Source organism: Hemitrygon akajei, chromosome 16 (assembly GCF_048418815.1).
Source record: "Hemitrygon akajei chromosome 16, sHemAka1.3, whole genome shotgun sequence".
In the NCBI taxonomy this organism is placed as follows: domain Eukaryota; kingdom Metazoa; phylum Chordata; class Chondrichthyes; order Myliobatiformes; family Dasyatidae; genus Hemitrygon; species Hemitrygon akajei.
The window spans coordinates 46,269,955-46,342,043 of NC_133139.1; the positions used below are offsets into that span (position 1 = coordinate 46,269,955).

The window sequence follows — 72,089 nt, forward strand, 5'->3', positions numbered from 1 at the left end:
AAGCAATGGAGATAGGTCCAGGCTCTGGCAAATCGGTTCTGGTCTCGTTGGAGACAGGAATATCTACCTTTGTTGCAACACAGACAAAAGTGGACAGAACCCCGAAGGAATCTTCAAGTCGGAGATTTAGTCCTGCTCAGGGACAAGCAAATCGCCCGCAACTGTTGGCCAATGGCCAGAATCACTGCCACATTCCCTAGTAGGGATGGACATGTCAGGAAGGTTGAGTTGAAAACTACCGACCAAGGTGATGTGAAAATTTACCAAAGGCCAGTTGCAGAAGTCATTTGACTTCTACCTAATGACTGATTTAGAGACTGAAGTTTTGTATTATGTTCATTGTGACCTTCCGAAGGTCAAGCGGGGAGTGTGTTGCCTTTATGGCATTCATTTAATTTATAATACTTTCGCTTAGTAATTCATTTGTTAGCAGTTTCTAGTTAAGTTAGAATTATTTAAAGTAAATTCGTTGTCTGTGATATATCGCAGCATGCGATGACGTCACATCTGGTTTCGCCGCGTCTTGTGGGGGAAATACCGGTTTGGAGAAACGGGAAGGAGGGGGCTCACATGTGCGAGATCAGCACAAGAAAAGTTGTCTTCTACGCATTAGAAACACAGTGAAGCAACGCCGTAAGTTCATGAGATAATCGATATGTTGAATTAAAATGTTAATGCTGATTCTGTTAAAAGTAACGACGGTTGATAAGGTTTATGTTTTCGTTAGTTAAAGAGTTGCAGATAGTTTGTGTTGAAGTGTATTTAAAGCAGTCAATGGCGTAAGTAGATTCTGACTATATGCTGCACTTTAATGTAATGTAGTTGTATTTTTACTTTTGCATTCACGATGTAAATGCGATATCAAGAAGGAAACAAATACTGTACAAATCTTGTATTGTTTTATCAACAGTTTTCACCATACGTTAATGTGGAAGAGTGAACAGTAAACGGTTAATCTTACTGTGACCCTGTTTTCATTGACGACGGTTTACCTCGGTGTTTAGTTCAGCATTCCCTTACACCTGAGCGAGAACACTACAGTGAAAAGGCGACATTATCAGGTGTTTCAAGTGCTGCAATGACAACTCGATCCAGCATCAAGTCGTTGCCATCCAGCGACAGGGGCAGTAGGGCATCATCAAGTAAGGCCGCCCAAGCAAGAGCTAAAGCAGAATCCGCCAAGGTGCGAGTACGCTACGCCAAACAAGAAGCAAAATTGAAAATGAAAGCGGCTGCCAGAGAAGCCGAAAACCAGAAGGAAGCGGCTGCCAGAGAAGCCAAAACCCAGTTGGAAAGGGCAAGGATAGCGTCAGAGTTACAAGTGCTGATGCTAGAACGAGAAGCAGAAGCTGCCAGGGTGGAAGCAGAGTTCATAGAAGATGCTGAAGAAATGCATGATCTGGTTGACGTAAAATCTACTTCAGAAAAGATCAGATTGGAATGCACAAGCGACTATGTCCAATCTCAAATAGACTGGAAGACTTGTTCTCCCTCTCCATACTTATTTGATAACGTCCCATGTCATGAGGAGTCTCAGAGAGGCCCGATTGCATCACATCCATCCGAGGAAGACAATTTACCCTTGCAACTCCGCGATGAATTCAAGAATGAAAGGGCTCATGATAAGTACTTCTCAACACCAAACTTACCAGATTTGGGGAGAAGAGAGGCAAAGACCGAATTCGGAACAGCAAATTCCATAACAAACGTACGCCCTCAGTCGTATACCCGCCGACTTATTTCCCCAGCCCGCAAGCCACTTGCAGTCGAACCCATGGCACGGTATTTAGCACAACGGGATCTCGTCACTTCAGGACTATACCAATTTGACGATAAACCTGAAAATTACCGTGCATGGTACTCCACATTCACCAACGTTATCGACGGAGTCCAGCTCAGAGCAACCCAGAAGTTGGATCTTATGGCGAAATGGCTGGGAAAAGAATCATGCGAACAGGTGAGACGCATACGTTCAGTGTACATCAACAAACCCAAGCTAGCCTTAAGCAAAGCATGGGAGAGACTTCAGGAGGGCTATGCGGCCCCCAAAATTATTGAAGCGGCGCTATACCAACATCTGGAAAATTTTCCTAAGGTGTCAGCCAAGGACCACATTAAGTTAAGGGAGCTCGGAGATTTACTCATGGAGATTCAAGGTGCCAAAGAAGATGGCTACTCAACCGGTCTAGTATACCTAGACACTCCATCCGGGATTAGACAAATCGTGGACAAACTTCCATTTGGGCTGCAGGACAGGTGGGTGTCTGTTGCCTCAGAGTACAAGGAAGACCACAATGGTTGATTTCCTTCCTTTGAGTATTTCACTAGGTTTGTGTGCAAGGAGGCGAAGAAGCAAAACGACCCTAGCCTCATGGGTCCAGGAAGCAGTACAATTTACACCAAGCCAGATAAATCCTCTTCGAATAATTTCAACATTAATAAACCCATCTCAGTGCTTAAGACTGAAGCCTTTACAACTAACAACGACCCTAGCAAGAATTGTCCGTTACATAACAAACCCCACCCCCCTCAAAAAATGCAGAACGTTTAGGGAAAAACCCCTTGAAGAGAGGATGGCCCTTCTCAAGGAGAAAAGAATATGTTTTAGATGCTGTTCCTCTACCTTTCACCTTGCTAGAGAGTGTACGATCTCCGTGAAGTGCCCAGAATGTAATAGCACTAATCACGATGGGGCCATGCATCCCGGCCCGTTACCGCGAACCGACAACGCTCCTTCACCCCCACAACAGGACGGCGGGGAGGGAGAAGCTCACTCCAGAACAACTATTGTCAGCTCAAGCTGTACAGAAGTTTGTGGTCAAGCGCAGTCAAGCCGTTCTTGTTCAAAGATCTGCCTCACTAAGGTGTACCCTAAGGGAGCCAAAGACAAGGCCATCAAAGCCTATGTAATTCTGGACGATCAGAGCAATCGCTCACTAGTCAGTCCAGAGTTCTTTAACTTGTTCCACACTGAGAGTAATCAGTTCCCATACTACCTTACAACTTGCTCAGGCAGCGTGGAAACTTATGGAAGGAAGGCAGAAGGCTTCCAGCTCGAGTCCCTGGATGGTACAGTTGTCATCTGTCTCCCTCCACTCTTAGAGTGCAATGAAATTTTGAATAACCGCACTGAGATCCCGACGCCAAGTGCGGTGCTTCACCAGCCACATCTCCACCACATTGCCAAGCACATCCCAGAACTGGATCCAAAAGTAGAAATACTCCTGCTATTAGGAAGAGATGTTCTCCAGGTACACAAGGTTAGACAGCAGGTCAATGGACCACACGACACCCCCTTTGCGCAATGCCTGGATCTGGGCTGGGTGGTGATAGGAGAGGTGTGCCCTGGCAATGTACACAAACCGATGGTTAACACATTCAAGACCAATGTGCTAGAGAGTGGCCGCCATTCAATTTTTCAACCCCCCCACCAGTGTCATGTGTATTAAGGAAGCACGACAAGGCTTTAACAAATGTAAAGTAACTGACGAGACGCTGGGTCAGTCAGTCTTCGCTCAAACTGAGCATGATAATAAACTTGCTCCGTCAGCTCAAGACGCCATTTTCTTAGAAATAATGGACACCAAGGTCTTCAGAGATGAAGCAAATAATTGGGTCGCCCCACTACCTTTCAGAGAACCACGCCAGTGCTTGCCAAACAACAAAGAGTAGGCAGTCAAGCGGTTCACATCCTTGTAAAAAACCCTGAAAAGGAAACCTGAGATGCAGCAACAATATGTAGCATTTATGGAGAAGATCTTCGCTAATGGACATGCTGAAGTAGCACCGCCGCTGAGGGAAGGCGGGGAGTGCTGGTACCTCCCAACATTTGGGGTTTACCACCCACAAAAGCCCAATCAGATCAGGGTAGTCTTTGACTCCAGTGCTCAGTGCGCTGGTGTCTCCCTTAATGACGTGCACCTTACAGGCCCCAACCTAAACAATACCCTTCTCGGGGTCCTGCTGCGCTTCCAGAAGGAGAAGGTCGCAATCTTAGCGGACATCCAGCAGATGTTCCATTGCTTCTTAGTACAGGAGGACTATCGCGATTTCCTCCGTTTCTTATGGTACAAGGACAATAACATTAACAAGGAAGTCATCGAGTACCGGATGAAAGTCCACGTTTTTGGTAATAGTCCATCAACTGCCGTGGCCATCTATGGGCTGCGAAGAGCCATCAGAGAGGGCGCACAGGAGCATGGCGATGACACCGTTAAGTTTGTAGAAAAGCACTTCTATGTCGATGATGACTTGATATCACTACAGAAAGAAGACGAAGCAATCGATCTGCTCCGATGTACACAAGCCTCACTCGCAGAGTCAAACCTCCACTTGCATAAGTTCGCATCAAACTGTCAGGCAGTAATGGAGGCCTTTCCACACGATGACTGTGCTCCGGCAATCAAAGACCTAGATTTAGATGGAGAAACCATACCCACACAAAGGAGCTTGGGTCTCCTCTGGGAGATTACGACTGACTCATTCACCTTCTCCGTGCTGACTGTGGTCAAGCCATTCACCCGCCGTGGAGTTCTCTCCACTGTCAACAGTGTTTTCGATCCCTTGGGTCTACTGGCACCAGTTACGATCCAAGGATGAGACCTTCTCAGAGAACTTACCTCTGAGCTCTCTGACTGGGATACTCCCCTACCAGAAGACAAGCTAAGCAAGTGGAAGGCTTGGAGAGATTCACTTCAAAATCTAAAACAGCTTCATATCCGACGTAGGTACACTGTGACCTCACCCACCGAGGCAGCGCACACAGAATTGTGTGTTTTTTCGGACGCGTCTACCAAGGCCATCGGTGCTGTGGCTTACTTGAAAGTAGTTGGGAAGGATGGTCAAGTTGAAGTAGGATTTGTAACTGTTAAGGCGAAGCTCACTCCCCAGTCCGAGCCGACAATTCCAAGGCTTGAACTGTGCGCAGCTGTCCTAGCTGTGGAAATGGCAGATCTTATCCAGGACAAGCTAGACCTAGAGCTGGATGACACCACGTTCTAAATGGATAGCAAAGTAGTGCTTGGTTATATTTATAATGAATCAAAATGCTTCTACGTGTAATGGAGTTCAACGTATCCGCCTGTCATCAAAGCCCAAACAATGGCATTATGTACGTACCGAGGATAACCCTGCAGACCATGCATCGAGATCCTTACCTGCATCCCGCCTGGTTCAGACATCCTGGTTCACCGGACCCCCCCCTTCCTGTATCAGCCACCAACGGAAAAGACTCAAATGAGCGAGACATTTGAGCTGATCGAACCCGAAAGATACTCGGAAATTCAGCCGCAAATGCAAACAAGAGCCACCTACCTCGAAGAATCGATACGTATTAACGAACGCCTTCAACAGATCTCCACTTTGAATTCTTTAGTGAGAGGACTTGCGTTCCTCATTCACATGGCCAGATCACGCAAACACTCATCCCGAAATAGTAAATGTAAGGGATGGCACAAATGTAACTTACCTCGCACTGCGGACGAATTGGCCCAGGCAAAGGACGTCATCCTTAAAGCAACTCAAAGAGCGGCTTTCGCAAGGGAGTTTTCAGCTCTCCAAGTTAATAAACCAATACCAAAGGACAGCCCTTTGAAAAAATTCAGCCTGATCCTGAAGAACGATATCATTTGCATTGGAGGCCGGTTAATCCACTCCCAACTTCCAGCTGCAGAAAAGAGTCCAGTAATCCTGCCCAAAGACAGCCATGTGTCCTTACTGCTCACTCGCCATCACCATGAACTGGTAAGGCATCAGGGCCGTCACCTGACGGAAGGAGCAACCAGGGCAGCGGGACTGTGGATCTTGGGAGGTAAAACACTGATCAATTCAATACTTCACAAATGTGTAACCTGCAGGAAACTGCGAGGCAAGTTGGAAGCTCAACGTATGGCGGACCTCCCACCAGAACGCCTCGAAGCCTGCCCTCCTTTTACATATGTGGGGCTCGACGTATTTGGTCCCTGGACTATCACTACGAGACGTACCAGAGGAGGACAAGCAGAGAGCAAGCAGTGGGCCATCATGTTTAGCTGCATGAGTTCAAGAGCGGTACACATTGAGGTCATCGAATCTTTGGATACATCCAGCTGCATTAACGCTCTCAGGCGCTTCTTTGCACTAAGAGGCCCTGCAAAACAGTTAAGGTCTGATTGCGGCACAAACTTTGCTGGAGCATCAAAGGAGCTGGGGATGGACAAAACGGTGCAAAAGTACCTCAGTCAGCAGGGATGCAACTGGGAGTTCAACACACCACATGCCTCTCACATGGGAGGTGCAAGGGAGCAGATGATTGGTATCGCCAGAAGAATTCTTGATTCAATGTTTCTGCAGCAACACACCCGATTGACCCACGAGGTACTGTGCACACTAATGGCAGAGGTCATGGCCATTATAAATGCACGACCACTCCTACCCGTGTCTTCTGACCCGGAAAACCCCTTCATACTCGCGCCATCAATGCTCCTTACGCAGAAGGCAGGAGCCCCCACTCCACCAGGGGACTTCTCTGATGAGGATTTGTACACAAAGCAATGGAGATAGGTCCAGGCTCTGGCAAATCGGTTCTGGTCTCGTTGGAGACAGGAATATCTACCTTTGTTGCAACACAGACAAAAGTGGACAGAACCCCGAAGGAATCTTCAAGTCGGAGATTTAGTCCTGCTCAGGGACAAGCAAATCGCCCGCAACTGTTGGCCAATGGCCAGAATCACTGCCACATTCCCTAGTAGGGATGGACATGTCAGGAAGGTTGAGTTGAAAACTACCGACCAAGGTGATGTGAAAATTTACCAAAGGCCAGTTGCAGAAGTCATTTGACTTCTACCTAATGACTGATTTAGAGACTGAAGTTTTGTATTATGTTCATTGTGACCTTACGAAGGTCAAGCGGGGAGTGTGTTGCCTTTATGGCATTCATTTAATTTATAATACTTTCGCTTAGTAATTCATTTGTTAGCAGTTTCTAGTTAAGTTAGAATTATTTAAAGTAAATTCGTTGTCTGTGATATATCGCGGCATGCGATGACGTCACATCCGGTTTTGCCGCGTCTTGTGGGAGAAATACCGGTTTGGAGAAACGGGAAGGAGGGGGCTCACATGTGCGAGATCAGCGCAAGAAAAGTTGTCTTCTATGCATTAGAAACACAGTGAAGCAACGCCGTAAGTTCATGAGATAATCGATATGTTGAATTAAAATGTTAACGCTGATTCTGTTAAAAGTAACGACGGTTGATAAGGTTTATGTTTTCGTTAGTTAAAGAGTTGCAGATAGTTTGTGTTGAAGTGTATTTAAAGCAGTCAATGGCGTAGGTAGATTCTGACTATATGCTGCACTTTAATGTAATGTAGTTGTTGTAGTTTTACTTTTGCATTCACGATGTAAATGCGATATCAAGAAGGAAACAAATACTGTACAAATCTTGTATTGTTTTATCAACAGTTTTCACCATACGTTAATGTGGAAGAGTGAACAGTAAACGGTTAATCTTACTGTGACCCTGTTTTCATTGACAACGGTTTACCTTGGTGTTTAGTTCAGCGTTCCCTTACACCTGAGCGAGAACACTACATGTATAGACATTAAGAAAGAGGATGTGCTGGAGCTTTTGAAAAGTAATAAATTAGATAAAGTCATGGGGATTGGACAAGATATACCCCAGGCTACTGTGGGAAGTGAGGGAGGAGTTTGCTGAGCCTCTTGCGATCATCAATAGGGATGCAAGAAGGTTGTTCCCTTGTTCAAGAGAGGGAGTAGAGATAACCCAGGAAATTGTAGACCAGAGAGTCTTAATTCAGTAGAGGGCAAGTTGTTGGAGAAGATCCTGAGAGGCAGGATTTAGGAGCATCTGGAGAGACATAATCTGATTAGAGATAGGCAGCATGGCTTTGTCAAGAGCAGGCTGTGCCTTACAAGCTGAATGAATCCTTTGAGGATGTAACTAAACACATTGATGAAGGTAGAGCAGTGGATGTGGTGTATATGGATTTCAGTAAGGCATTTGATAAGGTTCCCCATGCAAGGGCCATTCAGAAAGTAAGGAGGCATGGAATCCAAGGAGACCTTGCTTTGTTGATAAAGAATTGACTTGCTCACAAAGGCAAAGGGTGGTTATAGATGGTTCACATTCTGCATGGAGGACGGTGACCAGTGGTGTTCTGTGGGGATCTGTTCTGGGACCCCTCCTCTTTGATTTTTATAAATGAGCTGGATGAGGAAGTAGAAGGGTGGGTTAGTAAGTTTGCTGATTACACAAAGGTTGGGAGTGTTATGGACAATGTGGGGGGTTGTCAGAGGTCGCAGATGGACTTCAACCCAGATAAGTGTGAAGTGGTTGATTTTGATAGGTCATATTTGAAAACAGAATATAGTATTACTAGTAAGACTCTTGGCAGTATGAAGGATCAGAGATATCTTGGGGTCTGTGTTGATGGACACTCAAAGCTGTTGTGCAGGATGACAGCATTGTTAAAAAAGCAAATGGTGTGTTGGATTTCATCACCGTGAGATTGAGTTCAAGAGCTGTGAAGTAATGTTATATCTATACAAGATCTTAGTCAGACCCCACCTGGAGTACTGTGTTCAGTTCTGGTCCCCTCACTACAGGAAGAATGTGGGTACTACAGAGAGTGCAGAGGAGATTTACAAAGGATGTTGCCTGGATTGGGGAGCATGCCTTACAAGAATAGGTTGAGTGAACTTGGCCTTTTCTCCTTGGAGCTATGGAGGATGGGAGGTGACCTGATAGAGGTGTACAAGATAATGAGAAGCATTGATCGTGTGAATAGCAAAAGGCTTTTCCCCAAGGCTGAAATGGCTAATGCGAGGGGGCATTGTATTAAGGTGCTTGGAAGTAGGTACAGAGGGGATGTCAGAGGCAAGTTTTCCCACACAGAGAGTAGTGGGTGCATGCAATGCACTGCCGGCAACGGTGGTGGAGGCAGATACAATGGGGTCTTTTAAGAGACTCTTAGGTAGGTACATGGAGTTTAGAAAAATAGAGGGCTATCCAGTTTCTAGAGTAAGTTACATGGTCAGTACAGCATTGTGGGCCAAAAGGCCTGTAATGTACTGTAGATTTATATGTGCTATGTTCAATTCGCCTTGGTCTCTGCCTTTCAGGTAGAGGCCAGTAAAATCAGTTCACTTCTGACTGCAGCACTGGATGAGATCTTCTCGTGAAGGGACCCCACCCTCAGTCTCCTGTTCCGGAAAGAGGTGCAGGATAAGCAAACAGGCACTCCAACAGTGACATTCTGTGCAGCAAATGCTGTAAGGTGTTATGGGCGATGTCTGCCGACACCAAGTGGTTACACCACTCATCAGCTCTTTGAGGCCAGGCACCTTTGGGTATGTTCCAAATCTGACCTCTCACACCTTACTAAACTTAAAGAAGAAAGCACACTGGCTATTCCCGGCTCTGTGTCTTGATTTTGATGAATTTAATGTTTTGGAGTTACAAAACATAACAATAGCAACAAGTTAATTTTTAAAAAAAACAAATTGGTGATGACTACCTACCTGTTGAACTTTGCATTTGTCTGAGTACCGGTGTAAATGGCACTGGCAAAGCTCACTGACTACTTGCTGGTGGGCCAATGAAACTAAATACTTTGTTAATCACACGTGCTGGTAAACAATCACCACAAAAAATAACCTGTAGCTTCCCTTTAGAAGGCGATATGATGTGACAGAACCAAGGAGAGGCAAGGCAGCAGGCTCATCACCCAGAGCTAGAAAGACCCTATGTTCGATCAATTCAAACAATAGGCCAATTTGGAGAGGTCGGGTACAGACCAATCAGGGTGGTGGGGTCCAGGCACCAGAGCATATCGAAGCAGCAGAACCCAATGTTTGGATGATGATTTCAGCGTCAGGCCAGATCGAAAAGGTCAGCACGTCAGGGCCCCCAAGGTGAGGGATGGGCCAGTTCATCTCACTGTTCTCTGATGTTTGCTCGGCGTGTTTTATGCTCTTTTTCAAAAAAAAGTTATTTTGGGTCCTGTAAGGAGATGAATCTCAAGGTTGTAAAATGTATACATACTTCAAACTTTAGAGCACAGCATGTCCTTTCTTCAAAAGGGAAAGTGACGTTCTAGTTTTTTTTAAAGAAGCAGTGAGATGTTAGAGTTTTTAGGGATGTGCAGCACATTTTTTCTTCTTGGGAAGTGCAGCAAGACAGTAGAGTTTAAAAAAAAGACAAAACAGAGAAAATTCACAGGTTCATAAACAGTGAGTACATGGTGATAATAATAAATAAAAAGCAGAAATGGCTGGCAACATTGGAAAGAAAGATACAATTGGTTGCACAAAAGATAACTGGGGAGATATACTGAACCGATTGGACAATATTGCAAAGTAAATGGAATAACTGATGAGAAACGAGTGCCATTTTTGCTGAGTATATTGGGGGGGGAAGAGCATGCAGTTCAAAGCATTCAAAAATGTTGAATGCTCTTCCCCCCAATATACTCAAATATATTCAAAATGGCTCTTACCGGAAGCACAACTCACATTTAAAAGAGTAGTTGCAATCACTATCAATGGAAACAGCAGACAGAGTCACAATTGAGCTTCAGTCAGGAATGAAAGCGAATGGAATTGCAGAAACCAGCCTGCCCACACAGATTGTGTCATCATCATGGCAGGGCTCACATCCACCAGCCCAAGGCAGGTTTAAAGGCATTACCTGCCGAAAATGCAACAAGGTAGGACACATACAAAGAGCGTGTCAGGGAAACAAATAAATGGACTGCACAGGGATGAGAAAAAGAGAAAAAGTCATGTTGCATTGAGAACAATAACACTATGTTTGCTGTTAATAAAAAAAAATGGTGAGAGTGACACAGGAATAGGTAGCCTTGGGATTTACAAAGTGAAAACTACCAGGAGGCAAGCAATATGTTTACACCAGAAGTGAACAGCAGTTCCAGAAAATGGAATTGGACACTGGCTTAGCTGTTCAGTCATTCCACAAATTAAGTCTGAACGGCATTTCAAGATACTGAACTGAAGCCTGCAGATATCCAACTAAGAACCTATACTGGAGAAAAGGTAACTCCTGTGGGAACGATATTTGTAACAGTGAAATAAAACAAGGAGGTTCAATGTTTCACTCCTGGAAAAGCAGTCCTGTTGATGGACTATAGGGATGATCAAAAGTGGGTACTCAAAGTTTAAGGACAGAACTGGACCACTCTCCTACACAGTGGAGATTGTGTCTTATATCATCCAGGGGGACACATCACCTTGAGGAGAGTGGAGTCAATTGTCAGAAAAGAAAGGCATCCACGGTTGTCAGAACCACTTCCTGCAATCCCAGAATCAATTCCTACAACCACCTGGGAGGACCCAGAAACCGGAGATTATTTCACAGCCACAAGTCTCATTTGCCAAGCAGAGTGACTCCCTGCTCCATTGTTAGAAAGGCACTACCCCACAAGAGTAAGAAATCCATCAGGACAATTTAAAATTGTCTATGCTCTGGTTATCTAGATTGTGTACTGTAAAATGTATGTGTGGCACACATCTTTACACCACCACTCCATGTGCTCACCTTGCTAAAAGTAAAGAATGAAGTAATGAAGCACACACATTACTCCTGGCTCCGTGTTTTTCGTTTAATTAGCTCTGTCTCAAACTTCCAGAAAACAGGGAGGACACAAATCAGTCCTCATGGAGGGATCTGTGGTGGAAAGAGTGAGCAGCTTCAACATCTGATGACCTATCGTGAGCCAAACCCTGATGCAGTCAGGCAGAAAGGCTGGTGGCTATACAGTCAGCCCTCCTTATCCGCGAGGGATTGGTTCCAGGACCCCTCGCAGATACCAAAAAACGCGGATGCTCAAGTCTCTTATTCAACCTGTCTCAGTGCGATGGACATTAGGACCTGGTAGCGGAGCTCTGATCCGTAGTGTTTCTGTTCACGAAAATAATCACAATCATGATTGAAAATAAAGTGGAAACAATAAAGCGATCGAAACGCCATCGGTCATTAGAAAAGCGTTAGGCTACAGTCAGTCAACGATCGGAATAATTTTAAAGGATAAAGTTAGAGGGGCCCTGCCCTGATGAAAGTTACAATTGTTACTGAGCAACACAGTTAATTATTGGGCTTTGAGGTTTTGGGTTTTTGATCTTCCACATCAACCCGGCATAGATGGACAGCACGCTCGGTAGTGATCTGTCACTGGATCACCTGGTGCTGAAACATGTTTCTTAAGTGTTTTATATGCATAGAAGGGTATAGCATATACTATATACTAAGACAAACATTTGACTTACTGACACTAAATAATACTGGATGTACCTGTTCCAACTTACTTCGTAAGAGAACTTCCAGTTTTCTTTCAATCCCAATCCACGATAACCTACACACATCCTCCCGTATACTTTAAATCATCTCTAGATTACTTATAATACCTAATAAAATGTAGATGATATGTAAAATAGTTGTTATACTGCATTGCTTAGGGAATAATGACAAGAAAAAAGTCTATACATGCTCGAACAACAAGTGCTGGAAGAGCACTTCCAGGTTTTCTCAATTCGCAGTTGGTTGAATTCACACATGCGGAACTCGCGGATAAGGAGGGCCAACAGTACTTCATTCGAGGCTTGAGAATATATAGTATGTCACCAAAGACCAGCAAATTTCTACACATGCACTGTATGATGGAGAGCATTCTGACTGGTTGTATCACCACCTCGTACGGAGATTCTAATGCACAGAATCAAAAGAGACTTCACAGGGTATAGACTCAGCCAGCTCCATCACGGGCACAAGACTCGATATCACAAGGCACTGCCTCAAGAAGGCAGCATCCATCATGAAGGACACTCGCCACCCTCACACATGCCATCTTCTCATTGTCATCATCACTGAGATAGAGAAGCCTGGAGTCTCACACTCAGTGCTTAATGTTTTAAAAGCAGCTCACTTCCCTCTGCCATCATATTTCTGAATGGACCATGAACACTTAGTTTTTGGACAATTATAGTATTTTTTTATTATCTTGCACTGTACTGCTGCCACAGAATTAAGACATAATGTAATAAACCCGATTCTGATTTTGACCCCTGTACAACTGTCACTTATCTTCTGATTTACTGTCTTTGTACACAGATTCCAACATGCTTTAACTTTAATGCAGTGTTTAATATTGTTGTTTGTAATTGTTTGCTAAAGAATCACTTATTTGCTGGGAAAATATTATGGAAACACATTAGTTGTTGAGTGCACTACAATCTTGTACAAGTACCATAGAATCGTTAGCACTATACCACAATTGTAGTGCAGCAGGAAGAACTGTGGGAATGACTTGTTAGAATTCACACAGTTTCTTAATGTTCTTAACAGCAGTTTGGTTTGTTCATTATAACGTCTTAACCACAATTTCTAAGCATTTTTTTGGCAGTTAACTAATATCATGTGGACAAGTGATTTTACTTGTCCACACAAAGTTAATGACCTTTATTAACAAAATGAAAGATGTCAGCGTTGAAACGGATGTCAGGAATGAAGTCCTCATTCAGATACTATATGCATGTGGTCTAGTTGTCTGTCCCCACCCTTTCAGTCTTATGTTTCACCATTCTCAAAAAGATTTTTAAATTACACTGTCAAGTTCCTTGCAGCCTAATTTTTGGGCTATTGGAGTCATCAAATGTCAAGATGCTGACAGTGTTTAGTGATGGCCCGAGTGCTGAGGAAGAGACGCAGCAGCATAACGAACAGTTCACTGAGTTTTAATAACTGGACAGGAGATAATAAATGCTAGGCCAGAGGGCTGCTAACTGAAACATTCAATCTAAAATTTAATGCTATCACTGCAGCTTGGATGCAGCAACTTAATACCAAATTAATACTGTTCTTTTGCAGTGTCAACCTAAATTTGTAATCTTCTTTCCTGGAAAATGAATTAAGGCAAGGAGGGAACATTGCTGTCACTATGCTTTGGTCAGGACTTATCTATACTGAAACAAAGGAAGGCAGTTAAATACAACCACAAATAAACTCTAATCCACTGGAATGTGTGAGATTGCCAACCTCTTTCAACTGCCCACCTGTGAAGGCTTCCAAACGCTACGGCAGAGTCCGTGGTTGTGACAGATACAATATGCGTTCCTGCATAGAATATAATACTGTAGTAAGTGTCTTGGTGCAATGTATACTTGCAATGATCCAAAATGTTTCTCACAACAAATGCTGCCTGACCTGCTGGGTACTTCAGCATTTTGACCCACTGAATTCTTCTGGCAATTTTTGTTTGCTCCAGATTCCAACATCTGAAGTCTCTTATATAAACCATATAACAATTACAGCACGGAAACAGGCCACCATGGCCCTTCTAGTCCATGATGAACGCTTACTCTCACCTAGTCCCACCGACCTGCACTCAACCCATAACCCTCCATTTCTTTTCTGTCCATATACCCATCCAATTTTTTTTAAATGACAATATCGTACCTGCCTCTATCATTTCCACTGGATGCTCATTCCACACAGCTACCACTTTCTGAGTAAAGAAGTTCCCCCTCATGTTACCCCTAAGCGTTTGCCCCCTAACTCTCAACTCATGTACCCTTGTTTGAATCTCCCCTACTCTCAATGGAAAAAGCCTATTCATGTCAACTCTATCTATCCCCTCATAATTTTAAATACCTCTATCAAGTCCCCCCTCAACTTTCTACACTCCAAAGAGTAAAGACCTAACTTGTTCAACCTTTCTCTGTAACTTAGGTGCTGAAACCCAGGTAACATTTTAGTAAATCTTCTCTGTACTCTCTCTATTTTGTTGACATTGTTCCTATGATTCGGTGACCAGAACTGTACACAATAGTCCAAACTAGGCCTCTCCAATGCCTTGTACAATTTTAACATTACATCCCAACTCCTATACTCAATGCTCTGATTTATAAAGGCCAGCATACCAAAAACATTCTTCACCACCCTATCCACATGAGATTCCACCTTCAGAGAACTATGGACCATTATTCCTAGATCACTCTGTTTTGCTGCATTCCTCAATGCTCTACCATTTACCATGTATGTCCTATTTTGATTAGTCCTACCAAAATGTAGCACCTCACACTTATCAGCATTAAACTCCATCTGCCATCTTTCAGCCCACTCTTCTAAATGGCCTAAACTCTCTGCAAGCTTTGAAAACCCATTTCATTATCCACAACGCCACCTATCTTAGTATCATCTGCATACTTACTAATCCAATTTACCACCCCATCATCCAGACCATTAATGTATATGACAAACAACATTGGACCCAGTACAGATCCCTGAGGCACACCACTAGTCACCGGCCTCCAACCTGACAAACAGTTATCCACCCATACTCTCTGGCATCTCCCATCCAGCCACTGTTGAATCCATTTTACTACTTCAATATTAATACCTAACAATTGAACCTTCCTAACTAACCTTCCATGTGGAACCTTGTCAAAGGCCATACTGAAGTCCAAATAAACAACATCCACTGCTTTACCCTCGTCAACTTTCCTAGTAACCTCTTCAAAAAATTCAATAAGATTTGTCAAACATGACATTCCACGCACAAATCCATGTTGACTCTTCCTAATCAGACCCTGTCTATCCAGATAATTATATATACCATCTCTAAGAATACTTTCCATTAATTTACCCAGCACTGACGTCAAACTTACAGACCGATAATTGCTAGATTTACTCTTAGAACCCTTTTTAAACAATGGAACCACATGAGCAAAACGCCAATCCTCCAGCACCATGCCCATTTCTAATAACATTTGAATTATTTCTGTCAGAGCCCCTGCTATTTCTACACTAACTTCCCTCAAGGTCCTAGGGAATATCTTGTCAGGACCTGGAGACTTATCCACTTTTATATTCTTTAAAAGCACCAGTACTTCCTCTTCTTTAATCATCATTGTTTCCATAACTTCCCTACTTGTTTCCCTTACCTTACACAATTCAATATCCTTCTCCTTAGTGAATACTGAAGAAATGCAATTGTTCAAAATGTCCCCCATCTCTTTTGGCTCCACACATAGCTGTCCACTCTGATTCTCTAAGGGACCAATTTTATCCCTTACTATCCTTTTGCTATTAATATAACTGTAGAAACCCTTTGGATTTATTTTCACCTTACTTGTCAAAGCAACCGCGTATCTTCTTTTAGCTTTTCTAATTTCTTCCTTAAGAATCTTCTTACATTCTTTATATTCCTTGAACACCTCATTTACTCCACGCTGCCTATACTTACTGTAGATATCTCTCTTTTTCCTAACTAAGTTTCCAATATCCCTTGAAAACCATGGATCTCTCAAACTTTTAACCTTTTCTTTCAACCTAACAGGAACATAAAGATTCTGTACCCTCAAAATTTCACCTTTAAATGACCTCCATTTCTCTATTACATCCTTCCCATAAAACAAATTGTCCCAATCCACTCCTTCTAAATCCTTTCACATCTCCTCAAAGTTAACCTTTCTCCAATCAAAAAACTCAACCCTGGGTCCAGTCCTATCCTTCTCCATAAATATATTGAAACTAATGACATTGTGATCACTGGACCCGAAGTGCTCCCCAACACATACCTCCGTCACCTAACCTATCTCATTCCCTAACAGGAGATCCAACACCGCCCCTTCTCCAAACCATCCAGCTCTTTTACATAATGGGCTTCCCAGTCTATGTGTGGAAAATTAAAATCTCACACAATTACAACCTTGTGCTTACTACAAATATCTGCTACCTCCTTACAAATTTGCTCCTCCACTTCTCGCTCCCCATTAGGTGGTCTATAATACACTCCTATAAGTGTTACTACACCTTTCACGTTCCTGAATTCCACCCAAATAACCTCCCTAAACGAGCCTTCTAATCTATCCTACCAAAACACCGCTGTAATATTTTCTCTGACAAGCAATGCAATAACTCCCCTTCTTGCCCCTCATATTCTATCACACCTGAAGCAATGAAATCCAGGAATAATTAGTTGCCAATCATACCCCTCCTGCAACCATGTTTCACTAATAGCTACAACATCATATTTCCAGGTATCAATCTATGCTCTAAGCTCATCCACCTTTCTTACAATACTCCTAGCATTAAAATAGATGCATTTAAGAAATTCTCCACTTCTTACTCTCTGTTTACCCTAACAGTGCAAACAACTTTACTATCTTCTTTTTCTTCCTTCTCTCCTACATCTTCGGTCTGAGCACTCCCCTTCTCCATCACCTGCCTATCCTCCCTCACACACTGTCTACAAGCTTTCTCTATTTGTGAACTAGCCTCTCTCTCCTAGTCTCTTCAATTTGATTCCCACCCCCCCAACCATTCTAGTTTAAAGTCTCCCCAGCAGCCTTAGCAAATCTCCCTGCCAGGATATTGGTCCCCCTAGGATTCAAGTGCAACCCGTCCTTTTTGTACAGGTCACACCTGCCCCAAAAGAGGCCCCAGTGATCCAAAAACTTGAATCCCCGCCCCTTGCTCCAATCCCTCAGCCACGCATTTATCATCCACCCCATTCCATTCCTACTCTCACTGTCACGTGACACAGGCAGTAATCCCGAGATTACTACCTTTGTGGTCCTTCTGCTCAACTCCCTTCCTAACTCCCTATATTCTCCTTTCAGGACCTCTTCCCTTTTCCTACCTATGTCATTGGTACCTATATGTACCACGACCTCTAGCTCCTCACCCTCCCACTTCAGGATACATTGGACACGATCAGAAACATCCCGGACCCTGGCACCAGGGAGGCAAACTACCATCCAGGTCTCCTGACTGCATCCAGAGAATCGCCTATCTGACCCCCTAACTATTGAGTCCCCTATTGTTATTGCCCTCCTCTTCCTTTCCTTACTCTTCTGAGCCACAGGGCCGGACTCTGTGCCAGAGGCACGGCCACTGTTGCTTCCCCCAGGTAGGCTGTCCACCCCCCCAACACTACTCAAACAGCAGTACTTATTGTCAAGGGGTAAAGCCACTGGGGTACTCACTAGTACCTGACACTTCCCCTTCCCTCTCCTAACCGTGACCCACTTGTCTGCCTCCTGTGGCCCTGGTGTGACCACCTGCCTGTAACTCCTCTCTACCAACTCCTCACTCTCCCTGACCAGACGAAGGTCATCGAGCTGCAGCTCCAGTTATCTAACACTGTCCCTTAGGAGCTGCAGCTCAGCGCATCTTGTTTCCAACATAAGGTTTAAACCTTTACAATCTCATCCTGTCCCAGAATGTCTGTGCCAAATACACTTGTCCATTGGCAGAAGTGACAGCTTAACAATCCTTGTGAAGACAGAATACATCTTCACACTGAGGGCATCCTCCATTGTGTCAGCTGCAATTACAATTGTGCTAAATCGGAGACTCAGAACAGATCTGGCAGCACAAAACTGGACATTTAAGAGGTTTGGTGTATCATCAACAATGTACACCACCTGATCTGTAACCACTCTGACTTGATCCTTTTACCATCAAACCAGAAGGTAAATCCTTGTTCAATGAAGAGTGCAGAAGAACAGGTTGGAAGCAGCTCTGGGAATATCTACAAATAAGCTGGCTGACTTGAGAAGCTGCAGTGCGGGACTACATACCACTAACCAACAAAAGCAGCTTGAAATAGATAGTTGCACTGAAAACAGATAAGATCCAAGATCAGCAGACCTGCAACATCTCATTGTAAATGAGGAATAAGTTTACTGGAGGAGGCAGCTCAAAGACCATTCCTGTTCTCAGCACATGAATGCTGCAGGTAAAGCTGAAGAGTTTCTAACCATTCTTTGTGAAGCACCTTCATGCCATCTACAACAGGCAAGATTTCCTGGGGGACAACAACTTTTATTCCTGGTCCCCATTCCCATATGGCAATCCATGGCCTCCTCCACTGCCAGTGAGACTGGAGAGAAAACTTTATTCTGTCTGGGTAACCTCCAACCAGACAGCATTGACATGAACTTTCCTAACTTCTGGTAATTTGAAGCCCCATTCCCCCACTCCTTTTCCATTCCCAATTCTGGCTCACTTCTTACTCTTCTCTTTTCACCTGCCCATCACCTCCCTCTGGTACACTTCCTCTTTCCCTTTCTCCCATCTTCATTCTCCTATCAGATTCCTTCTTCAGCCCTTTACCTTTCCTGCCCGTCGTCTTTCAGTTTCTCATTTCAACCCCTTCCCCACTCACCTAACCTGGCTTCACCCATCCCCTCCCAGCTTGTTCTCCTTCCTCTTCCCCCCCCCCCCCCCACCCCCAGCTTCTTATTCTGGCTTCTTCCCCCTTCTTTTCTAGTCCTGATGATGGTTCTCAACAACAAACCGACCATTTATTCCCCTCAGCTGATCTACTAAGTTCCTCCAGAGTTTTGTGTGCGTTATTCTGAATTTCAAACATCTGTGGAATCTCTAGCATTTCCAACCATATTTAGCCAGAAATTTGATTGAATGGGTGATCAACTCAATTTCCTGAGACGCCCACAACACAGAACCACATCTTCAGTCCGAAAGACCCACTACACATGATGTCAAGAAATTGCCGAGCATATTAGATACAGCAAAGCTGTGGAAGCAGACAGCATTCCAGGTGCTTGCACCACAGAACTAACTACACTTATAACAAAGGTGGTCCACTACGGATACATCTACCCAGACTCTCTGTAATGTGCAGGATAAGTCTAAAAGCAGGGAAAATCTAATCAGGGAATTACAGCCCAATCAGCTTGCTGAAATCAACAAATAGGCGGAATATGTTGTCATCTGTGACAACATGAGGCACTCAATTACCTACTCTGGTGCTCAGTTTGAATATCATCAAGATGATTCAGCTCCAGATCTCAGACAGCATAGACTGAATTCCAGAGTTGAGGCAAATGTGATTTCCTTCAACCTCAAAGCAGCATTTGACGGTGTTGGGACGTTAAGGAGACCTGATAAAACTGTTGAGATTTGGCAGAGCTAAAATATTTCTGTGGCATGAGTCTTATTTGCTCAAAGGCAGATGGTTCTACACATTGAAGTTCATACATGCCAGTCCCAGGACATGACTGCTGGAGCTTTTCAGGAAAGTGGCCTTGGCCCAACCACCTTCAGCTGATTCATTGTTAACCATTCTTTCATCACAAGGCCAGAAGATGGTTGTTCTCTGATAATTGCCCAATGTTGAATTCCTTTCACATCACTTCAGCAAACGCAGTGCCTCGTGTGCAAGCTGCAGGTTCCAGACAATATTCTGGCATGGCTGACAAGTGGCAATAAAGCTGGAGCAGCAGAGACGTGTAGTTAATTGGGTTGCTGCCTCAATCAAGTTCAGTCCTGACCCTTAGAGCCATTGATGCGGAGTTTGCACATTCTCCCTGTGACCATGTGGTTTTCCTCCAGGTGCTCTGTTCCTTCCCACCTAAAGACATGCAGATTAGGTCAATTAGTAAGTTGCCCCCCACTACCTTTTATCATTGTTAGGTTTACCAATAACATGCTGGAGGTCAACATTGACCAGAAACTAAAATACAAGAGCCAGTCAAAGGCAGAGTATCCTGTAGTGATCACTTCTGACACAGTCATAAAGTGACTCTTCAGCCCACAGCATCCAATTAGATTAATCCCATTTTCCTTCCATATATATTCATCAGATTCCCTCAGATTCTGTCCTCACCTACACACTCGGGGCAATTCTCTGCAACCCATTAGTCTACCTAACTGCTCGCCAGACTGGAGCTTCTTGTCAAGCCAGTGCGGTCACAGGGAGAACAAAAACTCCACACTGATAGCACCGGGGTAGCACTGAACCCAGATCTATGGAGCTGTGCAGTGAATCAACTAACTGTCCCTCAGTGCTGCCCACTTCAAAGGACAAGTCAGCAATGTGACGGAATATTCTCCACATGCCCGGAAGCACACAATTCCAGCAATATTCAAGAAGTTTAGCATCATGCAGAACTAGAGATGCAGCTAAAATGTCTTCCCACAAGAAGTCAACCTACTTGACTGGCAGTCCATCTACCCGCCTAACCATTCCTTCCCTCCACCTACACCGTGGAACTGGAGTTACTCACCCAGGATACTCTGAGTTCACCTCCAAAACAGGAAACTATCACAAAACCAAAGGCAGTGAGCTCACAGCAATACCACCGTCTGCAGGTTCACTCCAGGTGACACTGTCCTGACTAAGGGGAGATAGTGAATTTGTTCATGAGAAACAAGCTCAGTGCAGACAGTTAAGTGAAAATTACCTCAGAACTCGTTCCTTTGCATTGACAATCTCTTAACACTTATTCTTGCTCATTTCCTTGTTTTTTGCAGGATACATCAGGAACAGAACATGTTAATGGAAAGACTCTGAGCAATCATTAGTGATACCAAAGCACATCTGCAAGTGTGCAGCACTGAGACAAAATAAACATAAAATTAATCAAAAATAAAACTAATAGGAAGAATTACATCATGCACCTTGCGTGTCCTCAAAAAGAGGAATTTGATTTTTAAGCATCACTCTGAAAATCATGATGTTACTTCCATAGGTTTCCCAATCAATGGTGTTGCAATGGGAAATGAGGGCGGATCCTGGGATACTCCCCAAGTATTTAACTGGGATGCACCAAATGTTCAGTGAAGCTCCAAGGGCAGCATCATTTCAAGGTGAGTCTGCTAATGCAAGCCATCTTTTTATTCCTTGTACAGACTGAGCAGCAGAGGACTGGAGGGGATGTGATAGAACGGCAGGGGAAGAGACAGGTTTTAGACATATTTCGTACTAAGGTCCAGATGGAACAGGGAACAAATTCCTTGGTTCCATTGCTTTGGGAAGTGTACAACTAGTTACTTATCAATAAGTCAATGAACTTTTGATCGTCCACATGTTTATGTTGTGGAACATACAGCACGGAAAGGCTTTTTGACCCAGCACATCTGTACCAACCATCAATTCCCACTTACTCTTGCCCCATTTTATTCTTCCTACATTCCCGTCGACTCACACCAAATTCTACCACTGGTGTACACAGGGGGCAATTTACAACTCCCATCTTGCACATCTTTGGGCTGAGGAAAACGCACATAATTGTAGGGTGAACGTGCGAACTTCTCATACACTGCACCTAAACTCAAGGGTCACTCTGGCTCAGTAGAGCTGTGGTGTAGTAATTACGCTAGCTGCATCACTGTGTAGTCTATTCTAATCAAAGGTACACTCCCTGCATCCCACCACGTCTACTGACAGTGTAAACTAATTCCATCTGCTTGCACCTGTTCCAAATGCCCCATAGAAGTTGCTATCATCTGTTTCTACCATCTCCTGGACAAAGCATTCCTGGCACCTACCAATCTATGTATTTAAAAAAATTGCTTTGCACATCTTTAAACTTTCCATCTAATGTTAAACCTATGCCCTTTAGTGTTTGATCTTTGCATCCTGGGCAAAGGGCTCAGCAGCACTGAATATCTACATACCTCTCAATGTTATACATTTTTATCAGGTTTCCCTCAGTCTTCAACACTTCAGAAAAACAATCCATGTTTTTTCCCCTTCTGATGCATTTAGAAATGGGACAATTTACTGCCTTTTCCTGGCCACCTGGAGAATGTTGCAGAGGGTTATTTCTGATGTACTTAGGATGAAGGTTTTCTAGGTTGGTCACTACACTAATACACTAATTAGTGCTACACTAATCAAGTCATGTGGAATGGGATAGAATATGGGCTGGAAGTGTTGCTGCTCCAGTCCTTCTTGGTGGTAGAGATTACAACAACCTTGGTTATTTACTGCAATTTGCTGTAATAGATTATCCTGCAGTTGAAGTCCATCAGTGAGAGTGGAGTGAAACCAATTGAAGTGGCAAGCAAATCTTCTCATCTTGGTGCTGTTGTCTGAAAGCAGTTGCACTATCCAGGGCTCCAGTCGTTATTCCATTACATTTCACTTGAAGCTTGTGAACTTTGGAAAGGATAAGATGGGTCAACATGTGTAGCCGTAACTATGGTTGGTTGCAGACTCTGGTCAATGGCAGGCATTGAAAATGTGAGCTTGCACAGGAAATTTGTTTACAACAGAAATTAAAGTAAGATACTATTGAAGTGTTAACTAGCCTCTGATCCCCTCAAGACTCCACCTTTTGGGGAGGAAGAATCCAGCTGGTTAATTGTTTCCTGTCAGAATAATCTTTCAGTTCCAGCATCATCAGTAAAAGGTTTTTGCACTTTATCTGGGAATTCTGTATCTATTTTTACCTGGGGTCCAGAACTCCATGTGTAACTGTACCAGATTTCACAGAAGTCTGACAAATGCTTTGGACTTCAGTGCGTGCCTTTAGAACTAAATCCTATTGCTTTGTTTTACTTTTGTCATGGCCTCACTAATAGATAATGTTTCCGTATCTAGTCATCAGTTAATTACACATTTTCAAGGAATATGTGGCTTCCTTGTTTTTCTTACTGTGTGTATAATCTCAGTTATCAAAATGAAAATCCTTACCCCAGTAGCACACCCCATCAGAAAGTTCTCGTTTTTTTCTGTACTTTTCCACTTTCCTTTTCAAAAGTAAACACAATTTGGTAATACTGTTAAATTTTGAAATAGTTTCCAAAATAATAAAGATGAGATATGAAAACAAGCTAACAAACAATATCAAAGTGGATAGTAAAAGCTTCTTCAAATATGTAAAAATCAAGAGAAGAGAGTGGATATAGGACTGCTAGAAAATGAGGCTGAAGAATAAATAATGGGGGACAAGTAGATGACAGATGACCCAAATGAGTATTTTGCACCAGTCTTCACTGTGGAAGCTACTAGCAATGTGCCCAGTGTTGAAGGGTGCGAGGGAAGTGAGGTGAGTGCAGTTACTATTACGAGGAAGAAGGTGCTCGAAAAGCTGAAAGACCCAAGGGTACGCAAGTTACCTGGTCCAGATGAACTGCATACTAGGGTTCTGAAAGAGGTAGCGGTAGAGATTTTGGAAGCATTAGCAATGATCTTTCTAAAATCATTGGACTCTGTCATGGTGCCAGAGGACTGGAAAATTGCAGATATCCCTCCTTTCTTAAAGAGTGGAGTAAGGCAGCAGAAAGGATATCATGGACTAGTTAGCCAGAACTCAGTGTTTGGAAAGATGTAGGTTTTTAATTGTTAAGGATGAGCTTATGGGGTACTTGGTGACACAGGACAAGATATGACAAAGTCAGCATGGTTTCCTTAAGGGAAAACCTTGTCTGACAAATCTTTTGGAATTCTTTGTAGAGATTACTCATTGGATAGTTAAAGGGGATGCAGGCTATGTTGTATATTTGGACTTTCAGAAGGCCTTTGACAAGAAGCCCATGGTATTACAGGAAAGTTACTAACAAGGTTAGAGCATCGTCTGATTGGTAGGAGGGAATAAAAGGATCCTTTTCTGATTGGTTGGCTGCCAGTATGTAGCAGTGTTCCACAGGGCTCGGTATTGAGAACACTTCTTTTTATGCTGCATATCAATGATGTTGATAATAGAATAGATTGCTTTGTTACCAAGTTTGCAGATGATATGAAGATTGGTGGAGGGGCAGGTAGGGTTGTGGGAACAGGTAAGCTGCAAAGGACTTGGATTAGGAGAATGGACAAGAGTGGCAAATGAAATACAATGTTGGAAAATGCATGATAATGCACTTTGGTAGTAGAAACAAATGTGCAGACTAGACAGGGAGAAAATCCAAAAATCTGAGATGCAAATGGACTTGGGAGTCCTTGTGCAGAACACCCTAACAGTTAACTTGCAGGTAGAGTCATTGGTGAGGAAGGCAAATGCAATGTTAGCATTAATTTCAAGGGGTCTTGAATACAAGAGCAGGGATGTGATGCTGAGAGTCTATAAGGAACTGGTGAGACCACACCAGTATTTGAGCAGTTTTGGGCTCCTCATCTAAGAAAAGATGTGTTGGCATTGGTAAGGGTTCAGAGCAGATTCACAAGGATAGTTCTAGGAATGAAAGGGTTATCATATGAGGAACATTTGACGGCCTGGGTCTGTACACACTGGAATTTAGGATGGAGGGGGTGATCTCATTGAAACCTTTTGAATGTTGAAAGGCCTAGACAGAATAGATGTGGAAAGAATATTTCCCATGGTGGGGGTATCTAGGACAAGAGAGCACAGCCTCAGGATGGAGGGGTGCCCATTTAAAACAGATACAGGGAAATTTCTTTAGTCAAGGGGTGGTGAATTTGTGGAACTTATTACCATGGGCAGCTGTGGAGGCCAGGTCATTGGGTGTATTCACGGCAGAGTTTGTTAGGACACAGCATCAAAAGTTACAGGAAGAAGGCTAGGAAGTGAAGCTGAGAAGGGGAAAAAAAAAGGACCAGCCAAGATTGAATGGTGAGACAGACAGACTTAATGATAAAACAACAAAGGAAAGTTCGTGGCGTTAGAGTGCATTCCATTGTATCATTTTAGGCTTCTCTCAATTGTTTTTCCAGTATTGGCATAGTTTACAGGGACCAGCATTTATTGTTCATTCTATCTATCCTCGAGTTCACGGTGAGATGCATCCTAGAAATGCTGCAGTCCTTCTGATAAAGCTATACTTATAGTGCTTTCGGAGATGGAGACCAGTGACAATATATTTCCAAATCAGGATGGTGTGCAACTTGACAGAAAACTAAAGGTGCTGTCCCTTTCTCTGTATTTGCCACTCTTGAACCCTATTGGTTGATTACAGGTTTAGCATAAAGGCATCATGGTGGGAGAAGGATCTGTATGCAGGGTGTTGCAGTTAAAGCAGGGACAATGCGATGTGACAAGGCCAGGAGAGATAGATTGCCCACAATGCTACAAGTCCAACTACTAGCCCCAACATGCAAATAATGCTTATAATTATTTCTACAGCTTAGCACATGAATGTCAGTGCATAAATAGCACATAGAATATTATGATTATTAAAACATTAGTTTATGCAAAGTTTGGTGCTCTGACCTCATGGGGAATGCTTGGAATGGGAAGCGCTCTGTTCCCAGTCACTGCCAAGTATTACTGTGGATACCCCAATGCAGGGATTTCTAGTTAGCTGAAATTAGTCTTCTTTTCTTTACAGCTTATTAATTTAAAGCAATTGATCTTGCTTTGAACATTATTTAAGCTGAGCTGAAGGACAGCTAGATATTAATCCAGAAACCATGCTTCCGAGGCATTTTTCAGTTTGCTAAGGCAAAAATGGAAAACATTGAGAGTGACTGGGGCGGAATGCTCAGGACCAATGCTTTCTATTAACAGTAACTCTACAAAACATCTACCTTTATCACAAATAGTGAACACAGACAACTCAGTGTAATGCCATTTCATTCGTTTCTTTAGGTTCTGCATAATGAAGTTCACCTTGTTTCTGGGCTTTGTAGTGGGGCCTATTCTGATTGTAGCCTCTGACTACACATTCAGATCAACTCTAGATGAAGAATGGAAGAACTGGAAACTACAGTACAATAAGCACTATGCAAAGGTAAAACAGAATTTCTCAGACTACACTCTGACAGTCTATGTCGGGAGGGGGATGGGGGAGGAGGGCAACCCACGTAGTCTCTTTCTAAACAGTTCATCAACGACCACCTTATTGAATTGTACGGCCCTCATTTCCCCATTCGCCACTGGTCTAACGTCCTGCTTTCCCATTGCTGCTGATTACTGCAGTGTCAGCCTGCCACACTGTCAAAACAAGCACTCCCAGCTACACTAATGAATCATAAAAATCCAAGCTGCATTATGAACGAACCTTGTTCTGTTCATGATGATCATCTCCTAAATGCCTTTACACACCATGCAACCCCAGTGGCATGATTAAAGGCAAGTTCTACCTGATAGTTGAAGGAGGGCTCACAGAAGGTGTTGCAGCTTAATCTGAAGCAGGCCTGCACTGGATCAGTTCAAAATATAAATAAACTGAGCTGCTGGCTGCCAGCAAGGGAATTAGATGGGTTTGGAATGAAGGAAAAAAGAATGAGAGGGAGTGACAAAATGTTCGAGGATTTGTGTTGGGAAAGGAGCGTGTTGGAGGAGAAGTGTATGGTGGTGAGAGGGAATGGAAGGGGTCATGCTAGTGGGCAGGTGGTGATGTGGAAGTAAGTGATTCTTGGTGGAAGAGAAGCTGACAACATTGAATTAATCATAAATGCTGTCGTTATGACTTCTGTGCAGAGCCGCAGATGAAGGATAGATTGCTGGAACTATCAAAGTACTTTCAAACGCATAACCAAAATCACAACTACAGCAGTCTGAACTTGTACTACAATGTTCAGATTTTAGGTGACTCTTGCCTATGCTGCAATTGGTCATCAACAATTCACATGACTGTGTTAAAAAGCAGGCTAATAAATGGCAGGACCTTGGCAGTGTTAATATACAGAGACACCTTTGTGTGCAAGCCCATTGTTACCAGTAAGTGGCAATATAGGTGGAAAAGGGAGGGAAAAGGGCATTTAGTGTGGTTGCCAAGGCACTGAGGACAAGATCTGGGATGTAACATTAAAACTGTACAAAACATTGATTTGTTTTTCGTATACAGTTCAGATTGACACACCACAAAGGATATGGTAAGTTTTCTCTGCACCACCCCTCCAACACAGAGTGACAAACACCCAGTGGCCACGCCATTAGGCACATCCTGTATCTAATAAAATGGCCATTGAGTGTATGTTTGAGATCTTCTGCAACTGTAATGCCTTCACTTCAAAGCTTTAACAAGTTGTGCATTCAGAGATGTTCTTCTGCACAATTCTGTTGTTACATGTGGTTATTTGAGCTACTGCCACCTTCAGTCAGCTTCAACCAATCTGGCCATTCTATGCTAATCTTTCTCATTAATAAGATGTTGTTGCCCACAGAATGCAACCCACTAGATTTTTTTTGGTGTTTGCACTTTTCTCAGTAAACTCAAGATTGTTGTGCACGAAAATCCCAGGAAACCAGTTTCCGAGATACTAAAGCACCCTGTATGGCACCAACAATCATTCCATGGTCAATGTCACTTTCCTCCCCATTCTAATGTCCGATCTGAACTACAACTGAACCTCATGACCATGTCTTCAGGCTTTTATGCATTGACTTGCTGCCACATGATGGGCGGATTACATTATTTGCATTAAAGAGCAGGTGTACCTAATAACATAGCCACTGAGTGCTAGAGCAGGTTGTGAAGGCAGATACCATTACAACTTTTAAAGGGTATTTGGACAGGTATTGGGAAAGGGTTAGAGGGATATAATCCAATACAATCAAATTGGATTAATGCAGATAGACAACTCAACAAGTCTGCTGAAATGGCCCAGGGCAGTACTGTATATCTCTGATGCTGCCATTGGTGAGTTTCAGTGTAAACATCCTAGCAGTGACCATTAGCCAGAAACTCAACAGTACCAGTCACATAAATACCATAATCACACGGGGATGGGTGCTCTGCAGTGAGTAACGCATGGGCTTTTCTCCGTCTACTACACAAAAATCACAATGTGTCTGGATGAGTACAGCTTCAACATTCACGCTGACATTGTCTTGGATAAAGCAGCCTATTTGATGGGGATCACACTGACTACACTCCACATTTGTTTTCTCTAACACAGTACACAGTGGCTTCAGTGTGTGGCATCTGAAAACAGGGACAGCATTTACTACTTCAACTACTCTGACAAGCACTTAGCAAGCCCCTGACACCCAGCACCATCATAAAGATTAAAGAAAGGAAATGCATGGGAACACTAGCACAACAGGTTTCCCTCCAGATCACACACCATGCTTACTTGCAAATGGTGTTTCTACTCCATCACAACACAACAGGGCCAAAATCATGAAACACACTGTAAACAGTGCAGTAGAAGCACCTTCACATGGACTGCAATGATTCAGAGAGGCAGCTTAGCCCAGGTTTTTTACCCCCCAATCAATTAGGATATTTAATGTCAGAGAAATGTATACAATATACATCTTGAAATTCTTTTTCTTCGCAAACATCCATGAAAACAGAGGAGTGCCCCAAAGATGGAATGACAGTTAAATCTTAGAACCCCAAACTCCCTCCAACTTGCCCCTCCCAAACACAAGCAGCAGCAAAGCAAGGACCCCCCACCCCACCAGCAAAAGAGCATCGGCAACCCCCACCGAGTACTCCAGCGTGCAGCAAAGCATCAATAAAGACACAGACTTGCAGTACCCCAAAGACTACTCGTTCACCCGGTATTTGACATACCACAGGCTCTCTCTCTAATAAGGGAAAATGAGGTATCCCCATTTGGGGCAATAAATGTTGCCCTCACCATTTGTGCCCACATCCTGAGAAATAAATAAATGAAGCACAGGACATCTATCATTTCTGGTAGCAATACCATTTTGTAGTTATCTCCCAGGTTACATGCATCATCAGTACCTGAGCCTGTGGCTTCAAATGTTATATCGTGACAGCGTGAATCCATCGAAAGAGTATGTAGGATGAAGGTAAGGCAGGTTGTGATTTATTCTTGAGTTTTCACCCCACGGCTGCTACAGCATCCACAATGGCCATTCCATTAATGACATCCTCTGTCTCCTCCTTTGAAATAATGTGAAGCTGTCTCGCTTGTCGCTCTCCTGGAAGCTTCTGGCGACTGGTTGCCCTCTTGTCTCTCAAGAGCAATGGAAAGGTATAAGCATGTGCAGTGAAAGCCTGTTGGATAATGTAGTTGTTTGGCTGGCATTCTGTACAGTTCTGCTGTTGAAGGTTGCATTAGCACCAAGACAGTGTACAAACAGTGGGGCAAATAATATTAGACAGGCAAGACATGATGGTAGTTCTTTGAGAAGAGACATGAGAATTTGGTCTATCGAGTTACTCAGTCCCCACTACATGTCATTCAAACATGCATTCAATGACATTGGTTGCACATTAAAATCTATTGAATAGTTTACAGCACTGAAAGCAACAGCCAATATCACATTACATTTTGAGTGTGTGTCTGCCCTCATGATCTGCAGAATCAGGCATCTCCTGCACCAAGCCTCCATATCAGATCATAATTCAACCTACCTTTTTCCCAGGTTCTGCCATTGTTGAAGATCTCCTGGATCAGCTTCAATTGTCGGTGGCCTCCTGGTATCTGTCACAGCCACCATGCTCCTCCCCTTTGAGGCCAGTTTCAAATGGCACTAGTGTTCACAAAATTAGTCTCCGAGGTGAGGTGGTAAGCCAATGAACAGCATTGTTTGCAATGGACAAAGTAGGAATATGTACTACATCCCTGTCGGGGACTTTTACAGGTAGCATCCAATTTTAGCCCTACCTCAAGTCAATGGCAGCTGAAACTATCAGATTTACCCCTTACCTTTGAATACAATTCTTCAAAACCCACTTAGCCAGCTTCCATTGTTCTACCTTCTTTGGACCATCTATGATTATGCTACCTGTATCCCAAGTCCACCTTTATGTTCAGGTATCATCCCAATGTTTGCTAGTGAAGCAAAGATCAGTTATGAATTTCTCAGCAATGATTTCTAACGTGTTCAAAGCAGAACTTCCACACATCTAATCATCTCCAGCCCTACACCCTTCTGAATTACAATGTTGCGATGTTTTAAACTAAAATGACAGTGACGTGGGATCCTGAGCAGTAAAGCAGTGGATGAGAAATCAGGTAATAATGCTGTAAGCAATTAGAGTTAGTTTAGTGGACAGGAGCACAGTAAAGGGAGAGGAGAAATCATTGGTTTGAAGGGCATTTATTTCATTACAACGGGCAAGGTGAATGAGTCTGAAGCATAGATTTGCTCTGGGGAATGGGATATCAGCCAAGACAGAAACATGGCTGAGGGAATGTTGGATTGGCAACTCACTGTTTCAGGAAACAGATGGTACAGTTATGACAGAGCTGCAGGTAACAAAGGAAGGAAAGTTGCTTTCTTGATTAAAGGAATTTAACAATGCTCCTTGGAGTGGATGTTCTGGGAGGATCCTCCAGTAATGTCATATTGGTAAAACTAAGAAACAAGGGATTATCACTCTGATTGACTACATTATAGTCAATTATATAACATTATAGGCTCCCCAGTAGTCATCAGGAATTGGAGGAGCACTTATGTAGAGATTGCAGCAAGTTCTACACATAATAGGTCAGTATGTGATAGATTCTAACTTTCCTAATATTTAATTGGCCAACCATAGAGTAACCGGCCTAGATGGAGTGGAATTGGTGAAATGTTTTCAAGAAAGCGTCCTTCCACAATATAAAGATATAGAGAGGATGTTAACACTGGACCGCCTCCTGCAAAATGAGAAGTACCAGAGGAATCTGTCAACAAGCCCTTTGGGTCCAGTGATGTTTTAAAATAGTTATGGAGAAGGAGAGATCTAGTTCATGTGTTAGGATCTGAACGGGGGCAGAGCAAATTTTAGAGCCATTAGCAAGATCTTTGCAGAGGCTGACTGAGTGTAGGGGAAAAAAGTGTCTGCTAAGAGGAAGGCTTTTAAAAAGTGTGATGACAAGAGCTCAGAGCCTTCATGTTCCTGTTAGCATGAAGGGCAAGTTGGCATATTTTGGGAACCCCAGTTGACAAGAGATATTGTGGCTTCTGTTAAGAACAACAAGAGGGTATTATATTACATGTAAACACAATTAGAAACTAGTGAATCTCTTAGCAACTACAAGTTGAGGAGTACACTTGAGAGAAATCAGGAAGACAAAAAGAGGATACGAGAGGCATTTGGCATACAAACTGAAGCAAACACATGAAATTCTACAGGAATATTATGTGTAAGGGAGAGAATAGGTCCCCATAACAATCAGCATGGCTGTCTTTGTATGGAAAAGGAAATGAGATTTTCAGTTAATTTTTTTTTCCAGTTTTACTGTGGATTAAACAATAAAAGCAAAGGAAATGGGGGAATGATCGGTGATGTCTTAGACCACATACGAGTTAACAGGAAGTATTGGAGGACTTAAAGTGCATTAAGATGGATAAATCCCAGGACCTCACCTGGTGCATCCTTGGACCTTGTGGGAAGCTAGAGAAGAAACTGCAGGTGCACAGAATTAAGGAGGTAACCAACAGGAGAGGTAGGGCAGCAGATGCTGCCTATATGGACTTCAGCAAGACATGACAGGTTGGTCTGGAAGATTTAGTTGTGTGTGATCTGGGGGGAGATGGCCAATTGGATTCATAATTGGCTTGGTGATGGTGATGGTCAAGGGTTATTTCTTGGACTAGATGCCTGTGTCTAGTGGTGTGCAACAGGAGTTGGTGCTGGGAGGTTTGTTTGAAATTTATATAAACAACTTGGATAGGAATGTAGAAAGCATAATCAATAAGTTTGGACTGATACTAAACTACCTGGCATTGTAGACAGTGTAGAAGTCTTTGAAAATGTGCAGATTCTGATCAGCTAGACATATGGCTGCGAAATGACAAATGGCTTTCCATTCAAATAAATGTGAGGGATTGCACTTTGGGAGACCAAGCCAGGGTGGGAATTACACAGTGAAGAGTAGTGTCAAGGAGTGCAAATGCACAGTTTACTGAAAACAGTTTCATGGGTAGATAGGGTGATGAGGAAAACATTTGGCATGCTGGCCTTCATTGGACGTTGCATTTCAGAGTTAGGAAGTCACTTTGCAGTTCATGCAAGACATTGGTGAGGTCACATTTGGAGTATTGTGTACAGTTTTGGTCACCCTTATAGGAAAGGCATTATTAAATCATCACTGCACTCTTTCTTGTTTATCAGGATGTTGCCTGAACTTGGGAGTCCAAGTTCAAACTAAAGATCACATAGACTAGGACCTTATTCTCTGGTAGGTAGGAGACTGAGTGGGAATCTGGTACAGTTATTAAATTCATGAAGGGCATAGAGTGAATGCGCATAATCATTTTCACAGGGAGGGGATGCAGAAAAATAAAGCGTATATGATTGAGATCAGAGGCGAGAAATTTGAAAGGGACATCATGGGCATCTTCATGGCAAAGGATGGTGCATATTTGGAAACAGCTGTCACGATAGAGGTTGAGGCAGGCACATTAACAAAATTTAAAGGCCAATTACATAATTATATAGATAGGAGACACTTAGAGGGCCATGGGCCAAGTACAAGCAGATGGGAGCAGCTCACTGGGCAAAACAGCTAGCATGGAGAAGTTGGGCTGAAGGCTGTGATTCTTAATCTATGACTATGACTCTTAATCTCAAAATCTACTCATTTATCAGTTGAAAGATGTATTTTCTGTACTATGCACTAAACTCTGGAAAGTTTTCAGAAGGTAATCCACCACCATCTCTTTTTTTAAAAAAAACTCTTGATCATCTGCTCTGATGTTTTTGTGCTGCTCAGCATTTTGTTTGAAGCTCATGTGCAGTAACTTGGGTGGTTCTGCTAGATCAAATGTGCTACACAAATGCTAGTAGTGTTGACCCTGAATGTGAAATGAGCCCCACCTCTCAGACTAACTGAGGCAATTTAAAAATCACTGTAAATTAATATTTCAGATTTTGTGTGCAATCTTTGAAAGATTTGTAAAATGATAATGTAGAAAGGTGCTACAGATTGATGTCATGATGTCTTTTTCAGGACGAAGAGATCAACAGGAGAATGATTTGGGAAAGTGCCATGAGCTACATTGAACAGCACAATCGAGAGTATAAAATGGGGAAGCACACATTTACTGTGGCAATGAACCAATTTGGAGATCTGGTGTGTACAATATCTAAAATATTTATCTATCAGATGCTAGTTATGAGGTGCTTTTACTGAATGAGCTCTTTACATTCACTGATATCATGTAACAAAGTCCAATCTCTCTTGCCAATCTCTGATTCTTTCATCTGACCCTTTAACATTATATTTCATTATTTCTGCTCACCAATGCAGCCACCATCATGATGAGCTGCTGCCGAGAGGCTAGTGTCACCTTTGTATTTGCTGCTGTGAAGTAAAGGAACACTTAACTTCTGGAAAAAAAGTATCTGAAAAAAAAACATGTGGTACCCTCTGATATTGTTGTCCAGTTAACATTCATATTTCATCTTTCCCATGGTTTTTAGTTGCCTTTTGTTGGTTTTTAAATGTTTCCCCAACTAACTCCCTACAAACCTTTGCTCTATTAGGTTAGCTTTGACTTCTCTTGTCAGCCACAGATGCGTAATCCGGCCTTTAGAATACTTCGGGATATATTTATCCCGTGCCTTCTGAATTGCTTCCAGGAACTCCAGCCATCACTGCTCTGCTGTCATCCCTGCTAATGTCCTCTTCCAATCAACTTTGGCCAGCTTCATTCTCGTGCTTTTGGAATTCCCTTGGCTCCACTGCAATACTGATACATTTGACTTTAAGTTCTCCCGCTCAAATTTCAGAGTGAATTCTATCATATTATGACCACTACTCCCCAAGGGTTCTTTCACCTTAAGTTCTCTAATCAAATCTAGTTCATTACAAAATACCCAATCCAGAATAGCTGATCTTCCTAGAGGGCTAAACCACCAGCTACTCTAAAAAGCTATCTTGCAGGTATTCTAAAAATTCTCTCTTGGGGTCCCGCATTAACCTGATTTTCCCAACCTACCTGCATATTCAAATCCCCCATTACTATTGATACATTACCCTTTAGACATGCCTTTTCTATCTCCCATTGCAATTTGTAGCCCACATCCTGGCTACTGTTTGGAGACCTGTATAAAACTTCCATCAGGGTCATTTTACCTTTGCAGTTCATTATATCTTCCAATCTTATGTCACCTCTTTTGAAGGATTTGATTTCATTTTTTAAAATCAGACCCACACCACGCTCTCTGCCTACCTGGCTCTCCTTTCAATACAATGTCTATCTTTGGATATCAGGGTTGCAACTATAATCTTCTTTCAGCCACAACTCAGCGATGCCCACAACGTTACACCTGCCAGTCTAACTGCGCTAAGAGATCGCCTTCCTTATTCTGTATTCTGCGTGCATTGAAATATAACACCTTCAGTTCTTTAATTTCCTCTTGTGTTTTCGGTTTGCCTTTTGCACATTGATTCTTTGTCCTATTGGTATTCCATCGCTTCTGTTCTGTTTCTTGGATTTACTGAATATGCCCACAAGAAAAAGAATCTTTTGGATATGGTGACATATATATACTTCAATAATTAATTTACTTAGAATTTTGAACTGCACCCTGGAGTTTCATTCTGTTTCTCTTTCCATAGATGCCATCTGTCCTTTCCCATATTTTCTCTGTTTCTGATCTTTGTGCAACTCCTTTGCTTTATTGCACTGATTTACAATCAGAACTAGGACTGCTGCTGGAAATTCTGCTTTCATTCCAGGGACAGTGAAGAGAAATATACACCTCAACTGCAGTCCAGCTGGCAATTGATTTACACTGGCTGGTAATGAAAGCTGAAACTCACTTGATCAAAGATGCTCAGTTCTGCCCTAGAAAACTTAGCATCTCGGAGTAACAGCTTTTACTCGTTTCCCCCACTGGTTAGTGTTCTGTGAGGTTATATTCACAATGCAAGATGGCTTCTGCATTCACAAAAGAAGGTGGCTTCCCATTAACATAGTTGCATGAAAAATAATGGTTCCAATTGTACAATGAGTATTGCGCAATGGCCTTGGTCATTTTTAACTGAAACCAACCTCCCTTTATATCAGATTCTGAAAAAAGATGACTTACAAAAAACAAAGAATTAATGTAAAAAAATTACATTAAGACATTTGTCAATTGAAAAAAAAAGCCATTGTTAATAAGGATGGACTTCTGATGGGAATTATATGCACTTTTTCCATGGATTGCCTCATTCAGGTCAATAATTGTCATGCCCAAGAATCATTTCCAGCTGGATCCACATCTATTTTGGTTGAAACTGCAATGGTCTCTGTTCCCTCGCAGAACAAAAAAAAAAATGCTGTAGGCTAAAAGTGAGCATTCTTTAAAAGGCTAGATACATCCTTTCAATCACAGACAGAGTGTTGGACAGCTCTCCACATAACAAATCTCACACAGGCTCACCAACCCAGCATCCCAAGCAGCACTACTTTCTAACCCAATTTCAAGGGTGATCCTTGAAATCAGTGGAGAGAAATGAAGAAATTATACTGAAGCAGAAATTGTACCAGGTCCACCATATCAGAAACAACTAAAAGGTTGGAGAAAGAAACACAAAGCAGGAGGAGGCACTCTGCAGAAATGTGCCAGGGAGGAGGCAGTAAGGGCAGGAGTGTCCCCTATGAATGTGCCAGGGAGGAGGCAGTAAGGGCAGGAGTGTCCCCTATGAATGGCTGCACTTGGGAAGCTTCCAGCTCTGGCTCAATGCCCTTTGTAGATGCAAATGCTGAGGTCACACCAACAATGAAAAATTCCATTCTTTTGTTACTGGGGCTATTCTTGAAAACCGCGTGGCAGCAATGAGCAACAGTGTTTCATCAGAGGTAGCCCCTGAGGGATCTGAGGCGGGATTTCTGAGTCTAAACCCAGACTTTACTGCAAGAACAGGTACAGCTTAGTTACCTGTTAAATCTCAAGTAGCTACTTTGCTGTCAATGTCTAGATAAGGGTCACCCTCTCAGAAACTTTGCCTCAGGATCCCTGCAGGCTGATCCTTTTGAGGTAAGCTACATCATGCCTTAAAGGTGCTGACAGCTACTTATAAGGGTTAAGATTAGTCTACTGAGAAATATTTCTGATAAATGTTCACAGATGGGGATGGCATTTGACTGTGGTGTAAATCTTTTAAAAGTGCAGGCATATGCAAAGGGCTCACATCCTATAGTCTCCTCCATGGCGACTTCTTGCCACAAGTGCTCTTTGTACAAAGAACCCATACAAACAGTTCTTCATTAGAATGGGTTGGTTCCTCACCCCACCTCCCCCAGACAACTCTGCCCATGTTTATGGTTTGCCAGTACTCCCCAGCAGTGGTTTAAGTACAACTGTACTGTAGAATAGCAGCTTCATAATTCCAGAAAGATAGTAATCATGTAACTACTAAGGCAGTAGTACAGGCAGGTTCTGGATTTCTTTAATGCAGACAGTCCAACAAGGTAGTTTACAATTATAACAAATTTTATTGAGAAACAGAAGTTTTGTTAAAAACATGGAGAGGCAAGTCAGATTTCACATAAAATAGAGCTCCTGATTTATCATCAGACTGAATAAAGTTCAATAAAGTGTGTTAGGTAAAGTTACTACACCGGTATAATAAAGAGCATCAGTGCCTCAGGTTCACATGGAGATTTAAGACTAGCCATACAAATACCATAAACTCAAGCTAAGCAAAAGCTATTAAATGGAAGGCTAAAGCAGTGACTCACACAAAGACCTACCCCATCCTGCAATGTAGAAAAGGAGCTGCACAGGTAACACACTTCACACAGGCGCACACGGTCACTAAAATAAATTAACCAAAAGGATCAGCAAAGCTGCCACTTACCTACCCTTAAGGCCTAGGCAATGACCCAAGTATATACGGGGGTACACACCTGGGGAGGAAGGTCCCACGCTATTTTCCCTCCTGCCAGAAACAATGGGCACAATTCTCTGTTCCACATGGAACAAGCACTAGCAATTGTGCTTGTCTGAAAAACCAGATTTCAGATACAGAGTAAGCAAGAACATCCTCTCTGCTAAAGGTGCTCAATATTATCATCTCTCCTGATACTGTAAAATCAATGCTAGTGTATTGTAACCACAGGAGGTTTCATACCTTCTTCCTGCATGTCGATGATACCTTCAAAGGGCACTCCTCAAAAAGGACCCTCATCATTCAGGGCACGCCCTCTTCTCATTGCTGACATTCTGGGAGGACATGCAAGAGACTAAGGATCTACACTCAACATTTAGGGAATGGCTTCTTACCCTTCGCCATCAGATTTCTGAACTGCCCATGACACTGTACCATTATTCATCCTTTGCATTATCTACCTATTTTTGCATTATTGACTTATTTTTATAATTTATAGTCATTCTTATTTTTTGCACTATACTGCTGCCACAAAACAAAAAAATCACAGCATATTAGAGTGATAATATACTTGATTCTGATTTGCCTTGGACTGTCACTGCATTAATGTATGTCCCTGTAAATGTAGGCCTCATATGGAGCCAGTGATCATTAATGGAGAATGTGTGGAGCAGGTTAAGACCTACAAGTATCTGGGAGTACAGTTAGACGAGAAGCTAGACTGGACTGCCAACACAGATGCCTTGTGCAGGAAGGCACAGAGTCGACTGTACTTCCTTAGAAGGTTGGCGTCATTCAATGTCTGCAGTGAGATGCTGAAGATGTTCTATAGGTCAGTTGTGGAGAGCGCCCTCTTCTTTGTGGTGGCGTGTTGGGGAGGCAGCATTAAGAAGAGGGACGCCTCACGTCTTAATAAGCTGGTAAGGAAGGCGGGCTCTGTCGTAGGCAAAGTACTGGAGAGTATAACATCGGTAGCAGAGCGAAGGGCGCTGAGTAGGCTACGGTCAATTATGGAAAACCCTGAACATCCTCTACATAGCACCATCCAGAGACAGAGAAGCAGTTTCAGCGACAGGTTGCTATCGATGCAATGCTCCTCAGACAGGATGAAGAGATCAATACTCCCCAATGCCATTCGGCTTTACAATTCAACCGCCAGGAGTAAGATATGTTAAAGTGCCGGGGTTAGGACTCAATGTATTTAAGTAAACTACTTAAGAACTTTTTAAAAGCTATTAGTAATGCTTTTTGAGAGAGTGATTTAGATGCATATCATATTTTTACTGAGTTAAGTATTGTATGTAATTAGTTTTGCTACAATAAGTGTATGGGACATTGGAAAAAAAATGTTGAATTTCCCCATGGGGATGAATAAAGTATCTATCTATCTATCTATCTATCTATCTATCATGTCTTTCTAGACCAATAAAGAGTTCAATAAACTCATGAATGGTTTCCTCAGAAGTAAAGCTGAAAACTCAACAGAGGAAGAAGTTGAAGAATCCCATGAGCTTGATGATGATGATAGTGAAGCTGTTTCCGAACATCCAAGCAGTGTTGACTGGAGGAAAAAGGGTCTGGTTACAGATGTCAAGAACCAGGTAAGAAATCCAGTGGTAATAGTGATGTGCGATTGAGATCGTTTAAAAACCATTGAAGATAAGTCTTAAATTTGACTGAAAGTGCTGCCCATTTGCACAATTATGCTGCTGCTGTCTGTGGAGTTCAGCCATACACACAATTCATGCCAAATCCTGCACATTCAATATGTAATATAGTGTTATATGCAGTACATACTATCCCTCAATCTCCAAAATACAGTTCATACTATCCCTTACTCTCTAAAATACAGTTCACACTATCCCTTACTCTCCAAAATACAGTTCATACTAACCCTTGCTCTCCAAAATACAAATCATACTATCCCTTACTCTCTAAAATACAGTTCACACTATCCCTTACTCTCCAAAATACAGTTCATACTAACCCTTACTCTCCAAAATACAGTTCACAGTATCCCTTACTCTCCAAAATACAGTTCATACTATCCCTTACTCTCCAAAATACAGTTCATACTAACCCTTACTCTCCAAAATACAGTTCATAATAACCCTTACTCTCCAAAATACAATTCATACTAACCCCTACTCTCTAAAATACATTTCACACTATCCCTTACTCTCCAAAATCCTGTACACAATATCCTTACTCTGAAAAATACAGTTCTACTGAAATCAAAGAAGCAGAGTGTTAGAAGTGGACTACGACATACATAAGTTGTTTATGTTGATCGTAATTTTGAATGTGTGATTATGTCAATTTATGTTAATATATGTTTGACGACTTCTCCTGTGCTGCTGCTTCAAAAAGCAATTTTTCATGGAGTTCATGCCGTGTTTGTGTATGACAACAATAGATTTAAACTTGAACGTTACATTATAAACTTGGTGCATGTGACTTGCGATGAATTTCATTGCTGTTGACTGCTTTAGAGACATCCTTGGCAATTCAATTCTAAATATGCTCTTTTCTTTTACTGGGCACTTCAGATTTCAATATGCAATATATATTGCATGTAGAATTAAAACAAAGTAAATTGATCTTGAGATGAAGCCTGCCTAAACACTCATTAACAATGCTATGAGGTAGAATTTTGACATGTCCAATATCTGGATCTGTTCATGTATCTCCTGTATCTTCTCCATTGTTACCTGAAACGCCCAACATAAATAATGTTCAGTATTACTTACCCATGCTCCCTCTGCATAAGGGTACATTTCAGTTGGTGGCAACAGTAGTAAACGAGGGAATGTTTTTGGATTTCATCGAGCCACAGGTTCCTGCAACACAGAAGCAGGCTCTTCAGTCCACAATATTCATTGTATCTATCTACGCTATTTCCATTTACCTACATCAGTCTATAGCCTTATGTACCTTGGTGAATCAAGTAGTTGTCCTACTGTTTCTTAAATGTTCTGACAGTACTTGACTCCTCTCTCTCTTCAGCCAGTGTGTTGCAGACCCCAACCACCTTCTGGGTGAAAACAAATTCTCCCTCAAATTCCTTCTTAAACCTAAATCTGTTGGTCAAGCACACACCCACCATGGGAAAAGATTTCTAGTATTTACCCTATCTATCCCCGTCACAATATGTTTATACCTCTGTCAGGTTGCCCTTCAGCCTCCTTGTTTGCTTAACGGTAAAAGAGACTTGTTTTGTTGCTGTATCCTTGTCCTGTAATGTGCCTTCCAGAGCAACATAAAGCTGTCCTCTTACTCTTTGCCACAGCCCCAATAAAATCAACCATCTCATGTCATCTTCACCACCTGATCCCCTGTGCTGCCACTTCCAGTGACTTCCGAGCTCCATCTGTTTATCAGCACTCTCTTGTGCTCTACCATTATTGTACATATCCTACTCTTAATTATCTTTCCAAAGTGTACTGCCTCTCATCATTGCAGGACAAATTCCATTCACCTTTGCTCCACCCAACTTCCTAACTATCTATATCACCATCCTTGCTGTCTACATCATCTGCAAATGTACTGATCAAAACTCGTACATTCACATCCATGTTGTTAATGTAGGATCTCAGCACCAATCCATATGGTACACCTCTGGTCACAGACTTCCAATCAGAAAAGCAACCTTCCACCATCACCTTGAGTAGCATTTAACGCAATGCTTTACAATACCAGCTCTGTAACAGAGGCCCAGGTTCAATCCTGACCTTGGGTGCTGTCTGTGTGGAGTTTGCACTTTCACTCTGTGACCACAGGTTTGTAGATTAATTTGCCCTGGTGCAGAGGTGAATGGTAGAATCAGGGAGAATTAAAATTGAGATTTATGTAGGATTAAGAGAGGGCAGCCTCGGGAGAGACGAAGGGTATGGGAGTAAACCCAGAGCAAGTCCCCAGTGGAGCCCCTAAGGCAGCTAGACGTATTTGAACATCCTTCTGGCAGCTCCTGCAGCCAAGCTGGTGCCAAACGTATTGCTGCATAAGCTTCCCTTTGGACTACACTGGTGAGGCCGAGAGGGGGATCTTGACGACTGGGCATCTCAGGGTCTTCATACCTTTAGCCCAGGCTTCTGATGATGATGATTATCGCCCACTGTCTTTCAAGACGGATGGATGCCAACCAACAATGTAAATGAGTGGTTGATGGTTTGTGCAGACTTAAAGATTTGTTTATGTATGTTTCTATAACTATCAATTTTGTACTGTGCATGATGGAATATTTTCTAAAACTCCAAGCATTAAATGTAATTGCAGATTTAGCATGTTGATAGTGCACTTTTTACATTAATTGCGGTACTTGTTCACAGAGGTGATTGCCATCTGCTGCATCAATCATCTTTCAGCCCTAGAGATCAAGGGTAGAAGAACTATTTCCACAACTCTGATACTCAAACTCTCAGGATTACATGCTCATATACACTTCAGTTTCTCCAATGTAGAACTGTACACCACCTCAGAAAAGATGAAAATGATTGATGTGATGTGAATTTTGGATTGTTTTCAGTGTGACTGTGTTTCTGATTATCAGGGACAATGTGGCTCCTGCTGGGCCTTCAGTGCAACTGGAGCCCTCGAGGGGCAGTGGGCAAAAAAAAAGAAGCAACTTATCTCCCTGAGTGAACAGAACTTGCTGGATTGTGACACTGGTTCTTACGGATGTAGAGGCGGGTATATGGATAGTGCCTACAATGCTATAATTAAACTTGGTGGCATAGAGTCGGAAAATACTTACCCCTACACTGGATATGTAAGTCTTTTTCAACATGGATTTATTTTACTCGGGTTCATTCACGGTGTTAAATGGTAAAACATATGTCCAAATGATATGTCCTCTCTGTTCAGATACATTACTTAGTGGAGGAGATGAGAACATTTTGACTTTATGTATTTAATCATGGTCATGCAGATGTCCCTGCCAATGTTGGCATTTATTACCTTTCTCTAATTGCCCCTCAACTGACAAGGCAGATGTGAATCAATTACAGTGGTGATTTGAAGTCACATACTACCTTTGCCAGGTACGGATGGGGAATTTCCTTTCCTTAAGAATGTTGGAGCCAGCTGTATTTTTACAGTAGGTCCATAAGTTCATGACTATTGAACTGAAAGTAGATATTTTTTAAAGTTGCATATTGATTTAATTATTTGAGAAGTTCCCAAACAATTACAGCTCAGGTCTCTGAATCAACAGTCCAGTCCCTTGGCTGTTTGTTCAAGAATATAACCACCTTACTACCACATCCCTTACTCTGTGATGCTGACTGTTGGTGCATCACTCACTTGAGTCAACACATTGAACATGCCGAGTATGACTGATGAATTTACATGTACCAGCCATCACATCCTTAGGATGTGGAAGAGAACTAGAAAAACCACGATTATTTCAGGAGGTCACGGAGAGAATGTGCAAACTCCGTACAGACAACACTAGAAGTCAGGGCAGAACCCAGGGTGCTGAAGCAGCACTAAATGCTGTGCTACTGTTTACATAAATTTGCAGTGAATCTGATACAAAAGACGTAAATATTTGAATCAAAGGGTTACAGTTAATCTGTACAGTATTTTGTAGAGTACCTTATTATAAGCATAGTTATTTGTTAAGAAAGAGATGCATGTCTTAGCAATGAAAAATAAGCTATTACTTGACAAGTTCAATGTTTTATATATTAGGTTTAAATCAGCAATAATGATTAGAAGTGTTCTCAGGTAAATATTTATACCATTGATCGTTAACACTGATGCTGTTTCTACAGTAGTACACCTCCTGCTATTGAAGTCACTCAGAGAATTAGAGTTATGTGCTATCCTGATTGGTACACCACAAACATCTCCTGACTCTTTTACCAATACCGTGTAGCTTCAGCTTCATTAAAATTGCCTCTTCAGCAATTCTACACACTCATCTTTGAATTCTTTACCCACAATATATATGTTTTTATCCAATATAATATATAAACATAAAAACATAGAAAACCTACAGCACAATACAGGCCTTTCGGCCCACAAAGCTGTGCCGAACATGTCCTTACCTTAAAAATTACTAGGCTTACCCATAGCCCTCTATTTTTCTAAACTCATGTACCTATCTAAAAGTCTCTTAAAATACCTTATTGTATCCGCCTCCACCACCTTTGCTAAGGTGCCCTAACTTTTAATATCTGTAATGGCCTTGATATCTGATATGTAGTGAAAATTTAAAAAATGTAGATGCTGGAAATTTGAAATATCAGCTGAAAATGCTTAAAAAACTTAGCAGGTCAGGCAGCATCTGAGGAAAGGAAAACAGAGTTAACATTTCAGACCAAAGATGAACTTGTTTACTGTTTCCATAGCAACTCCCTGAGCTGCTTGGAGTTTCCAGCTTTTTCTGTGTCGTGAAACTTGTCTTGCTCTCCATTGTGTGGGTGGTTTCATGGAGGCAAACTGAGATCACAGCTAAAAGACAAACTTTGAGATCAGTGTGTTACCTGACATGGCTTTCTCTCCAAATTTGTCTTTTGATCTGCCAAAGGAGGAACTGAATAAGCAAGTCCCTATTGATGTAAAACCTGCATCTGTTGATTGTGCTCCTCTTTGCCCTGAATCCACCCTGTGATTCTGAATTACACCAATGACAGCATTGGTAGAACCTGAGCAACATATTGGCCAATATATTTTATATAAAGAGAACTTTCAATATTTACGTTGTCACTACCTCCTCCCATAGATGTTGTCTGTACTGCTGAGTTCTGCCAGCATTTTGTGTTTTTTTTCAATATTTATCCTGTTCTGAAGTTTCACTTTTCAACTTAATGTGCTAGAAATAGTTGTGGCATCAATTTTTAAAATGCTACACCAGACTGAAGGTTAAAATTCTTTGCATCCATATCACTGGCACTTTGAAAAGCATGATATAGTACTAATGAACTTCAAATTTTAATGGTTAATTTATCATTAGCAAGGAGTCTGCAGATTTCAGGAAAACAATGTTGTTGCCAAGATCAGAAAATATCGCAATTTTAAAGTCGATGAAGTACGTTTAGCAAAAAAGGTGGCAAAACTTGGACCCCTTTGTGTTGCCATTGATGCTTCCTGCCACTCTTTCCAGTATTACAGTCAAGGTAAGAAATTATCCATACCATGCATATTAATAATCCTACATTTGCACCCAGTTCCTCTCTCAATGTATATATCATTAGTAATTGGTGTTGAATATTTACAATGTTAATTACATCAACCATACATTTCCAAGAAGTTTTACCATTCCCCCACCCCCACCCCACCCCCCACAGCATATGCATTCTGGTGCTGTTGAAAACTGCCTGTCCATTACAGCATTCACATTTTTCAACATCTCTTTTTGGTGTTGGCACTTCTCTTGCTCTCCCTGAAAGGTAAATAAACCAGCCCTTTTCATCTTAACTATCCATTGCTATCACACTGCAAGACAGAACTCACACGCCAATAAACAGTTGAATTCATCCTGCCATTCGATTCAAAACTTACAACCTAGAAAGCTTTCCTATAATTTTCTGTATTCCTGTGTTGTAAAGCATAAACTTAAGCTAAAATGATTAGAATCTTCATTGAATAGAATTACCATCTACACTACTGCAGCAAACTTCAAGATAGAAGTCACAGACACAAACTGGTGAAATACCATTATATAAGGAAACAGAGTTCATTTAAAAAATGGTATATGTCTTGATTCCATCCTATCCTCCTGCGACCCTGTAGTAGAACATTATGAGTGATGAAACATTGATGCATGAGAGCAAGTTCAGTCTTCCTGCGGCTTTTAAAATTATTACTTGTCCTTTGAGATAAGATCAATGTCAGATGTTTCATCTTTTTGTAAGTACAGTATATTGAGCAAAAAGCAATAGATGACTTTATTTATCACAATTCTATTAGACTTAATTATTCACAAGTTATACAAAATGTTCTTACAAAATTGTACTTAGAATTGGAAAAATACTTGATTGACATGTGTATTTCCCAAAATGAATCCAAACAGAAAAGCGAAGAATAAATACATTGTTCAGTAATAAAGCCAGTGATACTTCTATATTCAGAATTATAAAGTACATTACAGAAATCATTTTGCAAAGAATCCATAAAAATGTTTTCATCAAATTGGATTCATTAAAGCCAGCTTACTGGCTGCACCACCCTGCTATCTTTTCCATTCTTTTTCTTTACTTTTGTCAAACCCCAGAAGTAACTTAGAAAATTTGACAAACTTTACATTCATATGGAAATTGATGTTGCCTGCACACAATGCTCCTTGTAGTTTGTAATGACCAGTGTGCACAAAAATCTTGCACTGTGCAATTTTTTGCCCAGTAACAACAACATGTGCACACTGAATAATTTCTTCCGTAAAAATGGCATAAATTATCCATTTCAAAAATCTGCAAACAAATCAACGCAAACTCCCTGTTGTCAACACTGTCCACATCAGAAACTGGAAAAGGGAATGTGATTGTGTACGATCATGAAATATACTTAACATACTAACGAGGTAGAGGGTGACAACCCTTTGTGTGCAGTTTAAATTCTTTTTTTTGCAAAAGATGCGCATGTGCACTTACCTTAGACAGAAACTGGCTGCACAGGAAAAGGTTCCCTGTGGACAGACTGAGGACTATGGAGGTAGAATGCTGAGGGAAGACTGGATGACACTGTTACAAGATAAGAAATTTACTTTGGAATTTCTCAATATAAAAGTGAACATTAAGATCTATAATAAAAACACAGACAAATGTGAGAAAAATATGACAAACAGAAGTAAACAGATTGTAAAGTGATAATTCAATGACAAGATAACAGAATAAATTTCTGTGCAACACAAGGCCAATCACCTTTTACAATTATATGTTTAAATAAATGTTTCCTTTCAGGTGTCTACTATGAACCAAATTGCAATCAATATGGTGTAAATCATGCAGTGCTGTTGATCGGATATGGCACAGAGGAGAATGGACAATATTGGCTTGTTAAAAACAGGTATGTACCATTACAAACTGAATGACAGAAGATGACCTCAGGAAGAGCAGTGGCAAAAGCTGTGTTTGATCTGAGTGTTGATACATTAGGGAAACTACTACCATCCTAGGGGCATCAGGGAAAAGATTCAAAAGACTGATATCAGAAGAAAGAAATATGTTTATCGGGGAAGCTGCCAAAGATGAGATTCTTCTACATAGCAAGCAGAAATCTAGGGTGTCCTGAAAGTAATTTTTAAAATGTAAATAGGGCAGAATGGAAATGACCAAATCTAAACGATTGTACTATTGTATTTTTACTTACGCATCCAATGGGGAATTCAAAGGAACTGTTTAAATCTAAAGTATGGAAAGAATGCAATGTGTATGGCCACTAGGAATTCACCAGAGTAGTCAAGGAGAGGATTATATAAATGCGAGGACAAAAGTACTGAAAAGATACGTTTTAAGAGAATAGTCTCTTTTAGAACATCAACATTACACAAATTGGTTGGTAAAAATGTGACCATTCCAAAGAATATGTTCTCATAGATGTGGAGAGTCAATGACAAAGTTGGATGGGATTGACTAGATGTCCATTTCCCATACCTGTACTCTTACACTTCTCCCAGCACTCAGCACCAGATCAGTTCCCTTTCATCCTCACCATCTACCCCATTGGTCTTCACGTTCATTGGATCATTATCTTGACTTCCAACAACACCAGCATCTCTCCTCTATTTTAGTTTCTCCATTCCAAAGGGATGCTTCACTTTTCCATCTGTACCACACTGTAGCCTCTTTCCCACAACAGAAGATACTATGATTTACTTGTATCTCCTCTCACCTTCCAAATTCCCAAACATGCATACTTTGTGAGGCAGTGAATGACTTGTATTTCTTTCAATTTAGCATACCATATTTACTGCTTATTACAATGGTTTTGTTTACTTGGTAAGATAAAATGAAGATGGAATAATGTAATGGAAAACACCTGTAATCAGGTCACAAGGGTGATCCTGAACTTCACTTGTTTGTCACTTTGTCATTTCACTCTCACTGGGACCTCTCAATCCTTGACCATCAGCATTGTTCCAGTGGAGCTCCATGTAAACTCAATGAACAATATCTTATCTTCTAACCATGTATATTGTAGTGTCCCAACTCATCAATTTCAGATAACAGCATTTACTGGACTTTTACTTCCAGCTTTCTGCAGTACTTTGATAATTTCAGATAATTATTCAGAATCTACACCTCCTTAGGCAATCACCCCTCTTATCTACTGTTTTGTTTATTTCCACACTATCAGAATCTTCCCTCTAATTCTATCCTTGTTTTCAACTTTGTCAGCACCTTATTACTTGTTTTATCACTAACCTTTCCAGCAATTCTGATAATCAGTTACAATCTGTAGAGATAGCTCGTTTTCCCTCTCCATAGATACTGCCTGACCAGGATCCTCTATCCTGACTGTGCTGCCAATCATGGATAGGAATGGTTGAGCCAGTCCTTTGCTGGCTGAAGTGCCTACCTAAACTAGTCTGATTTTCCTGTGTTTGCTCCACATCTCCCTAAACCTTTCTTATCCATGTACATATTCCAGATACATTTTAATTGCACCCACCTCTACCTCATCATCTGGTAGCTTGTTTAAAATTTCCACCACTCTCTGTGTGAAAAGATTGCTCTGTAAGTTCCGCTTAACTCCCCCCTCATTTTAAACTTACGCCTTGTAGTTTTATTCTTCCCCCATCCCAGGGAAAAAAGGGCTGTGACCATTCATAATATTTATGTTCCTCATGATAATATAAACATCTATAAGGTTATCCCTGAGGCTCCTCCAGAGGCCCCAGTCAGCGCTCCTTATAACTCAAGCTATAGTCTTTGTAACATGCTTGTGAATCTTTTCTGCATCTTTTCCAACTTAATAATATATTTCCTACAGCTATGAAACCAAAACTGCACAAAATACTCTAGATGGTCTCTGCAATGTGTTTTTACAATTGTAATATGATGCTCCGATCTTTATACTCAAGTAACATCATGTCCCAATTTGTGTACTTAGAGATGACATCCCAACTCTTGTACTCCGGTGCTCTTTTTAAACTTGCCTCTGCTTTAAATTATGGGCAAATAGGAGGAAAAATTCTTGATGATAATAGGCCATTGATCCATCAGGCTAGTCCCATCCTGATAATGAAGCAGAACAAGTTCAGCATTATTTCTTCTTCATTAAAACTGTCTCCTGCATGAATGTGGGTAAAAAATGTCTTCAGGTAACATCTGGTTTCCAACACTTCACATTCCCACCCAACTTTGATCTAAAAGCTTGTGTTAAATCCATGCACATCCCATTGGCTATTAATTTATGTCAGAGGTCAAGCAGAACGTTTTGACCCTTAACCTAACTGTAAGTTTTAAAAAAGCATTATTGCAACATCCTGCTCAGCTATCTAACTCAAATATCCTATGTGTATTGTCATTATTTGAAAGAACATAATCAGATCCAATCAAAATCCTTCTCTGCAGTGTATCGAATCCCAGTTCTTCCAGGTTAATACTTTAACAGAATTGTGAAATTAACACCTTTTCATCTCTTATTTTGCAGCTGGGGAACAGCATGGGGTGACAACGGTTACATCAAAATGTCAAGGAACCAAAATAATAATTGTGGCATAATCGATTATGTTGTATTTCCAGTCGTGTGAGCGCTCCAACAGTCAGCCAGGGCTTCAGAATTTGTACTGAAGAATTGTAGAAACTTCTGCTGTTGCTAATCAGTCTAAAAGAAATGAAAATAGATGGTCAGAGAAATAACTGCAGCTTCTGCATTTTTGTCAGTGTGGCATTAAAGGTGAATTACTTGTATGTTGCTAATTGCAATTTTGAATGACAATGTTATACCAGTTTTGTCAAGGAATAGGTTGTAATGCTCAGTAATTAATAAAAGCTGTTGGCAATCACTTCAACTACTTTTTGTTTGAAACTTAATGAATGAATTGAGGTTCTGTCAGATCTCTCAAATCCAAACCTCATCGCAGCCTTGATCGCAAATAGGATTAAGGTGTTGATTTCCAGAGGTTAAATGAGAGTGAATGCTATTGATATTAGGACAGCAAAGTGATGAAGGAATTCTGGAAAACTGACACCAATGGGCAGCAAGGGAAAACACTTCAAACTTTCATGCCTTTCACAAGGAGAGAAAGAGTTGTAGCTCTTGCAGGTCAAGCAAGAGCTTTTTTTTCACCTTTTTAAAATGATGGTACCAATCTATTCAAGTGTATTCAAATGTTTGATAATACAAAATCCTGTCTTCCCTTCAATACTTAAAATTCTTCCTTGGGGTTTATATCCATATTGCTACTCTCCTCACCATAACCAGTTATGGTGAGTACAGACCTTGTGTCACAGTGTACTTACCAGAAAAGCAAGTCAGCAGCCAGAACTAATCCAGGTAAAATGGCACCATTGATTATCAAAGGCGATGACCAGACCCTCTCTTGTTGGAGGTATCCATTGCTAATCCCATTTGTGGCACAGATATCATGTGTGGAATATCAAATATCATGAGTGAAATTTGAAATCCATTAGCATTCTGGAATTTAAGTCAAGTTTTTTTGTCCTTTAACTATAACATGTGTATAATCATATAATGTATATAGAAATGAAACATCATTTCTGTGAACCGGGGTATAAAGCACAGTGGTACGCATAACACACAATAGCTTATGAAGACAAGGATAAAATCTACAGATGAATTAAGCATGAATAACAAATTAAAGTGCATAAATTAAATATTGTAAAGTACAGACAGTTTAACCAGTGACACTTCAAATACAATTTGGCAAGTAGTTCAGAAGCCTAATGGCCAGGGAGAAGAAACTGTTTCCCATCCCGGCCATTCTTGTTTTTATGCATTGGAGTCTCCTGCCTGATGGTAGAAAGTCAAAGAGGATGCTGGATGGATGGGTGGGATCCTTAATAACACTAAAGGCCTTGTATACACAGAACTCCCATTAAATGTCCCTGATGGATTGTAGGGAGATCTTTGGGATCCTCTCAGCTGTTCTCACAGTTCTTTGTAGGGACTTCTGATCCAATGCTTGACTGCTCCCATACCAGGTGAAGATGCTCTTGTAAAATGCATTGGGGGGGGGGGGTAATGGGAGTCTTGCTTGTCTCAATCTCCTTAGGAAGTGGAGGCACTGCTGTGCCTTGTTCAGGGAGGTGATATTGAGGGACCAGGAGAGGTCATCCATGATGTGAATTCCCAGGAACTTTTGTGCATTTACTTAGCCATGTATTCATAGAAGGAGATGGTTTGTCAGCATCTTCCTGAAGTCCACAATAATTTCCTTGGTCTTCTACACATTCAGATTTAAGTTGTTCTTCTCACACCAATCCACCAGTTGTTTCACTTCCTCTCTGTACTCCATCTTGTCATTGTCACAGATGAGGCCAACCACTGTCGGGTCATCCACAAACTTGATGACACAGTTTGAGCTGGATCCTGTGACACAGTCATGCATCATCAGTGTGTGCAGCAGCCTTGGGGTGCACCAATGCTCAGTGTAATGGGACGAGACACGTTGCTACCCTCATCGACTGACTGTGGCCTTTCTCTTAACAAGTCCAGGATCCAGTTGCAGAGGGAGGTGTTGAGACCCAGTGAGGACAGTTTCCCCAGTAGTTTCTGGGGCATGATGGTGTTAGCCACCAAACTGAAGTCTGTAAACAGCCTGTAAAATTAGTGCTGAAGAGCTGTGTTCCAGAACTACTTTCCTCTCTGTCCAAGCTGTTCTAAAGCAGTTCCAGCATGGCAACATCAATCAAAGTGCTGAATTCGAGAGATGAGTTGAGAGGACATCAAGGCAGTGTTTGCCAAGTGTGGCACCAAAGAACCTTAGTAAAAGCAACATCACTGAGAATACAGGCCATGGTTGTGATCTTACCTTACTGTAGTTGAGTCACTCATCCCACCCCAAGACTAAGGCAGAGTCCTAGGCCCAACCATTTTCTTCAGCAATGACTATCATTCCATCATAAGTTCAGAGGTGAGGATGTTTACTGATGATTATAAGATATTCATTTTATTTCACAATCCCATGAAGATGTGACTAAACCTAGGCTACATTCAAGCATAGGTTGATAAATAGCAAGCAAATGGCCATCAACAGCAATTCCACCACTCCCCCTTGATTTTCAATCACATCACCGGCCCCATCTAGGAAACCACCATTTTCTAGAAACTCTACTGGTTCAACTGCTTTGGCTGCAAGACTAGGTAAGAAAGCAACTTACCCCAGGACATCCCAAAATCTGTCTCTCTTTTATAAAGCACAAGAAAACAGCAGCCTACATTTCACTTTCTGAGTGCAGCAACAACAGCAAAGAGGAAATCTGACACCAAAGCACATATATTGTGGATGGTCACATTTTCTTTTTGCAAGGTAGGGAAGTCTAAAACTCGAGTATACCATATCAGACTAATTGTGAGAAGGTGGAGAGTGTGTATGCGACCGATCGATCACGCAGTGAATCGATTGGGCCTCCTACATCCTCTTTTAGGAGCAGGCTTTTCAAGTGTGCATGTCTTCATCACAGCGGGCCCAGTTCCTAGCTCCCAAATGGTAAGATGCATAGTCTGTACCAATATTAACATAACTCAGTAAAAACGTTTAATGATACTACTCCATCTTTGATCTTGGCCTGCGGATAAGCAACATCGAGGCCATAAGCTTAAGGCGAGAGAGGGAAGATTTAGCAAGGACATAAGAGGTAGGTTTTCCACACCCAGGTAGTTAGTTGATATTTTCATTTAAGCAGCCTCTTAATTTTGATCTTATTTTTACTTCTGCCCTTTAATACTCTGCTAGACCTTTTGCAGCAATAAGATTAATGCATGTCATAAACTTCCCTTATTTCCTTGTCCAGTCAGATATATTCTTCAACATGTCATTGTAAAATCAAGGATCCTTCTCTTCTTTTTTTTGTAATTTACTTTTTATTGAAGTTCATCATCAAACAAACATTTCCATAAGATGTATTTCAGATATTGTACATAAATATCATATATTCATATATGCCACAAATCTCCACATAATATTTATCTGAGGTATATACTTATAGAAAAGAGAGGAAAGAAAGAACAAGCAAAAGGAGAAATCTATGTACAAGTAGGGAGTAATCTTCTTTTTACAACATATTCATTGATTTGTGAGAAGAAAATCAGGCCTATGAGGTGTTATGTAGTTAAACCAGTTTTCCCAGTATGAATCAAATTGCTCCCTTATGATTAACAGATGCTGATATCTTCTCCATTTTGTAAATGTCCATTGTCATTTCCATCCATGCATTTAGGATAAAGATAACATCTGTGTGTGTGGATTTTACACCAAATAAACTAGATGCTAGATTTAAGGACTGGACAGCTAAAGGAGTAACAGTTCTTTGCAATATAATGAAAGTAGGAACACTGTTCAGTTTTGAAATGCTTGAAGAGAAACACATTAGAAAAACAAAACTTTTATTGGTATTTACAGATGCAACAATATGTTATTAGGACAGTTGAAAATGTAACCAAGGCAAGTATATGGTTGATAGAGCTATTTAGAGAAGCATATAATTCAGATAATGGTAGTAGAATCATTTCAAGCCAGTATAAGGGTTTGTCAAATCTTAAAACACTTTCAACTTCATACATTAAAACAAAATGGGAGAAGGAAGGAGGGATAATTATATCTGAGGAAGAATGGACAACAATATGGAGGTATCAATGGAAGTGTACCAGTTCACAAAAATGGAAGGAGTTCGGATGGAAAACCTTCTCTTCTTTAAATATGAATATATTTGGATGAACATAGTGTCTTCTCCTCCTTGCCTGCCTGCCTTTGCTTGGAGGTTGATTTTCCTTCAAGTAGCTACTTCCAGCCTACTTCTGTGAGTCAAATCTCAACCCCGGTAATGTTGGCCACACCCAGTTTGAAAACGTTTACCCCACTGTGTCACTGCCTTTTCTATAATAATATAATTAAATGATATTCACTGCCTCCAAAGTAGATTCTACAGCTTTTCTATTTCAAGGTTTAATCCCTAAAATTAATACATCCTTCTGTTATTGGACTTTTAAATACTAATTACACATGCTCTCAAATATCATTAAAAGACTCTGCAGCTTTGTCCTTTGTAGTTCCAATGTCCCAGTGTTGTTAGGTTAATGAAATGATCTTCGCCTGGTTGTACGAAGAACTTTGGGATTCTAACATTTAACTGTCATTCATTTTTTCGGGGGCACTCCTCTGTTTTCGTGGATGTTTGTGAAGAAAAAGCATTTCAGGATGTATATTGTAAACGCTTCTCTGATATTACAAACGTAAATGTACCTTTGAAATCTTTGAGCTATAGTACAGAAATTACGAGAGATAGATAAGGCATGCTGTAAAGGCAATGTTACAGTAGTCATTGGGGATTTCAACATGCAGGAAGATTGGGAAAGTCATGTTGATCTCTATCAAAAGAGAGGGAATTTATAGAATGCCTATGCATTGGTTTTTTAGAGCAGCTTGTGCTTGAGCCCATTAGGGGAATGGCAATTCTGGATCGGGTTTTATGTAATGACCTAGATTTGATTAGGGAGCTTAAGGTAAAGGAACCAATAGGATACAGTGATCATAATGTGATAGAAATCACCCTGCAGTTTGAGAAGGATAAGTGATCTAGGAATAATGGTGCATAGTTCCCTGAAGGTGGAATCTCATGTAGATAGGGTGGTGAAGAAAGCTTTTGGTATGCTGGCCTTTATAAATCAGAGCATTGAGTATAGGAGTTGGGATGTAATGTTAAAATTGTACAAGGCATTGCTAAGGCCGAATTTGGAGTATTGTGTACAGTTCTTGTCACTGAATTATAGGAAAGATGTCAACAAAACAGAGAGAGTACAGAGAAGATTTACTAGAAGGTTACCTGGGTTTCAGCACCTAAGTTACAGGGAGAGGTTGAACAAGTTAGGTCTTTATTCTTTGGAGCGTAGAAGGTTGAGGGGGTACTTGATAGAGGTATTTAAAATTATGAGGGGATAGATAGAGTTGACATGGATAGGCCTTTTCCATTAGAGTAGGGGAGATTCAAAGAAGAGGACATGTGTTGAGAGTTAAGGGGCAAAAGTTTAGGGGTAACACGAGGGGAACTTCTTTACTCAGAGAGTGGTAGCTGTGTGGAACGAGCTTCCAGTAGAAGTGGTAGAGGCAAGTTCAGTATTGTCATTTAAAGTAAAATTGGATAGGTATATGGACAGGAAAGGAATGGAGGGTTATGGGCTGAGTGCGGGCCAGTGGGACTAGGTGAGAGTAAGCGTTCGGCAGGGACTAGAAGGGCTGAGATGGCCTGTTTCCGTGCTGTAATTGTTATATGGTTATATGGTTAAAATAAGATGCATCAGTATTACAGTGGAGTGAGGGGAATTACAGAGGCATGAGAGAGTAGCTGGCCAAAATTGATTGGAAGGGGACACAAACAGGGATGATGGCAGAACAGCAATGGCTAGGGTTTCTGGAAGCAATTCAGAAGACACAAAATAGATACATCCCAAAGAAGAAGTATTCTAAAGCAAGGATGAGGCGATCGTGACTACAAAGGGAAGTCAAAGACAGCATAAAAGCAGAAGACTGTGCATATAGTATGCAATAATTAGTGGAAGGCAGCGGATTAGGAGGCATAACAGAAGGAAACTGAAAAAGCAATAAGGAGAGAAAAGATGAAATGTGAAGGTAAGCTAGCAAGTAGTATAAAAGAGGATACCAAAGGTTTCTTCAGATATATAAAGAGTAAAAGAGAGTCGAGAGTGGATATTGGACCATTGGTAAATGATGCTGGAGATGTAGTAATGGGGGACAAAGAAATGGCAGGTGAACTTAATGAGTATTCTGTGGTGTTCTTCACTGTGGAAGACACCATCGGTTTGCTGGAAATTCAAGAGTGTCAGGGGGCAATCTGGGGGGAAATCATTCACTATCAGAACTTGGGAGGATAAAGGTATTACTACTCTTCAAGATATTAATGGGGCAAGTACTATCCTTAGCTTTCAAGAACTGGTATCTCGATATAATATTGATAGACACTCTGCTTTCTCCTAATTTAGAGTAAGATCAACTTGGAAAGCCTACGGGGTTCCCTGGGCATCAGATTTAAAGGAACATCCCATTTTAAGCTGGATACAGAGTGCTCCAAGACAGATAGTATCATATATCTATGATAAATTAAACTCCCAGAAATATATGCCCACATCAGGAATGAAAGCCTTGGACAGGGTCATATCTGAATTGGGACAAGACTTAGACTGGGATGTGATTTGGGATGATGCTGCCGGTGCTTCGAAAAACCCGGATCATTTGTATATACACTTGAAATTTTGTCATAGAGCATATCTAACACTGAGAATTAGACATCAAATGGGACTGGTTCCTGACCCATATTGCTCATTTTGGCCCCCCATGGAATCGTTGCCCCTTTTATACATGTTGTATGGGAATATCCAGGGGTTTTAGTTTGTGGGAGAAGGTTATCAGTACTCTTACAGAACTAACAGGGGTACAATTACCAATGGACCCCACTGTACATCTTCTAAATGATGACTCCCACCTTTCCCTTACGGAAAAGAACACACAAAATCTGGCTGGCAGGCCTGACTGCAGCCAAGACAATTGTAGCCCAGCGTTGGAAACTTCCTCATGATATTTCAAGTACTCACTGGCTTCAGAGCTTTTTGGACATTTCTTCCCTAGAATTATCACCAGCAAGAGTAAATGATGCACGACCAAACACAATCTTAATGTGGATGAATTTGATATCTAACTTAAAAGATCTTCTGTTAAAATAGGAATGCTCTGTCTGTGTATGCACTACTATTCAGTTGGTTGGTGGAGGGGAGAGGGGTGGAGAGGGGGGTGGGGATGAGGGTTGGGGGTAGCTGGGTTAAACAGTCAAAATCTAATTGGCAACTGGTTGTATTGAATATAATTTGTTGGTGTTGCATTAAAAATTAGTGATTTTTTAAAAAGTGTCAAGGGGCAGAAGTGAGTGTTGATGCTATTACTAAGGAAAAGATGCTTGGGAAGCCGAAAGGCCTGAGGGTTGATAAGTCACCGGGTGCAGATGGGCTATACCATAGAATTATGAAAGGGATAGTTGAAGAGATTGTGGAGGCACTAGTAATGATCTTTCAAGAGTCACTAGGTTCTGGAATGGTTCTAGTGGACTGGAAAATTGCAAATGTCACCCCACTCTTTAAAAAGAGAAGGAGCAAATTAAAAGTCAGTTAGCCTGGCTTCAGTGATTGGGAAGATGCGGAAGAGGATGAGGTTTCCAGGTACTTGGAAACACCTGATAAATCAGGCAGAAGATAGCCATTTTCTTAAGGGGAAATCTTGCCTTTCAAATCTGTTGGAGTTCTTTGAGGAATTAACAAGCAGGATAGACAAAGGGTGGTGTTTATGTAGATTTTCATAAAACCTTGACAATGTACCACACACGAGGCTGCTAAACAAGACTGTAGCCTGTAGTATTACAGGAAACATGAATAGAAGATTGGTTGACTGGCAGGAGGCAAAGGTTGGGACTAAAGGGAGCATTTTCTAGTTGGCTGCCGATAACTAGAGGTGTTCCGCAGGGGTCAGTTTTGGATCCACTTCTTTTCATGTTGTATGTCAATGATTTAGATGATGGAATTGATGGCTTTGTGGCCAAGTTTGTGGATGATACAATGATAAGTGGAGGGGCAGGTAACGTTAAGGAAGCAGGGAGTCTGCAGAAGAATGTGCAAAGATGTGGCAGATGGATTACAGTGTAGAGGAGTATCTGGTCATAAACGTTGGTAAAAGGAATAAAGGCGTAGACTATTTTCTAAACAGGGAGCAAATTCAGAAATCAGAGGTGCAAAAGGACTTGGGAGTCCTTGTGCAGGATTCCATTAAGGTTAACTTGCAGATTGAGTCACTGATAAGGAAGGCAAATGCAATGTTATCACTCACTTCAAGGGGACTAGAATATAAAAGCAAGGCTGCTATGCTGAGACATAGCTACAATCTTCTTAAGACACCGATCACACCGCACTTGGAGTATTGTAAGCAGTTTTGGACCCCTTGTCTAAGAAAAGAGCTTTCCAAAACAAAGAGAAACATCACTTGTGATACAAAGGATTGCAACAAAGGAAATGGAAGCTTCTCTGTAACTGCAAGGACTAGACTTTCTTCAGAGTAAGAGTCTTTGTGTTACAACTTTACCAACCATGTTAACCCTTTTATTTAATGCAGCTCCTTAACAAAAATAACACAAACTGTTGATCAATGTTAAAGGAGTAAGTAGTGAAATGAAAAACAGCAGAGTTAAACTGTTTGCAAATTTCCCACCATTTACTTAAACTAATCAGTAAACTCCAAGACCAGGGCCTCGATACCTCCTTGTGCAATTGGATCCTGGATTTCCTCACTTGTAGACCCCAGTCAGTTCAGATTGGCCAGAACATCTCCTCCACAATCTGCATCAGCACAGGAGCACCACAGGGATATGTACTTAGCCTTCTGCTCTCTTCGCTTTACACCTATGACTGTGTGGCTCTGTACAGCTCCAACATCATTTACAAGTTTGCTGATGACACCACTAGTGGGCCGTATCAAAGGTGGTGATGAATCAGCATACAGGAGGTAGATTGAAAATTTGACTGAGTGGTTTCATAACAACAACCTCTTCTTCAATGTCAGCAAGACAAAGGAACTGATCGTAGGCTTCAGGAGAGGGAAACCAAAGCATGAGCCAGTACTCACTGGGGGATTAGAAGTGGGGGAATCAGTAACTTTAAATTCCTGGGTGTCACTATCTCAGAGGACCTGTTGTGGACACATCATATTGTTACATACCCCGTAGCTATCTTGTCACTGTCACATGACCATGATGTAATTGAGGCTCTGCTGGGCATGATGTAATGGTCTTGTGATGGTGGAGTGATGTAATTTTCCCGCCAGTGAGAGGTCATGTGATGGTTTTTTCAACAGGGTATAAAAAGAGAACCCCTCCCTGTGACACAGGTCAGTTCGTGGTTTAAATCGTCAGTGACTCCGTTCTGCTGCATATTTGATATTATGACACAGTTTCGTTTTAAAAGCGGAGTTTGAATTTCTACTGTAAGAATCATTGTGCCAGCAATTCTGAAAATCACTGCCAGTTAAAGTCCAGTCGGAGAGTGAAGAATTATCGAAGTTTGGAAAACTCGAAACATTGAGAAAAGTTGGTGTTGTCGGCGGTGAAACAGGTTCGACCTTATTTGATCCTCTTTCAGAAGGAATTAGTAACCTGCAATCCAAGATAGCTCCTGCGTTGTTAAAAGAGCAGAAAGGACTGGAGCAAGGTTTTACCAAGGAAAGGTCAGTGCCTTTAAGCCGTTTTATTTCCTTCATCGTAAATCCTTCGGGCAAGGCATACTTCAGCTAGGATCAGCAGTAACACCACATAAGAGAATTTATTACTTCAAGGAAAGTCTCTCCTAACTGCGTAAATCATTTGGACTTTTGCATCTACTGTTTTAAAGAACTGAGTTCGCATTTCTCGTTTTAAGAACTGTTCGAGCTGCCGTATAGCAGTCCACTTCTGGTTAAGTTAGTCGTTTGTTTACTTTTGGGTATTCCTTCAGCAGTGTTTAATAAATGTTTTATTTGTTATAAAAAACCTGTCTCAATTCTATATTCACTGTTGCATATCGTAACAATACAAATGTAATTGCAAAGAAAGCACAACACCTCTGCTTCCTCAGTAGTCTGCAAAGATTCAGCATGTAATCAAAAACCTTGATGAATTTCTGTAGATGTGTAGTGGGAAGTGTATTGACTGGCTGCATTATAGTCTGGTATGGGAACACCAATGCCTTTGAATGGAAAATCCTACAAAAGGTAGTGGATTCGACCCAGTACCTAAAAGGTAAAGCCCTCTCAACCATTGAGCACATCAACATGAAACATTGCCATAGAAAAGCACCATCCATCATCAAGATCCTCACCACCCAGGCCATGCTCTTTTCTTGCTGCTGTCATCAGTTAGAAGGTATAAGTGCTTCAGGACTCACATCACTAAGTTCAAGAACAGTCATTAACCCTGAGCCATCAGGCTCTTGAACAAAAGGAGATAGCTACTCTCATTCTATTGCTGGTGTTCTGACAATCAATGATCTCACTTTAAGAATTATTTATCTTGTTATTTCATTATCATTATTTATTGCTATTTATTTATATTTGCAGTTGCACAGTTTGTTATTCATTAATCCTGCTTACAGTTACTGTTTAATAGATTTGCTGAGTATGCACACAGAAAAAGAATCTCAGGGTTGTATGTGGTGAGATCTATGTACTCTGATAATAAATTTTACTGAACTTTAAATAGTGAATATATGGGGGCCCCACAGTGAGATCGGCAACTTCTTACTAATGTTACCGATTCAGCAACAATAAATATATGAGTGAGGCAGGGTTTCTTATAACAAATAAAACATTTATTAAACACTGAGAAACAAACCCCCAAAAGTAAACAAACGACTAACGCAACCGGAAATCAGCTGCTGTGCGGCAGCTTAAACAGTTCTTAAAGCGATAAAGCTTAATCAGTTCTTAAAGGAATAAAGCGAAAACAGTTCTTAAGGCGATAAAGCTTAAACAGTTCTTAAAGGAATAAAGCGAAAACAGTTCTTAAGGCGATTTTGCAAAAACAGCTCTTCAAAGTAGTACTGCAAAAGTTCAAAATGCTTACAGTCCATTAAAGGAGAGACTTTTTAGACTATTTAAATTCTCTTTCACGTCGTGATGCTGCAGTTCCCAGTCGAACTATACTTTTCTCGGAAAATTTATGAAGATGAAAATGAAACGGCTTAAACCTTTCCTTGACAAAACTGTACCCAACCCTTTCTGCTATTATTCGCAGGGGTTAACATGGGCACAGCCAACGAATTCCTACCGAATGAGGATCAAACAAGGTCAAACCTGTTTCACCGTCAAAATCGACTTTCCTCGATCTTTTCACCCCCGAACTCCAATCTTCACTCTCCACCGATTGTTAACTGGCAGTATTATAAAGAAACTGCCGGCAATGACCTTTTGAACTTTAGGCATTAGATAAAACTCCACCTTTCAACCAAACTGCATCATAATATTGGACCACGCAGTGGCATGGAGTCAAAATGGCAAATCCAGCCACGAACTGCCCCTCCTCACAGTGAGGGGGTCCTCCTTTTATACCCTGTGAAAAAAACCTGTCACATGACCTCTACTGGCTGGAAAATGACGTCACTCCACCATCACAAGACCATTACCTTAAGTCCAGTATAGCTTCAACACCACTGTCACATGACAAGTACAAGATACCCACGGGTACGTAACACTAACTATAGCGTTCCAGTCTCAAACTTACCCAATTATCCCTTTTCTATCATTTAACCAAATCTCCATCCATGATACAATATCACTTTATTGCCAGACCTTATTTTGCACATTAACTTTATATGTGGCTTTTTAATACGTATCTTATGGAAGTCCAAACAGACTACATCCGTTACTTCTCCATCATCCTCTCTGCTAAAAATGTACTCTAAGTTTTCTTCCATTTGTTCCACCTCATTATATCCATAGAGGTCTAAAACACTCATTAATTTGTCACAACCTTCCTTTCATAAAACAATTTAATTCTATCTGACCAGAATCAGGTTTATTATCACTGAGTTATGGTGTAAGTTCTGTTACAAAAATAAATAGTGCAAAAGATGAATAATGAAGTAGTATCATGGGTTCATAGGTCGTTCAGAAAGCTGATGGCAATGGGGAAGGTGCAATTCTTAAGATGTTGAGTGTGGGTCTTCAGGCTCCTGTACCTACTCCCCAATGGTAGTAAAGTGAAGATGGCATGTCCTGGAAAGTGAGGGTCATTAAAGGCGAATGCCCACTTCTTGAGGCAATGCTTCATGGAGATGTCCTTAATGGTAGGGAGGGTTCTGCATGTGAAAGAACTCGCAGTCTGCAGCCTCCTACAATCCTGTGTAATGGAGGCTGCATACCGGGCTGTGATGCAACTGGTCAAAATGCTCCACAGTGCACCTGTAGAAATTTCAAACTCCTAACAGAGCAGAGTCACTGGTGTGCCGCCTTCATGATTGTATCAATACATTGGGTGCAGGATTATTTACTTCCAATGGTTACCTGGGTTTATTTTGGGCTACAGCTCTCTGCCTTTACTCTCTTCCTTTCTTGAATAATGTACTACAGTCTGCAGGGACCTTTCCAAGTCTAGGGAATTTTAAAAGAAAGCTGCTATGACAGTATCAGCAACAGCAAAATAAGTTCCATTCTTCCCTTCCACCTACAAATATACACAGTTCTGTAACCTCAAGACAGGCTGCCTACTTCGACCTACAGCCTCCTGAGGGCTCGGATTCATTCTTGGACATGCAGACATTGGGCCTTCAGTTACCCCAGAAGGCTTGCTGGTGTTAGTTTATTGCTTGTCATGTTCTGTGTTCATGTTGGAGTCGGAATGTGTGGCAACACTTGTAGGCTGCCCCCAGCACACCCTTTGGTGGGTTAGTTGTTAATGCAAGCAACATATTTCACTGTACGTTTCAATGTACACATGATAAATAAATATGAAACTTGATTCTTGAATCCTACTAGAGGAAAGATGTCATTAAGCTGGAAAGAATACAGAAATTCATGTGGATGTTGCTGGGACTGGAGGGAGGTTGAGCAGGCTGGGATAGTTTCATTGGAATGTAGGAGAATGAGGGATTGATCTTACAGAGATGTATGCAATCATAAGGAACATAGAGAGTGTCAGTGCACAATAGGGTCAGGGATTCAAAAACTAGGGGACATAGGTTTAAGGTGAAAGGCAAATTTTTCACCCGGAAGGTAGTCACTATATAGAAAGAGCTGCCAGTGTACGTTGTTGAGGCAGGCACATTAACAGCATTTAAAAGCAACTTGGATAAGTACATGAAGAGGAAAAGTTTGAAGGGATATGGGCCAAACCAAGGCTATTGGGAGTAGGTTAGATAGATACTTGTGCTGAAGAATCTATTTCCTGCTGTATGACTCTGACTGAGAAACATTCCAGAGTAAACAAAGGACTAAAGTATAATCAGCAGCCTTTCTGTATAGCTGTTCAATGTCACATCAGTCATGGTGATCTGATTTCATATTTTACAGCTTGTTCCTCACTTCGCATCATCTGCATTCAGTTGCATCACATTGGGTTCAGCTCTCATTTGCAATGGGGATAGGCCTGTTATTGTTCTTTGCTTTGAAGATTGCTGCTTCAGTGTGTCAGCTTGCTTCTGCCAATAATGGCACGCATGGCTTTCTGGCAACTCATCACACTCTCCATCAGTTTCATTACTCTGTTAGTTTTACACATTTTTCCTCACTTACTTAACAGCTTGGCTTCTTTAGCCTTCCTGAGATGTTCTGGTGAATGCAAATTTAAACTGCTTCACCAGAAATGTCATAACATCCATAATTCATCCCATGGTTGAGTTAAAAACAAACCCTATTTCAGTTGTTATTATAATGCTTGTTGATATACCCTAGATCATGTAGCTTAGCAGCATTGCTTGACTCCACATCTACTTTTTCACTGAGTCACTGTCAGTATCTCAGATTACTGGGTCTCCTGCCTACAGCAAGGACTTCTAAAGAGGTTTCTTTTGGATCAATTTGTGATTTCCATAGAGTTAGGAATATGGAACAACTTACGGCATGGTAAATTCAGTAACAGAATTTAGTAAATCGGTTTATTATTGTCACATTACCAAGGTAGAGTGAAAATCTTTGTTCTGCATGCTGTCAATACAGGTTATTTCATCACATCAGTCAATTGAAGTTGCACAACAGAAAGGCAATAACTTAGTCGAGAATAAAGTGTTACATTTACAGAAAGAATGCAATATAGCAAGGAAATAACAAGATAGATTTTGATGCCAAAGGTCCAACTTATCATTCAACAGTGAGGTAGAAGCTGTCCTTGAGCTTGCTGGTACTTGCTTTCAGGCCTTTTCAGAAGGGAGAGAAGAGAGAATGTCTGCAGTGGGGGAGGTGGTTTGACTAACTTGTCTCCTTTACTAAGGCAGTGAGAAGTGCAGACAGAGTATATGAAAAGGAGGCTGGTTTTGTGATGTACTGACCTGTGTCCAGAAATCTGCAGTGTCTTGCACTCATGGGCAGAGCGGTTGCCATGGCAAACCATGATGCTTTCTATGGTGCATTTATAAAAAATGGTGAAGTTCAACAGATTGGTGATGGTTCATGCCTAATTCTTTTAGCCTTCTGAGGAAGTAGAAGTTTTACATGACATCCACGTGGTTGGACCAGAGCAAGCTTTTGCTAATGTTCACTCCTAAGTGCTTGTAGCTCTTAACCATCTGGTGTTCGTTGATGTAGACAGGAGAATGTGCCAAACTGTTCCTGAAGTTATTGACCATCTCATTTGTTTTGCTGGCATTGAGAAAAGGGTTGTTGTCATGACACCATGTCACTAAGTTCTCTAGCTCCTTCCTGTACTCCTACTCGTCATTATTTGGGATTAGCCCTACTATGGTGACCTCATCTGCAGACTTGCAGATGGAATGAGAACAGAATCTGGCCACGCATTTGTGAGTGTATTAGGAGGAAATTATGGGACTGAGAATGCTCCTGTAGGGGGCAGCAGTGTAGAGAATAACTGTGTTGGAGGTTCTCCTGCCTTTTGTAACTGACTGCAGTCTGTTAGTTGGAAGTCAAGGATGCATTTGCACGGAGAGATGTTGAGTCCAAATTCTACGAATTTGTATTTGAGATTGCTTGGAATTAGAGTATTAAAGGTGGAGCTGCAGTCAATAAATTCAAATTCAAGTTCAAGTGCAATTATTCAACCATATATGAATACCCATGAATACAGCCAAACAAGATGGCATGCCTTTGGGGCCAAGGTACAAAACACAGTACCAACAGTCATACACAGCACAAAGCATGTATAGCACATATGTACAGCCACACTAAAAAGTGTATTATAACCCAAGTCCCTGTGACATGTCCTATAAATTGATGGTGTATGGTTGTTATCAGCAAAAATTAGCAGTTCTCAGCAGTTCACAGATGAATGTACGCATGCACACACACATACATTTCAGCTTGTCATCCCACCAACTGAACACCAGACAGCAACACTGACAGGAGCGGCCAGCCCCCTATCCAGCATGGTTGCCACGGTACACCGTCTCCTGCACCTCCTCTCCTGGACTGTTGCAACAGGCTAGTCTTAACCAGCCTAGTCCTCGCCTCACAGTTCCCCTACTGTCTGTCTTGCCAAGAAACAAGGGAAATTAATGTTCAACATAATCTTGCAATCACAAGAGAATCATCCAAGACAATCATTCACTGTTAGGCTGCACACCACCTTCACACATTGACTCCAATGTCTTCCTGTGGCAGGCAAAAACATGGTCCACACCAAGTCCAGCTCCTCTGCCAACGAGCAGCTCACTGATGGGGTAGACCTGCAATACCTGAAGTTCTTAATGTCCAGCAATCGTGAAAAAGACAAATAGTACGTTCGGTCGGCCTCCAAGAGGCCACTGCGTCCAAACACACTGTCATCTTACCGGAAGTAAATTGTAGTCTAACGTAGATATCTTCACTGACCTGATGCTCAAGAGATGAGTGTAGGGTCAGGGAGATGGCATCCACTGTGGACCTGTTTCAGCAGTAGGTGAATTGCAGTAGGTCAATGTTGCCTGAGAGGCTAGAGTTAATGTGTGCCATGACTAGCCTCTCGAAGCACTTTGTGATATTGCATGTTAGAGCAACTGTGCTACTATGCAGTTGTTGTTAAAGCATATTTTTTTAATACCAGGATGATAATCTTCTTAAAGCAGGTGGAAACCAGAAACTTAGAGGAAGGAAAAGTGCAGGAATAGTTGGTATTGTCTCAGCATTGCTGTGCATGACTTGGATGACTAATGGCAATCTTGAAATCTGCACTGGATTTTCAGAAAAGATGTGGATGAAGGAGTAACAGCCAGCTATCTAGGTTTGATAATGATATAATGTTTAATGCAGGCAGCAGCAAAAACTTACAGACAGTAAATTAAGTGAGTGAGCAAACCTCTGGCAAAGGGAATCTCTTATAGGAAAGAGTGGGGTCATCCATTTTGTACCTAAAAATTACATATCAGAATGTGATACAAATTGGAAGCAAAGAGACATAGAATGTAGAATATTACAGCACCATACATGCCTTCAGCCCACGATGCTTTGCAGAGCTTTTAACCTACTCTAAGATCACTCTAAACTTCTCTCTCTCAAATCCCTCCATTTTTCTATCATCCACATGCCTAACAATCTCTCAAAAGTCCCTATGTATTTGTGTTCCCTGGCAGGGCATTCCAGACACACACAATTCTCTGCAAAATAAAAATTACCTATGACATCCTCCCCTATATTTTCCTCAAATCACCTTAAAATCATGCCTCCTTGTATTAGCCATTTTTGCCTTGTGAAAATGTCTTTGGCTATCCTCCCAACCCATGCCTCTTATCATCTTGTACAGCTCTATCAAAGCACTTCTCATCCTCCTTCAGTCCAGAGAGAGAAGCCCTAAGTCACCTAACCTATCCTCATAAAACATGGCTCTCTAGTCCAGGCAGCATCCTAGTAAATCTTCTCTGCATCCTCTTTAAAGTTTTGTCATCTTTTTTATAGTGAGGTGACCAGAACTGAACACAAATGTGTTCTAACCAGAGCTTTAGAGGAATGCAGCATTAGCTCACCGCTCTTGATCTCAGTCCAATACACAATATACCCTCTTAACCACCTTATCAACTTATGCTGCAACTTGAGTGATCTTTAGATGTGAACCCCAAAATCCTTCTGTTCCTCCCCACTGCTAAGAATCCTGCCATTAACCCTGTATTCTGCTTCCAAATTCAACCTTTAAGAATAAATTATTTCACACTTTTCCATTCATGACTTCTCAGCCCAACTCCACACCCTGTCAGTATGCCATTGCAACCTACAGCAATCCTCCACTCCATCCACAACAGCACCAACCTTTGTGTCATTTGTAAACTAGCCCACATTTCCACTTCCTCATCCAAGTCATCTTTAAAATTCACAAAGAGCTGGGATCCCAGAACAGATCCCTACAGAACCCCACTGGTCCCCGAACTCCAGACAGAATATGCTCCAGCTGCAGGTTCTTTCTGCCTTCTATGCACAAGCCAATTCTGAATCCACACAGCCAAGTTTTCTTGGATCCCATGCCTCCTGACTCCTTGACTCTCTGCCATGGAGAACCTTGTCAAATGCCTTACTAAAATCCATCCACTACTCCATCTTCCTCAATGTGCGTAGTTACATCCTCGAAGAATTCAATTGGGCTCATGAGGCATGACCTGCCCCTCACAGCCATGCTGTCTATCCCTAACCAGACTGTGTTTCTCCAATTGCCTGTTAATCCTGTCTTTCTATCTTTCTCCAATAATTTGCTCACCACTGAAATAAGACTTACTGTCTATAATTCCCAGGGTTACTGCTACTACCTTTCTTGAACAAAGGAATACCATTTGCCACCCTCCAATTATCTGGTACTAGTCCTATGGCTAGTGTGAACACAAAGATCATTGCCAAAAGTGCAGTAGTCTCTTCCCTCACTTCCCATAGTAACCTGGGGTATATCTCACCCAGTGCCAGGGACGTATCTATCCTAACGTTTCTCAACAGTTCCAGCATGACCTCTTTCTTAACACCTACATATTCGAGTATATTACCCTGTTTTATGCTGTTCTCACAATCAGCAAGGTCACTCACACTGTTGAATGCTAAAGAAAAGCATTGATTAAGGGCCTCCCCTACCTCCTCTAACTCCAGGTGAATATTTCCTTCACTAGCCCTTAAGTGTTATTTCAGTGATTGTTCCTACCCTCACTCAAACCATCCTCCTGATCTTTACATATGTATAGAATCTCTTGGGCTTTTTCTTAATCCTACTTGCCAAAGCCTTCTCATATCCCTTTCTAAGTCTCCCAATTCCATTCTTCAGCTCCTGCCTGGTTACTTTGTAACTCTGTAGAGCCCTATCTGATCCTTGCTTCCTAAAGCTTAAGTAAGCTTCTTTTTTTCTCTTGACTAGATGTTCTACATCTCTTGCCAGCCATGGTCCATACAACCTACCATCCTTTCCCTGCCTCAGTGTGACAAACCTGTCCAGAGTAGTCTGATCACTCAATCTGAGTAAAACGTGTTTCTCAGGTTGTCTATTGGTGGGCTCTTGAGTGGCTACAGATGCCGATCCAGGATCCACGTATTCTAGTGCAGTGTGGACATGAATAGGTGGTGGCTGAGTTAACGTTTGGGTCTTTTCATTGTTCAGTCTCTCCTTACACAGCTGCCGCTTGTTCTGTGTACCGCATCAGAGGTCACTCCCATGTAGCATGGCTCCCTTGGGAACAGTGTTGGATTAGACCTCAATTATTATTTTCTTTCCAGTTTAATAATCAATTTCCTGGTGTATTTTTAACTACTTAATTACATATAACTATTTAGTAAGTTTCCTAGAGGCCACAGTATGTAAATGCAGATGTTCAGTGTGTCCCCTAGTGGATACGTTTGTAAGATTCTGGAAGGTTCTGGAAGGTTCTCTGGTGCTGCATTATTTGAATAGGAGCTACCTGATTGGCTGACTCTTATCGGGAATGGAATGTTTCTTATCTATAGGTATAAAAAGAGCTGACGGCGTGGTGGTATCATTTTTTTTTTGCTGCTTCTCTCCCTGCTGTGGCTAACCTCTGCTCCTGTTACTGTCCATTTTTGATTTTTCTTTGTTCAAATAATGCTTAATAAAATTATTGTGAAATATCAGATTTTGTGCTTCTTTCCTGACTTCTGAAAGTCACAAGAATTTGGATGAAAAACACAAGAATCCAACAATCTGGCACAGTTGGCAAGATGTTTGCAAAGACTTAAGGACTTTGAAAGAATCGCGGATGGAGTGGAAGTTTTTAGTACACAAACAAAGGAGGATAGAGCTTCTCCTAATTCTAAACTGAGAATAGACTAGTTCTGGCTTTAATATGTCTTTGGATGGGAGTTAGGAGTGAGGAAGTACTACATTGCTATTTTTTTTATCAGTAAAAATTAAATATGTTCAAGTGGTGGAGTGTGGAAATAATTAAATACATGCAATCTAGTGGAGCACAAAAAAAATGAAATTCATTCAAGCGATGGGGCACAATGTGTGTAAGCCAGTGGAGTGTGTGAGACAAATTTGGTTCTCAGAACAACCTACTAAAGTTTTGGTTGCAATCTGTTAATATTTTGCATTCACAGTCAAAGTAATGAAAAATATATACAATTAAAACAACAGCCAAAGTGATATAACCTACTATAAACTCTTACCTAAATAAAAGATGTCAGTTTGATAAAATTAATGAAAAAGTCCAGAAGAAATATACCAACAAAGTTGTTTATTAAACAGGCATGTGATAAAATCCAGAGAATTCCTGAGGAAAAGGTAAAATTTCAATTGTGAGCTAAGTTTGACTGAATGTGCAAGCAAATGAAAAAATTAACTTAGCGAGTGAAAACTTTCACTAATTGATTGGTAAAGGAATGTGAAACTTGCAATAAACTACAAAAATGATATGATATAGACAGTAAAATGTCCAAAGAACAGATCTCTGCATTAAATGAATGAACAGAAAAACAGCATGATAAATGTAATCAACTCAAAGTGAAATGTACGGATCTTCAAGGCAACTGGGACTTCAAGTGAGTAGTCAATCTCTTTTCTTGATGAAGCAGCCATCTGTTGAGACACCAGTCTCATCAGCAAAAGACAGGCCTCTGGGACACCCAGCAGTTCTCTGGCTTCTAAGTGTCACCCAACAATTTGTCCATCATCAACTCAAGTTCTGCTACTTGACCGTTATAATGCTGAGCGACAGCCAGTGGCCAGTTTTCTTCCTGCAAGATGCTAGTGTTGAATTTGATTCTGGCACCAAACATTTGCAGCATGGTGTACATAAAGTTTTTTTTTGTTCTATAGTCTCTTGCTTGCCACAAATTTGCTCCTGGACAGCTGGCTGTACAAGATCTAATATGGAGTGCAAGGCGCACTTACCAAGATGATGGCTGACCCAGTATCCAGATCAATTTTCATGTCCTGGTTGTCTACTGTGAGTATAACCAAGTAAGGAGACTGGTTTCTGTGGCCCAAGTCAGGGGTTTGGAAAACAGTGTCTACTTCTTAGCTCCAGCCATCTCCTTGCGTGGAGCTGGTGATTGAAATCTTACATTTCCCCATGGTGTGTTGCTTAGCAAAGCACACATTCTCGAGCTGTCCTGCCTCCTGACAAAACCAACCGGCAGACTGTTCTTTGGTGCTTGTATTCGGATCACTGGGCCTGACTTTCACCACAGTGAGAACTTCTCTCTGGATAGGTGTGATCTTTGTGCAGTACCTGCCGGCAAACATTTACATTTTCAGCAGGGTCCTCTTGCTCCAGAACTGCCTGTGTCAGTGGGTGATGAGGGTGGCTGAATCTGTATGGCCTCTCTTGACTGCCACCCAGTGGTAAGCTATGGAGCAAGCTATGTCCTAAGATGGTACATTGCCTGCCAGGTGCCAGGGTCTGGGTCATCTCAGATCGAGTCCTCAATGGTCTTAAGTGAGCAGCCAGAGGACATGACGCATGTAGGTTCCAATGACATAGGTAGGAAGAGTGACGAAGTTCTGCAAAGTGAGTTCAGGGATTTAGGTGGTAGGTTAAAGGATAGGACCTCCAAGGTTGTTATCTCAGTACTGCTACACATGCCACATGCTAGTGAGGCCAGAAACAGGAAGATCACACACACAGTTTAACATGTGGCTAAGAAGTTAGTGTAGGAGGGAGGGCATCAGATTTTTGGATCATTGGGCTCTCTTCCGAGGAAGGTGGGACCAGTACAGAAAAGATGGTTTGCACCTGAACTGGAGAGGGACCAATAACCTAGTGGGAATGTTTGCTAGTGCTGCACAGTGAAGTTTAAACTAGAGTTGCAAGGGGATGGGAACCAGAGTGCCAGAACACTTAGTGGAGAGGTTGTGTAGACAGATGTTGTTAAGACCTCAGACAAAGTCAGGAATCAAAAGATTGAGCATGCTGTGACTAATATTCTGAGCTGTCTATGCTTTCATGCAAAAAGTATTGCAGGAAAGGCAGATGAGCTCAGGGCATGGACCAATCTAGGAATTATGACATTGTAGCCATTAGAGAGATTTGGTTGGAGGGGCAGAGCTAGCAGAGGAGATTCATATGAATGATCCTGGGAATGAAAAGTAATGCATGAGGAGTGTTTGATGGTTCAGGGCCTGTACTGGTGGAGTTTACAAGAATAAGGGAGATCTCATTGAATCCTATCAGATGTTGAAAAGCTTAGATAGAGCAGATGTGGAAATGATGTTTCCTATGGTGGGTGAGTCTACACCGGCAAGCACAGCCTCAGAATAGAGGGGCATCACTTTCGAACAGAGATGAAGAGTTTCTTGAGCCAGAGTGGTGAATCAGGGGAATTCATTACCACAGAAGGCTGTGGAGGCCAAGTCATAGAGTATATTAAAGTGCAGCTTGATAGGTTCTTGATTAGTCAGGTCATCAAAGATTACAGGGATAAAGTAGGAGGACAGGGTTGAAAGGGATCATAAATCAGCTATGATGGAATTGCAGAGCAGACTTGATGGGCTGAATGGCCTAATTCTGCTCCTTTGTCTTATAGTCATATATTCTTATCCATGCCTGAGTCCTCCCAAGTGTATGCAGAACGTTCTGAGTTTCATTGCTTTCCCCAGCTTTGCCGCTGGTGTTAAAATTGGTGGGAATTCGATGTAGTTCAGGAAGGTTTTTGTCCATTACAGCCAGGTTCCAGGGATTGGTTTTGCAATAGCTGTGCCCCAAAATGGATAGGGTCCTTGGAGTAGAGCAGCCATTCTTGTTTTGATCTTTGTTGCCAACTGTTAGGTATGCATGGAGCAAGACAATGGAGCAGTAGGATTAAACATTTTTAGTGAGTCATGTTAGCACTGTACACGCTGGGCAACTTATGGTTCAGAAGTGACAAACCAGGACCGCCAAGATGGAAATGTGCACTCGGAAGCCTGCCCTGCACGAAAAGAGAGCCTCTGTATGCAGGAGGCCCTATCGATTCACCACGCGACCAATCGGCCGCATGCGCACAGCCACATTCTCACAATTGATTCAATACAGTTCACCCTCCATTCTATCGATGGCTGCCCTGCTTAAACCTGAGCTTTTCTGAACAGCCCTTGCTAAATGCCTAATTGCCCCATGATTTTAGGTGCACAGAATGTCCCAACTGGCCCCGCTGGCTTTTTCAAATCTCACTCTCACAGTGCACAATCCAACGGCTCCTCAAAGTTGCAAGCACGAGATCGTTCTAATGTCTCAATCTCCTGAAGGTCACCAGCATCAAAAAGGCCTGGTTTCAGTCAATTTGGTTCACTTCCTGTAAAAGCTGACAGACCGGCAAACAGTCTGATGTTGGGAACTAAGTCCAGTCGACACTGTGTGTAATATCCCAAAATAGAGGCCCTTCATAATGAATGCACAACTTTCCCCTTGTTTTCTGAGACCATTCAAACTAA

At 41.6% G+C, this 72,089-nt stretch overlaps 1 protein-coding gene across 2 annotated transcripts; it reads left to right on the forward strand.

Moving 5' to 3' along the window:
* The first annotated feature begins 21,614 nt into the window (after window positions 1–21,614).
* Window positions 21,615–49,363, forward strand: LOC140740011 (cathepsin K-like). Of its 2 annotated transcripts, none has more exons than XM_073068790.1 (8): window positions 21,615–21,629; window positions 26,312–26,453; window positions 33,532–33,654; window positions 38,826–39,005; window positions 41,954–42,172; window positions 44,363–44,525; window positions 46,308–46,413; window positions 49,003–49,363. In XM_073068790.1, the coding sequence occupies exons 2-8, from the start codon at window positions 26,322–26,324 to the stop codon at window positions 49,100–49,102; spliced, it is 1,023 nt and encodes a 340-aa protein (XP_072924891.1). In that variant the 5' UTR covers window positions 21,615–21,629; window positions 26,312–26,321; the 3' UTR covers window positions 49,103–49,363. The 2 variants fall into 2 exon arrangements, with proteins under 2 accessions (XP_072924891.1, XP_072924890.1); XM_073068789.1 differs by lacking the exon at window positions 21,615–21,629 and adding an exon at window positions 22,991–23,007.
* Window positions 49,364–72,089: the final 22,726 nt, after the last annotated feature.

Excerpts from the sequence above, each read along its gene's own strand:
- LOC140740011 (XM_073068789.1), top strand. Across the intron at positions 44,526-46,307 it reads TTTCCAGTATTACAGTCAAG|GTGTCTACTATGAACCAAAT; the intron begins GTAAGAAATTAT and ends GTTTCCTTTCAG. Across the intron at positions 46,414-49,002 it reads TATTGGCTTGTTAAAAACAG|CTGGGGAACAGCATGGGGTG; the intron begins GTATGTACCATT and ends CTTATTTTGCAG.